A 72,089-nucleotide genomic window follows, 5' to 3' on the forward strand; every position below is an offset into this window, starting at 1 on the left:
CAACACTTAGTGATAGTCATAGGATACTAAATAAGCAATCAGATCATTGCATTGCATTGGCATCCTTCAGTCTCAAAAGACTATGGTATCATGCTCTGGAAAGAGGTCCTAAAACAGCATCTGGTGTGGCTAAAAAGGCCAATTCGAGAGTGGCAATCCCTTCCACACTGAGGGCAGATACATTCTGTCCCCTGCCCAGCCCCCAGATTTCGCTGGTTCCGGCACTGCCTATTTGCCTCAGCCTGCCGAACAAGTATCTCTTTGAATTGGAGAAGGCCATGCTGCGTCTTTAGCCTCCAAGCTGAACGATCAGAAGTCAAGGTTTCCCAGCTGTTAATGTCCATTCCCAAGGCCTTTAAATCCCTCTTGCAGATATCCTTATATCACAGCTTTGGTCTCCCTCTGGAGCCCTTTCCCTGCACTAATTTTCCATACAGGAGATCTTTCAGAATCCAACCATCAGCCATTCTCACGACATGCCCAAGCCAGCATAGATGTCGCTGTTTCAACAGTGTATACATGCTAGAAATTCCAGCATGTTCCAAGACTGCACTATTTGGAACTTTGTCATTCCAGGTGATGCCAAGAATATGTTGGAGACAGCACATATGGAAGATGTTCAACTTTCTCTCCTGCCATGTGTAAAGGGTCCAAGACTCACCGCAGTATCTGAGCACTGCAGTGGTCTTGGAGCCCAAAGAACTGTCCCTGCCAGTGCATAAAGGAAATAATAGGAAAATAAAGGAAAGCTGAAGTAAAATTATAAGCAGAGTTGCGGTCACATACAGAATAGAATTCTTTATTGGCCATGTGTGATTGGACACACAAGGAATTTGTCTTTGGTCGAAGACTCCAATTAGTCCAGAATGCAGCCGCGCGAGCGATTGTGGGTGCACCAAGGTACACCCACGTTACACCTATCCTCCGCGAGCTGCACTGGCTACCTATTAGTCTCTGAATCCGCTTCAAGGTACTGGTTGCTACCTATAAAGCCCTACATGGCATCAGACCTGGGTACCTGAGAGACCGCCTCCTGCCGATTACCTCTCTCAGACCAATTAGATCGCACAGGTTGGGTCTCCTCTGGATTCCATCTGCCAGCCAATGTCGGCTGGCGACTCCCCGGGGGAGAGCCTTCTCTGTTGCAGCTCTGGCCCTCTGGAACGAGCTCCCTGTTGAGATCCGGATCCTTAATACCCTCCCGGCCTTCCGCAAAGCCACCAAGTCCTGGCTGTTCCAGCAGGCTGGGGGGAGCTGAGAAGCATCTACCTCCATAGAAATTGTGAATGTTGGTTTTGTTTTTAATATGTTGTCTTTGTCTTGTTCCCCCCTTTCCCTTGTCTTTTGTGAGCCACCCGGAGTCCTCTGGGAGTGGGCGGCATACAAGACAAATAAATAAATAAATAAATAAATAAATAAATAATAAATAAATATGCTCTCAGTGTACATAAAAAATACATTCATCAAGAATCATAAGATACAACACTTAGTGATAGTCATAGGATACTAAATAAGCAATCGAATCATACTAGGAGACTAAATAAAACAATATAAATTGTAAAGATACAAGCAACATGGTTATAGTCATAAGTGAGAGGAGATAGGTAATAGGAAGGATGAGAAGAATAATAGTAATACAGTCTTAGTAAATAACTTGACAGTGTTATGGGAATTAGTTGTTTATTAGAGTGATGGCATTCAAGAAAAAACTGTCCTTGTGTCTAGTTGTTATGGTACGCAGTCCTCTATAATGTCGTTTTGAGGGTAAACATTGAAACAATTTATGTCCAGGATGTGAGGGGTCTATAGATATTTCCACAGCCCTGTTTTTGACTCATGCATATTTTTCACTTAATGACCACTTCACTTACATAAGGACCAAGTTGCTAATCCCACTTGCAGTTGCTAAACAAAGACAACCTGCACTTCATTCAAGGATATCTTTTATTTACAAGCATTTATTTTTGCCTGGCACTTCCTTGCCCCTGGCAAATTGATGGAAAGATGAGAGCTTAGCAAATGACTGCCTCTCATCCATTCATCTTATCTCTGTTTGGGTTTCTTGTAATTGCTTTTTGGCTATCATAAGTATGAGTGATAGTTTACACTTAACCTGTGAACTGAATAATGAAATATAAACATTTTATGCAATAAATGGATATTAAAATAGTTTATGGGAAGCCTGTGGCATAGACCAAGCCAGGGAGGAGCCACATATACATGCTATGAATCCATCTCGCTGCTGAATTGGGGTTCTCAATGGATGGGATAAAAAAGCACCCGACCTGGGTATTCATATTGCAGCACTGGTTAAAAGAGCCCAGCAGAGATTATACTATCTGAGACGTCTCAGGAAACAACTGTATGAAAAGCTGCTGGTGGCCTTCTACTGCTGCACCATAAAGAGTATTTTAAGTTACTGCACCTTTGAATGGTTTGCCAATTGCACAGGGGCAGATAGGACAGCATCCCAGAGGGTTAACTTCTGCCCAGAGGATCATTGGTTGCCCTCTCCCCTCTTTGGAAGAGCTTTATAGTTCCCACTGCCTTAAGAAAGTTCAAAACATCCATCTCATCCTAGGCACCCTTTTTTTGAACTATGACCATCTGGCAGATGGTACAGGATAATAAAAACAAGGACAAATAGGATGAAAAACACCTTCTATCCCAAGGCAGTAACTATATTGAATTGTACTGTATAGTGCAATATTGATGCAATATCAGGGGTTTTCAATTCAATTGCATAGAATGTGAAGGATGTGTGTTTTTACATGTATAATGTACACTGAATATGATATTTAATTTCGTTGTATGAGGTGCAATGACAATAAAGTAAACTAAACTAAATGTAAGACTGCTCAATAATATCTCATCCTTTTGTCTTTATTTGCATTCAGCAAAGATTCCAAGCTAGCAAGGGAATATAGTGCTAACCTGCAATTCATTAAAAAGGTCCTTGTGCATTTTACATATCAGCTACAAGGAGCAGGAAGTAATGTTGCTGAGGATGGCAGGGATGTGGTCAATGGGAGACCATTATTTTTTGAAATCCAGTGAATGATGGGAAAAAAGGGGAGGCTGGATTCCCATCTTAGTGAGATTTTACTTGGATGCTCCTGCTGTACCAAACCCAGAATAATTGTTGGCTGAATAAAATATCAGAACATTAGGGCACAAAATGAAACATGCTTCTCTTTACTTTTTCAGCAAGAGAAGGACATCGACCATCATGTTAAAGCCCTCAATAAACATAATGAAACTTTTGAACTAATCTATGTTTTACCGCCTGCTGCTTCATTCCTACCACAATGGGTCTTTCTAAGAATGCCTGATCTATGAGTTTTGAGAGATGGCATTTAATCACAAGACATGTTAACACAGACACTGCGAAGCTGTTCTGTAGTTATTTTAAATTGTACTACTTGAAAGCACTGCTCACACTATAAAGATGCTGAGAAATGAATCTGAATTGGGGCTGCCCTGAGTTATAGCAAGTATAGAACAAAGTGAATGACCTATCTATTAGGTTGCCAATTGACATGCACTTTTCATAAACTGAAAACTGTTTGGTTCTAGTAGGTCCCTGGTTTGGATCATCCAAATTGATCCAAATTGATCCAAGGGCCCTAAAGAAGGCACTAGGACATCTGACAAGGGTCGGATGGATATTCCTAGCCAGCTAGGTGAGTCAGGCCAACAATGACCAACAATAAGCTCATTGTGCCATGGTGGTCATGAATTCCTGAGCTGCCACTAACCCAAGAGATAGGGGGTTGAAATAATCCAGAAACAGCAACTTGGGTAGAACCCAACAATGAAAAATAGCTTTGGTCAATAATAAACCCATAGTTGGCTCATTTCTAGCAGACATGAATCTGTCATCTGCATGTCTGATTCGGTTCTGCAACCCAACAAGACAGACACAGACTTCAGAGGATAATCAGAACTGCAGAAAAAAACTATTACTGGAAACCTTCCTTCCCTTTAGGACCTGTACACTGTACAAGTCAAAAAGATGGCTGTGAAAATATTGAGATATTTAGCATCCTGGACATAAATTATTTCAACTCCTACCCTCAAAATGACGCTATAGAGCACTACACACCAAGACAACTAGACACAAGAACAGTTTTTTCCTGAATGCCATCACTCTGCTAAACAAATAATTCTCTCACCACTGTCAAACTATTCACTATGGTTGCATTACTATTACTCTTCTCATCGTTCCTATCACCCATCTCCTCCCACTTATGACTGCATGACTGTAACTTTGTTGCTTGTACCCTTACGATTTATATTGATATTAATTGTTTTCTGATTGCTTATTTGTACCCTATAACTATCATTAAGTGTTGCACCTTATGATTCTTGACGAATGTATCTTGTCTTTTTATGTAAACTGAGAGCATATGCACCAAAGACAAATTTCCTGTGTGTTCAACCACACTTGGCCAACAAAGTGCTCTGTTCTATTCTATTCTATTCTATTCTATTCTATTCTATTCTGTTCTGTTCTGTTCTATTCTATTCTATTCTATTCTATTCTATTCTATTCTATTCTATCTAGCAAAAGCACGACAACCACTCCGGCATGTGTTATTTTTCTATTTTTCTTATGTTTTTTTTAAAGTTTTGTTTTAATTGTGTTCGTAGATTGCCTTATTTTAGAATGGGTTTCTAATGTTTGTAAACTGCTTTGGGATTTTCTATAATGAGAAGTGGCAAATTAGAAAAAAATGCAATGCATATTAAAATATGATCTACTCCAAAACATAACTGAGATTAAAAAATGAACAAACATAAGGCAGCTACAGTGGAGTTAAGTCCAGAAGAATATTTAACATTAGTTAAAATATAATAGAGCGAGTCTGGTTAATAGTTAAGACAACAGGCTAGAAACAAGGAGACCCTGAGTTGTAGTTTCACCCTTAGGCACAAAGCTATCTGGATGATTCTGGACAAATCATAGGATTGGTCCATAGGAAGTAGGCAAACCACTTCTGGGGGAAAAAAAACTTTGGTAAGAAAACTACAGTTACTTGTCCAGGTAGTCATCAGGAGTCAACACTTGACTCAAAGAAGAGGGGAAGGAAGGAAAGAAAGATTGCTATATATCGTAGGAAAAAAGAAATCCCTTTCTTTCGTAACTATCTGCCTAACTACACCATACAAGGGAACCTAGAGCAGGAGTCAGAACAGATCTTTACTGACAGATGTTGGAAAAAATGGCTATTCAGTGGTTTCAAACTAGTGAAGGCTGCATAGGTTAAGGCCAACATTTTAACTTTTCCAGGATGGTATTTACTGTAATAGAGTCGTAAAATCAATTTAATTTGGACTACTATATAATAATTGCACTGCCTTATTCATTTCTGGGGATTCAGTGGCTCAGTGTCTAAGATGCTGTGCTTGTCGAACAGAAGGTCAGTTTAGCGGTTTGAATCCCTAGCGCCACGTAATGGAATGAGCTCCTGTTACTTTTCCCAGCTTCTGCCAACCTAGCAGTACGAAAGCACACAAAAAATGCAAGTAGAAAAATAGGAACTACTTTGGTGGGAAGGTAACAGCTTTCCATGTGCCTTAGGCATTTAGTCATGTTGGCCACCTGATCATGGAGATGTCTTTGGACAGTGCTGGCTCTTCAGCTTAGAAATGGAAATGAGCACCCCCCCTAGAGTTGGAAATGAGTAGCACATATGTACGAGGGGAACCTTTACCTTTTATTCATTCCTGGGAATATGCAAAATGTACAGAACTGGTAGTTCTTTCTAGAATGGGGTGTTGGAGAAATTGGTAAAACACAACAGGGGTAATTTAGATCTCTCATGAGAAACTGTAGGAAACAAACCCTGAAGAAGGTCATAAGAAACCATTTCTGTCCTGCCCTTTATTTGGCAAGTCTCTGTAAACAAAACTGCTTTAAAAAAAGAACTCTAAACCATGAGTCTTAATTTTAGAGTACGGTAGAGTTCTGTTCCATCTCGAAGTTTTATTTGTATAGTGCTCCGGTTTATTCAGTATGGCTCATTACAAATTCAGAAGGGGGATTTGGGATAGATTTATATCTACATCAACTCCCTGGGTATGAGTTATATGACAATAATGGAGAAGAATTAAACCTACAAACACTTGTTTGCATGTACAGAGTGTATACTCTGATCGCTTGTGAATGTGGTTTCCATGTTCTTATGAGGTATCAGTAGCTGAATACAAAACCTTTACCATATGGATTTCTAAAGATAATTTACTATATGGGTTTTAAAGATCATTGAATTTATCATTCTAAATGGTTTCTAAAGATCACTGTCAACATATTCATGAACCCCACCTCTTCCCTTCATTTTAGCACTTACATTCCAGTTCAAGAAATATCAGGCAGTTAAAGGTTAAATGTGGAACAAACGTTTTTCATCAACCATAACTTGACCTTTGATAATTAAATATGGGATAAAATGAAAGTCTACCAGTACTTGCCTTTTAGTTCAAGAAGTCTGCAATCTTAACTGGAAGTCTCTGGAATTGAATTTACAATTTGCTATATGGAAAAATATATATCACCAATTTGCTCTGGTTCTTCTTTGGTCTGACTTTAATATCTGGAACTGTGCTTCTCTGTGTGTGTGTGTGTGTTTTAAATATATTCATAAAGTTACCATGGAAAGCTACCATGCAAAGGTTTCAGAATGCAAACTCTTTCCGAATCAAGGTTTTGCAAACATTCCACCAACCCAACTCATTTTAAATAATTCTGCATTGGTAGTAAATAGCAAGGAAGATTACATCTTTCTTTACTCTAATTACAATGAGCTTTCAAAGTGTAGCAGAAATTATATTTGAATAAACAAATTCATTCATCAATATATTTAGTACCTTATGAATATATTATTGATAGAGGGTGTCTTATGTTTACATTACATATATAAGACAGAACAATCTCTCTGAACATTTTTAAAGTCTAATTACAAAAATGGAATCAAGAAAGAATAGAGGAAACAGTGTCAGATAGTGCTAGGCAGGAGGGGAAAAAAGAGAAATGAGAAGCTAAAATGATATTACAGTTTTGAAGAGTAAATATGCTAGAAAGAAAAGAGAGAGGAATAAGAAAGGCTAAACCACTAAAGGAAGGAAGGAAAGAAAGATGGAAGGAAAGAAAGAAAAAAGGAAGAAAAAAAAGAAAGAAGGAAAGGGAAAGGGAGAGAGGGAGGGAGGGAGGAAGGAACATAGGCTAGACAAAATGTAATAAGTAAACCAGGACTATCAATAGGATCCTATGGGTGGGATCAAAGATATCTCATCAAATTTTATCATCTTGTGATGATCAACAATAAAAAAAGAAATACTGGCAGGGGCACCAGAACCATCAGGCAGCATTGTGCCTGAAGAAATTACAAATTGATGGATTAAAGTTATGACTGGAAAGGTAGAATCTATCAATAATACAGTCACTCTCCAATCAATAAATCAATCAATTTATCTGCATGTAATGCTTGCTGCTTCACTGAACTCGAGCATAATGCTGAGGAAGGTGTTTCCTCTGACTTAGAGCGGTGAAGAAGCCTAAAGGCTTTGCTGAATCAAGACATATTTGGGAAGAATTAAGATACCTGGCAATAGTAGTTGTGACTGCAAGCCAGTTAGGGATGTCATTGTATAGCCATAATTCATCTTCCTGTTTACTTAGAGATGCGCCCGATGACTCCTTTGTGCAAATACTCTCATTTATCTTCCTTCCTTGGACATATGCAGTAATGAAGCGAGTTCACTGCTCCAGGTTGCCAAATCAACCCTTTTGACTGGCTCATAAAGACTTGGCAATTCTGTCCATCTTTTATTAAGATTTAGATAAGCTGCAGTCTCTTCATTAGTGCTGCAGACGACCAGCTCATTGTGGGCCTCCCTGGACCTCTTCAAGCTGAACAACCTTCATCTGCCAACATCCTGTTCTTTTTTTTTCTCCCAAACTCTGTCTGGCAAAGAGATGACTGGTACTGAAATGGAGAAATGCTGAAGCACACCTTTTGTCTTACTCAGATAGAAATTGTAGTAACAACATGGAAAGGAAATAATCAGACCCTGCATTGGCAAAGATTTCACATCTCACTGATTGTGTGTCTTTCATAACTGTACATTGTAGGAATGTAAGGTAGTGTTGTAGTTTCCATTTGGAACAGAGGAGATCTCAAACACCGGTGCAAATTATACACAAAGGAAAAGCATTAGGACAGGGGTCACCAACCATTCGGATCACAGGGACCACTACATTCATAATTTAAAATCCTGTGGACCACTAATATGAATTAGTGATGAGATGCGGTCCTTTAGGCACTTAGCTTGGCTGCCTGTTAGTGGAGAGAAGCACCCGAGGTCAACCCTAGGTTTGCTGTCCATTGCAGCTAGGCCAAATACGGCCAAGAATCAATGTTTGTTTTGTAGCCAGCCTGGACGCTAGATTGGTCCCCTGCAAACTCTGTCTTACGAGGAAGTTTTGCGCCCCATTCATTGAAGCGCCTGGACTCCCAGGGAGGGAGGGAAGGGCTGGAGGTACTAAACAGGCAAGCAAGCCAAGTGCCTGAAGGCCCCCATCTCATCAGCAAATGGGAGTGATTGCTTTGATGGACCGTATCCAGCCCAGGGGCCCTAAGTTTGAGGATCCCTGATTTAGTGCAATATAAAAAATGCAAAGATTTTTCTGCGGACCACCAAAATTTTCTCACAGACTACCAGTGGTCCATGGACCACCAGTTGGTGACCGCTGCCTTAGAATGTAGATTTCCCCCCCCCCAGATGTTAAAAATACTGGTTGTCTTCTATTAAATCCTATATGACATATCTTGTATATTTGGGATATCATCTTTTGCCAGATGTATCTGTACCTGTATCAGGGACAAGGAACTGGAACAACACTGGGAGTTGATCATTCTTCATTCTCCTTTCTTATTCCTTCCCCTCTTTCCTTTTCTCCCCTTCCATGCTCTCTTCCCATCTTCCCTTCTTTTTCTTTGTCATTCCTCTTTCCCTTTCTCCTTTCCTGTCCCTTCTTGGATGCTTAAATGCAAAAGGGGAAACATTTCTCGATGCCTTCTTGCCTTGTGATCAAATGCTACTTTTGCTAGAAGTTTGGTTTTGCTAGGACTCTGCCAGTGAAAATGGAGCTCAAGAGGGGCACACACGGTTCTCTTGAGCACTGGCAAAGCACTGCAGGTTGGTTCCTTGCTATTTCTGGGGTAGCCCCGTGGGGCAGATCTAAGCACTCTGCAGGCCAGATTCAGCCCATGGGCCTTGAGTTTGATACCCCTGAGATAGATGGATCAATAAATGAAGAAATGATTTAAAAATGTTCACTTGTAAACATTGCTCTTGTTCTTTTAGCTTATATTCCGATTTTTAGCTTATTTCTTGGAATCAGGAATCTGAACATTTTTTTAAAAAAAAGACTGATGTTTTTGGCTTCAATTACTACCCAGGTAGGCCTTGTTGTTATACTAGGTTTAAGCAATTTTCAAGAGGAAAACTTTTATACAAGAAAATACTACAACTCTTCAGCCAAGAGGCTCATTTATTTACTAAGCTTAAATCTCTAAACTCATGCTGTGTTATGCTATCAATAAGACACTCGGGTGAATACTAGCAAGTCATGTGCAATAGCAGTAATAATAAAAATATATATATACCGAATGCAGCCTGAAGCAGGAAACAGTCAAGCACCTGGAGTTTACGATGCCTTAAAATATTTTAATATACTATTTTCAGTTTAAGTAACTGCAAGGAGCTGACTAATGCCTTATAACTAATATAGAGTAGTCTCTCATCTCTCTTCCAGAAGATAAAGTCAAGGCCACACACACCTCAGTACAGCTCAGAGCCTAGACTGAAAGCTTTACAAGAATCCTCCAATGAACCCTATCTGCAACTGTACATTTTCTTACATATTATAAGGCTACTTTTCTCGAGCAAGCAAAAAAAGCCTTATAATCAAAGATTTGGTTAGTGATTTCATTTTGAGATTAAAATAGCTTGAAGTCCTAAATTTTGCCTTTATCCATGACCCTTGAATTTTATTGCTTGAGGCAACATTGGGAAGAGGTCTGTGGGGATTAGAATATTTTGGGATGAATGAGGAAAGAATGCAGTGGTGGGATTCAAATTTTTTTACGACTGGTTCTGTGGGCGTGGCTTTGTGGGCATGGCAGGAGAAGGATACTTCAAAATCCACATTCCCTCCACACTCCTGGGGGAAGGTTACTGCAAAATCTCCATTCCCTCCCCACCCCATTAACCTGCTTTCCAGCTCCGTTCTCCTGTTCAGGGCAACAAAAGATCGGCTGGGAGGCAGTGGGGGTGGGGCCAGCCTATTTGCTGGTTCTCCGAACTACTCAAAATTTCTGCTACTGGTTCTCCAGAATCTGTCAGAACTGGCTGAATACCACCCCTGAGGGAGGATAGGATGCACTAAATGCTTGTTTGTATCAATAAATGGTGCAATGAAGATATACAACATAGTTCTCAACTTAGGACCATAATGGAGCCTGTCTATTATGATTGTAAGTCATGACAATCATAAAGAGGATCAACATATGAAAGACTCAATTTTATGACTTTTGTTCTGGTGGTCATTAAGTGAATTACCGTGGTTGCTAAGCAAATACCATAATCATAATCATTGTTTGCTAGGGAGCATTTTTTTTGCCAAAATCTGGAAATAAATGCCCTTTTCCCACAAAAACATCATAGATCTTAGGCCTCCTCCGAATTCCATCCACTGGCCAGTGTCGACTGGCGACTACCCGGAGGAGAGCCTTCTCTGTGGCTGCTCCGACCCTCTGGAACGAACTCCCCATGGAGATTCGAACCCTCACCACCCTCCAGGCCTTCCACAAAGCCCTTAAAACCTGGCTGTTCAGACAGGCCTGGGGCTAAAGAACTATTGCCCCCGTCTCAAATTGGTATGACTGTTGTGTATTTTAAATTATGTATTGTTTTTGTGTTGTTTTAATTTTCTGTTTGTATCCCCCTTCCCTGGTTGAGTTGTGAGCCGCCCTGAGTCCCCTTCAGGGGAAAAGGGCGACATATAAATAAAATCAACATTCAACATTCAACATAGATTGAAGTTATGTGATTGTGGGATGCTACAAATGGCTATAAATGCAGGCCACTTAGCAAGAGTCCAAAATGCAGTCATGTAACCAGGGTGTAAGTACCTTTTTTGGAGAGAAGTGTCTATCATAACTTGCTGAATGACTGGTTTTAAGTCAAGGAAGCAGCAAACAAATTATCCTGCTATTAGATAACTCCCACTATATCTTCAGAAGTGTATTGGAAGTACAAGATCTGCCATTCATTTTCAAAGGGGAATCACTGAGGATACCTGCTACTTATACTAAAGATCAAAGCTCAGGAAGGGGTCATGACTCTAGCAACCTTATCCAGATATTCTTTTACTACATCTACCATTGCTTTATCAAGATCCACCAACAAGTCATGCAAATGGGAATAATTGGATGTTTGCCCAAGTTTAGTTCACCCTTAGATCCTTTTAATATCATGCATGTTCCATACTATCAATGATCTAGACTAGACTAGACTGAAATATTCTTTATTGGTCAAGTGTGATTGGGTACACAAGGAATTTGTCTCCAGTATATAAGATCTCAGTGTACATACAAGCAACAAAGTGATAGTTGTAAGATACCAATAGGAGTAGGTAATAGGAATAGATGAGAAGGAATAGATGAGAAGGATAATCGTAATGTGGTCCTACTACATGGTTAGATATCCTTAGGCATAAGGCAGTGCTGTGGAATTATGTGTTTAGCAAAGTGATAGCATGGGGGGGGGGGAAACTGTATTTGTGTCTAATTCTTTGGTGTGCAACCCCCTATAGAGACATCCTGAGTGGAGAAATGAAACAGTTTATGTCCAGGATGTGAGGGGTCAGAAGATATTTTCTCAACCCTCTTTCTGGCTCATGCAGTATACAGGTCCTAAATAGGAGGGATACGGGGGACCCCCTGCAGGGTAAGGCTGAGGATTATGTCCAGTTCTTAGCGGACAAAGTTGCTCGGTTTCGGTCGGACTTGGACTCCACCTTTGCAGATCCAGCCGAGACACAGGGGGATAACTTGGCAGACCATCTCTGGGTTGAGTTTCAGGATGTTGCCTCTGGGGATGTGGACAAGGCCATACGAGCTGTGAGTGCCTCCACCTGTATTCTGGACCCGTGTCCCTCCTGGCTGGTTGCCAACAGCAGTGAGGTGACACGAGGCTGGATCCAGGCGGTCGTTACCGCCTCCCTTCGGGAGGGGCACTTCCCCGCCGCACTTAAAGCGGCGGTGGTGAGACCCCTCCTGAAGAAACCATCCTTGGATCCAGCCGTTTTCAACAATTACCGTCCAGTCTCCAACCTCCCCTTTGTTGGGAAGGTTGTTGAGAAGGTGGTGGCCTTCCAGCTCCAACGGTCCTTGGAGGAAGCTAGTTACCTTGACCCCTTCCAGTCTGGCTTCAGACCTGGTTACAGCACAGAAACCACTTTGGTCGCATTGACCGATGATCTCTGGAGAGCCAGGGATGGAGGCTATGCGTCCATCCTGGTTCTCCTCGACCTCTCTGCAGCTTTCGATACCATCAACCATGGTATCCTTCTGCGACGACTGCGGGAGGTGGGGGTGGGAGGCACTGTTTTGCAGTGGTTCTCCTCCTACCTCTCGGACAGGTCGCAGTCGGTGTTGGTAGGGGGGCAGAGATTGTCCCTGAGGCCCCTAACATATGGGGTGCCGCAGGGTTCGGTCTTATCCCCCCTACTATTTAACATCTACATGAAACCGCTGGGCGAGATCATTCGGAGGCACGGGATAAAATACCACCAATACGCGGACGACACTCAGTTGTATCTGTCCGCCCCGTGCCAACTCAATGAAGCGGTGGACGTGATGAGCCGGGGTCTTGAGGCCGTTAAGAACTGGATGAGAGCTAACAAACTGGTACTCAACCCGGACAAGACCGAGTGGCTGTTGTGTTTCCCTCCCAATAATTTGGCCAGTGTTCCATCGCTCAGGCTGGGGGGTCAAATTTTACACCCCTCAGATAGGGTTCGCAACTTGGGAGTCCTCCTGGACCCACAGCTGACTCTTGACCATCATTTGTCGGCTGTGACCAGGGGGGCGTTTGCCCAGGTTCGCCTGGTGCGCCAGTTGCGACCCTACCTGAACCGGGAGGCCCTCACAACAGTCACTCGAGCCCTTGTGATCTCTAGGCTGGAATACTGCAATGTGCTCTACATGGGGCTGCCCTTGAAGAGCATCCGGCGACTTCAGCTAGTCCAGAATGCGGCCGCGCGAGTGATTGTGGGTGCACCGCGGTTCGCCCACATAACACCTATCCTCCGCGAGCTGCGCTGGCTACCTGTTGATCTCCGGGTGCGCTTCAAGGTGCTACTTACCATCCATAAATCTCTCCATGGTAGTGGATCTGAGTACTTGAGAGACCGCCTCCTGCCGATTACCTCCCTTCGACCGATTAGATCGCACAGATTAGGCCTCCTCCGAGTTCCATCCGCCAGCCAGTGCCGACTGGCGACTACGCGGAGGAGAGCCTTCTCAGTAGCAGCTCCGACCCTTTGGAACGATCTCCCCGTGGAGATTCGCACCCTCACCACCGTCCAGACCTTCCGCACGGCCCTTAAGAACTGGCTATCCCGTCAGGCCTGGGGATAAGATTCTAATCCGCCCCACCCGAATGCTGAATGAAAGTTGTGTTTTATTGTTTTATTTTTATTTACGCACTGTCTTATGTTTTATCTTGCACCCCCCTTCCCATGAACTGTAAGCCGCCCTGAGTCCCCTCAGGGAAAAGGGCGGCCTATAAATAACAAATAAATTCTAAATTCTAAATTCTCAATGGAAGGCAGGTTGGTTGCAATTGTTTGATGTCTCTCTCTCTCCCCCACCCCCCAGTCCTAACTATTCATTGAAGTCTGTGCCTGTACTGTTTAGTTTCAGCACCAAACCAGACAAGGTATAGAATAATTTGGAATGAGTTACCACAGGCAGCAGCATGGGCATCCTTTTTACTCTGATATAGCTACCAAACTCCTAGTGCAAACTCCTACTGTAAGAATGCCAGTTTCATTGTAGAAGGAAACAAGCAATTCATGTTTTTGATTTGTTGATGTGACCTGTTCTTAAAATTCTGCAAGCACTCAGCCAAAATAAGGATATCATTTAACGTGGGAGCCAGACAGGTAACAAGCTCTCGGTAGACCATGAATTTAACTAATTATCTTTTAAAGCCATTCAAATTTACGTCAGTTATCACATCTTGCAATAACAGAATTCCATTGTTTAATTTTGTGCAGTGTGAAGAAGCAGTGCTTTTCTTCCCTGGTTCTAAATCGTCTTCCAATCAGTTTCATTTAATGATTCCTGGTGTTTGGGGAAAAGGAGAAAAAAACTCTCTGTATTGACTTTCCAAATGTCATACATGATTTATATACTTTTTTCCCCATTATTTATGCATTAAATATACCGTCCATTCAACTTCATCATGACTCTGAACAATTTAAAATGATCTAATATCAACCAATAATAATAATAGTAATAAAATCTAGCCATAAAACAAATCAGACTCTGACCCAGCAGTCAACTCACAATTTACTATAAAGACTGGAAAAAAGGCAGGTTCTGAGATTCCAATTAAATAAAGTCAGACTGGGGACCATATCAGAGACAGCCTACGTTTTGCATTTTATCAGATAACATAGTTTAATCAATAGCATATGGAATTTTTCTGCTTCTTCACACTTTCTACCTTAATCATAACCATAATAATCATATGGCACAGATATTGTATGGCACAGATAGCCAATTGTTTAGACTGGACTTGGCATTTTTAGCGACTTACTAACTGATAACGTGGCATTGCCCAGGTATTTATTTATGGGGGGGGGATGTCCGGACCAAACGTAATTTCTAATGTTCAATTTTGCCCTGTACCAGAGGGAACCCCCTTGTGGAGTACTGTGAAGTCATCACCATGGCAACTCCACAGCGCAGTACAGTAGAAGTTATTATAATATTATATTATTGCTCTCATTATTAATATACCTCTCCTCTTCCTATGACTTTAAGTGATTTACATTTTCAAACATGGTTTACCAGTTTTGCCTAAGAGCATTTATTACATGAATACTATAATATGAGTATTACAATAATATTACAGAGACCGGTGTGGTGGCTTAGAGGTGGGGCACTTACCTCACAACCAGGAGGCTGTGACTTAGGTAGTGGCAGATAATTCTCTCTCTCGGCACAATGAGCAATTGTCTGCTGCAAACTCCACATAGGCCTCAGGAAGGGCATCTGGTCAGTAAACGCTCAAGCTCCATTCACTTTCCCCAATTAAATCCCCAAGATTCTTAAACAAAAAAAAAAAAACAAGATTAAAAGAATATTACAGTGTTGGCAGAAGTGGGGAGACAGGCATGGTAGATACTGCAGTGTCCCTACAGTTTGTAATTCAACCCATTGAATTTTATTCATGTTAATATAAGAACACTGCAGTAGCCTAACCTTGGGCAGTGGCCACAAGTCCTTTCATTCAGCACCGCTGTAATTTCAAATACTTTTTGAAGGAATAGTAGTAACTCAAGGACTACCTACATAATTAACCAGTATACTAATTGGCATCAAAGAACAGGCTCTTTTACCTCGTAACTACTCAAGAGCCTTTGATAAAGAATTTTATAAAAGACTTTTTGAAAATTCATGTATATAACATTGACAACGCTATCTCATTTTATAAGTCAAATGCTCTCAAAAACTAAAAAAAGACGGTGAGGCAAGATTTATATTTGCAAAATTAATACCATTTTCTCTTATTCTTCAAAGAGCTTTACCATTTTTTCTTTTGCATAGGCTTGGGCAATAAAGCATCTTACATGGAACTTAATGTATGGTCTTGATTTTTTGCACTTGACACTTTAAGGATGATGTTCCTGTATAGTCTCCATGATGTTACAATTTTTTTTTCTTGTTAAATTAGATTTGCTTTAGTTGTCTATGGAATTCTCAGTCATTCAGGTCATAGTTGTCCCAAAGATGCTTTTTTCAAGAGGCAACTGGACTTCCTTGTTTTTTCTTTGAAGATGTTTTGCTTCTCATCCAAGAAGCTTCTTCAGCTCTGACTGAATGGTAGAGGAATGGAAGGATTTATACTCCTTGCAGACAGCTGGTCATTTGCATTCTTTTAGAGAATCATTGAACTGTGCGCAAGGAGTATAAATCCTTCCATTCCACCACCATCCAATCAGAGCTGAAGAAGCTTCTTGAATGAGAAGCGAAACGTCTTCAAAGAAAAACCAGAAAGTCCAGTTGCCTCTTAAAAAAGGACCTTTGGGACATTTGCTTTAGTTGTTTTGATTCTCACCCAAGGAATTCCAGCATTAAATGAGCATGGAAAAGTTCAGTGATCATATAAATTGCACCCAAAAATACCCCATGAAAAAGGAAAGGATGCTTTCCTTCTTATCCAAGGAGGGAGAAGATTTTAAGCAGTGAGGGTAGCATAAATACTAACTTCAAGAGGAAGAAGGAAACTAAGATTTTGGATGGGTACTACAATCTCTAGTTGTGCTCCCCTCTTGCCTCTGATTTATGCTGTTTTGAAGAGAGTCCTCAGCCTTTCTCTGTGGTTTTAAATGAAAGTAAATCACTTTTCTCCTGGAAGGGAGTGCATTGTTATTGACGGATGTAGGAACACAGTAGGGTGCTCTGTCAAAAAGCAATAGTTCTGTCTGTGTGGGAACATGAAAAAGAGGTAGGTAATAAGTTAAATTAATTTCTGCAAAATGAGCTGGTGACAGGATTTCCATAACTCATTATAAGTTGATTCTACACCTGCTGCTTTAACCCATGTAGCCAGTTCCTCAGCTGCTGAGCTGAAAATGGGGATTGTCTGGCAACAGAATGGCTGTTTCTATATCCAAAGCAGGATAACCAAATGCTGGTTTTTTTAAAAAAGGGAGGGGAAATAGCCAACAAGAACTTTGCAGAGCGCTACAATTTCTCATGGTAGGAATGCGAGGCTGCTGTCCCACTTTCCAGCAGTAAAAGGTGTTGTGGCCTGCCAGGAGCCAGCAGAGCTGGCAGCAGATTCGGACAGGGAGGAGGTTGGGGAGGAACATGGGCCAGTCCTGGAGTTTGAGGAAGGCTCTGATGACGGCTCTGTGTCAGAGGCAGAGAAGGGGCCAGAGCCGTATGCCACTTATCAGCTGCCTTCAGAGTCAGACATCAGTGAGGCAGACGAATAGCTGGAGCCTGTTCCCAGTGTGCGCGTGCACAGAGTTGCCAGATGAAAGGAACAGCTAACGAACAGGAGTCAACTTGGGAGTAAGGCCACAGATGGATGATAAATGGCCCCTCCCAGAGGAAATAAAAGAGGAGCAAAAGAGGAGTGGGGTTTGCAGGAGACAATTAGTTCACTTAATTGGCTAGTGACTCTCTGAGACTCCTTGCCAAGTTTTGCAGATATCGGCCTGTCAACTCTCCAAGCCAGATAAGGCCTGTGACTGTAAATCCTCTCTTGAAAGACATTGCTGGATGTGAATGAGCAGAATTCACAGTAAATTAATAAAAGGGTTTTTTGTCAGGACAAGGAGTCTGCTTCATGCTCTTGGGAAGCCTAGGTGAGAATATCTTCTTAAAAGAGACACTGCCAGTGAATGTGGGATCTCTCCAGGTTCTCGAGGTTTCCAAACCTCCATACAAATCTTTTGCTATATTATTGGTAGAAAACAACAGAACTGCCAGTCATTTTATCTGGGTATCCCTCTCCCTTTCCCTCTCCTTCCTTTTCCTTTCTTTTGGTGTTTTTTGTTTGTGTGTTTACTTAATTAATAAAAATACAGGTGCAAAAAAACCCCTCTTTGTTTTTATTTAATACACCAAAACAGAGCAAAACAAACAGAATCAAGTTGAGTTGAGCTAAATTGAGCCAAAGGAAGCTGAACCCCACCTTACCAAGAAAACAATGTTCCCACTCACAATTGTGGCATCCCTGAGCCATCACACTACTCATAAACTATAGGCAGGCAGGATCCATCAAAGGGTCAAAACAAGAGGGATGGGGCCAGAGGCAGTAGATCAGGGCAGTGGCATGGATAATACCAATAAATCAGTAAATAAAATGGTCCCAAATTCTTGAGGCTTTGGCAATTCCTCTTCCATGAGATAACATGGCATTCCTACCTGAAATCCTGTCCTGAATACTGAATTTTTATAAGAGATTTGGATATCTTTTGAGATTTCAGCCATTCTTAAATGATTGTATTTCATGTCTTATGGGAGTATGCATAAGGTATTGTGTTCCTCTGAATCAGTGTTGAATTCTGACAAGTGCTTGGACAAGTCCCTGTTACATTTTTAGAAGTGGTTTGCCATTGTCTACTTTTTCTTATGGCTGAGAGTGACTGGCTCAAGGTCACTCAGCTGGCTTTGTAACAAAGTCAAGACTAGAACTTATGGCCTCACAATTTCTTGGTTGGTGCCTTAACCAACAAAACATATAGACATACACATCTTAAAGAGTACTGCCTTGCTGACTTACTTTCTCTTAAGAAGAGATTGGAGAACCATTTGCCTGAAATGGTTTAGGGTTTCTTGCCTAAGCAGGGGGTTGGACTAGAAGACCTCTAAGGTCCCTTTCAACTCTTATTCTATTCTATTCTATTCTATTCTATTCTATTCTATTCTATTCTACTTCTGTTGTTGATCATGTACATTGTCAGGCTTGGAAGCATCAGGATATAGGGACTCAACCATGCCACATATTCAAACATAGTTATTATGGGAAGCTAGGAGAGGGGATGGTATGGAGCTTGGGAGATGTGTAGCCAAAATAACATTCCTTCTCAGAAAGTCAAGGTTGCCACATCCCTGCACCTGGATGGATGTGGATGGGAGGAATATTCGTTCATGGCAATGAGTGATTGGACCATGTGATGGACTTGTGGGTATTGGGGCAGGGTCTTGAACTTTCATCTTTGTGGGGAAAGCCTGGAAGCTTTCAGATTTGGGGTTTCCCAAATGTCCCAACATGGCTCTTCTAATACATAGGTCTTTTGAGGAATCTCTTGCCCCGAATTCTTATTTTATTGAGGATGCTATTTGGAACTCTGAAACACATCGTGCATGAGCACTAAATGACTGCAGGGTACTTCACTTTCACAGTTTACAATGAGAATCAGTATAGTGTCTTACACATTTATCATCACCATCATCATTATCTGATTACATTTTCTACATCATAAGGGCTGCAGTAGCAATGTTTCCGTGCCCTAAACCCTAGTCCCATGATGAACTCTTCTAATACTCTAGTCCACAACTCTTAAAGTTGCCAAGATTTCTATACCGTGTACGGGCTCTGGGAAGTCGGGGGGGGGAGGGAGGTGGGGTGTTAGGGGGGAGGGGAGGGACAGACATATAGCCGAGGTGGCGCAGTGGTTAAATGCAGCACTGCAGGCTACTTCAGCTGACTGCAATTCTGCAGTTCGGCTGTTCAAATCTCACCGGCTCAGGGTTGACTCAGCCTTCCATCCTTCCGAGGTGGGTAAAATGAGGACCCGGATTGTTGTTGGGGGCAATATGCTGACTCTGTAAACTGCTTAGAGAGGGCTGAAAGCCCTATGAAGCGGTATATAAGTCTAACTGCTATCTAACTGCTATACTATGTGTTAGATTTCAACATAATGCGATTTCACATGTATACTGTTTCTCTTTAATTAATAGGACAAGCTGAATACATTGACATATAGTAGAAATACACCAAGGGGAGGAGGAGTGGGATAGAAGAAAGAGGGGTAGAGAGGGCAGGAGAGAGGATGGGAGGGAGGGTGAGAAGGAAGGGAGGGAGTGGACTGGGAGAGAGGAGTGGTAGAGGGGGAGGGGAAGTAGGGTAGAGGGGAATGATGGAGGGAAGATAGTAAGTTGGAGGGGGCGGAAGAAAGAGGTGTGTGGAGAGTGGAAGAGGTATATTGGGTTTCTATTTGAGTTTGAGTTTGAGTTTTATTTTATTTATATTTCTGGGGGTATTGTTGACAAGAGGAATTGCTGTGATTATTGTTTAATGTTGTATGGCCCCGGTTATGCACAGTATATATGTGACTGTATGAAAATGAAAAATGGAAAATAAAAACATTTTAACCGAAAAAAAAAGTTGCCAAGGTTTGATACTCCTGTTCTAGACCAACTTGAGATATACTGCTTCAAAAAAACATGTGATAAAACAGATGAGCTGTGGTGGTGCAGTGGTTAGAACGCAGTAGCAGGGAGGTAACTCTGCCCACTGCCAGGAGTTCAATCTGGACCAGCTAAAGGTTGACTCAACTTTCCATCCTTCCGAGGTCAGTAAAATGAGGGTCCAGATTGTTGGTGGCAATATACTGACTCTGAAAACACAGTACAGACAGTACTGTGAAGCATCATGGATGGTATATAAGTCTAACTGCTGTTTTTATTGTTATTGGCAGGAAGTATTTGCTTGAGTGTATGCATGTTTTAAGTGTATCTTGTACCAACTCACAGATTAAGAAACTGCAAGGTTGAATGGTCCCCTTGCCACTGCACAATCAAGGAAGTAGAGATTGTTTTTCCTTTTCAGCTTCTCGGGAGACAACGGTAACCTTGTTGTGGAGATGAACAGTTAACTAGGGAAAGTTGACATTTCCAGTTGTAGCTGCTTTCTGAAGATTTATTTTTATTTATTATTAATTATTTATTTAGTCAAGGATGTATTAGATAACATATTTAACATGATTTGAATACATGAAATGGATACAAATAATTTAATTTTTAAACTTCATTTATTTTGTCAAGCATGTATATTATGAATACAACAAATGGATACGAATAAGTGGGGACAGTAGGACAGGGACAATAGGCACGTTAGTGTGCTTATGAACACACCCTTACAGACTTCTTAGGAATGAGGTGAGGTTGACAGTAGACAGTCTAAGATTAAAGTTTTGGGGATTGGGGGAAAAAACCACAGAGTTGGGTAGAGCATTCCAGGCATTGACCATTCTGTTGATGAAGTTGTATTTTCTGCAATCGAGTTTGGAGCGGTTAACGTTAAGTTTGTATCTATTGTGAGCTCGTGTATTGTTGTGGTTGAAGCTGAAGTAGTCATTTACAGATAGGACATTGTAACAGATAATTTTGTGTACTATGCTCAAGTCAGACCGAAGGCAGCACAGTTGTCTAAGCCCAAAATTTCAAACCTGGTGGTATAAGGTATTCTGTTGCAAGCAGAGGACATATTTTTGAACTCTCTCACTTGTATTAATGTCTGATATGCTGTGCGGGTTCCAGATTTGTAAGCTATATTTGAGAATAGGTCTAGTAAAGGAAACATTAGGACAGGGATGTTAGGCACATTGGTGCATGCCCCTTACTTGACTAAGTAATTGAATCTTGACTAAGATTGATTAGTCCAGATTCAATTAGTCAAAGTTCGTTAGTCAGGATTCCCCTTCTAAATGGGAACTTAAGTTAGAAACAAAAGTGTCCTCTAGGAACAGGGCTGTTCCCAGTGCCTGTCCTCCTTCTGAATTAAATATGAAATATTGTCAGTGAATGCACAGGAATGTAACAAAAGGGTTTTCTGCAGATTTTGTTTTGCTGTTTCCATTGGAGACAAAAGAGAAGAGAGAAGTGATGGTGGTATTCTACGTCTCATCTTGAGAGGGAGAAAATGAGATCTGCTTTATCAAAAGCTTGAAGAAAATATAATTAAAGCAAACTCTGGAGGGCAGACTGACAAGGCATGATAGAGAGAAAAGGAGAGTTCTGCAAGAAACATCAAGCAGTTGCTTTAGAAAAATGGCAAATAAGGATTACTGCGAGAAAATGAAGAGGGCAATTCTATCGTGGTGTGGGTGAGTGGGCCAGAAAGGATATTAATTCGTGCTTAGGTGAGCTTTGCCTCTGGCAGGTGGCACCCTGCTGAATCAGCTTGGTAAGGCTCATGAACCTGTCAAATGAGCAGTGTTCAAATAAGATAAAGGATAAAAGTTGGCCACTCCAGGATAAAAAAAAAGAAATATTACATGCACATGTATTTTCTCTCAAAAAATGTCTAGAAGTGAGTTTGCAATGCATTGATGAAATAACTAGAGCTATGAGTTATTGGGAGAGTCAGATAAGAAAAAGGAAGGGAGAATATATGGGTCCCCAGTTGCTGCTGGACTACAAAACCATATCAGCAGAGACTCTTGGCATCTACATTCAGATGCATCTAAAGCACCATGGAGATATAAATATAAATAGTGTGATGCAATGGTTAGAATGCAGTATTGCAGACTAACTCTGCCCACAGCCAGGAGTTCGATCCTGACTAGATCAAGGTTGACTCAACCTTCCATTCTTCTGAGGTTGATAAGTATATTATTGCTATTTTATTCTTAGAATTATTCATTTTTGTACTTTTTATCTATCTGATCTATCTCTGTAGCCTGAGATATGTTTTAAACTCTTCTTTTCCACCTGGAAATGTTGTTCAGTTTGCTTGGCCATTTTGAAGAGCTAACTTGCTTTGAGGCAAAGAGATGCAGCTTTTAACAATGGAAACTCTTGGGCATCCTTCTTCATGACATAGAAGGAAGACCAAGGGATAAGTCAATGGCAGAATGCAGCATGTTTCTTGCCTTCTCAATTCTATCCTCACTAAAGCAAAGAAACAATTTTGAAGAGCTAAACTGTTTGATAAATATTGAATTTCCTAAATCCTGAAAAAATTGGAAGACTTGAAGGGGCCCAGGAAAGTAGTAATTTTTGCTTTCCTCTGGATATTTAGACTGATGAGTATGCCTCTTCTCTTCTTCTCCATTCTGTGATCAATGAACATCTGAAAAAAGCTGAACTACTTGAGCATCAAAATCCTGCAGGAGTCTAAAAGAAACATAAACAGACAGAAAACCAATGCAAATCCACCAAACATGACCAGAAAGCAAATACAACATAACATCCATAATAGAAGAGGAACCTTTGATTCCTTCTTTTAAAGAATGTCATCTACAAAATTTTTGGAGAGAGGCTTGATGGTGCTAAGAAGGCAATGGAGTAGCAACTTCCCTGCTGAGCCCTTTATGATATAGAATAGAATAGAATGGAATGGAATGACAGAGTTGGAAGGGACCTTGGAGGTCTTCTAATCCAACCCCCTGCCTAGGCAGGAAACCCTACACCACTTCAGACAAATGGTTATCCAACATCTACTTAAAAACTTCCAGTGTTGGAGCATTCACAACTTCTGGAGGCAAGTTGTTCCACTGATTCCACTAATTCCAACAATTCCACTAATTGTTCTGTCAGGAAATTTCTCCTCAGTTCTAAGTTGCTTCTCTCCTTGACGAGTTTCCATCCATTGCTTCTTGTTCAACCCTCAGATGCATTTATTTAATTTGTCTTACTTGTTTTTACAAATGGCCTACCCACACATCTTAATTTTTATCTTATTTATTTAATGAACACATTCTCTGCAAGATTCTTGGAAGCAGTCTTTCTTAATTCCTGTCACCTTCGCAAGAACAACCTCTTCCCAGAGATCAGCCTTGCCTTAAAATTACTAAGATTCAGGAAAGCATATAAAACCTGGTTATTTCAGCAAACCTTTGAAGAACAGAGCAATTAAGAGAGATTCCTTCACCATGTGATACCAATTAGATTAATATTTATGAATCCTCAGCATAGAAATATTTTGCTATTAATTTGTTCATGTTAATGTTTTTATTTGGGTTATATTTGGGAGGTTGTTTTAATCATGATTAAGCATGGTACAATGATAAACTGTTCCAGTGATTGGAATGGATCTATTTAATCTAAATAAATAAAAATTATTTCAATAGTTTGATGCTGTTGCCAACAAACAAATATTGTGTGATAGCTATAGCTAACCTTTCCTGTTCCTGGCTTGATTTGGAAAATAGCTCAGTCAGCCAAACTAAAATTTTCAGATTTGGGGCAGATTTGCCCCAAATCTGAAAATTTTAGTTTGTCTTCAATTCAGTTTGAATCCTGCTATGACCTTCATTTCATTACTATGGAGGACGTTCAATCTCTCTCCCGCTCTCAGATTAATCAACGAATCCCACCAGTTTCCCTGCTCTTCTCTGCCAGTGTTACCATGTTGAAAAATGCCAGCTGGGCTGGAAGAAGGGATCAGGTGAGAACCTAGCTTGGAGTCATTTTTTCAGTCACAAGTGGCACAGTGGTTTGCTGATTGCATGTGCACGTTCTGTTCATGTATGTGCCTGACTCGCACTGCATGTGTGTGCACAATCCACCGCTCCTGTGACAACCAGCTGATTGTCAGGGCTCATGCAGGCTCCATACCCTATGCATATGTGCACAATTTGCCTTTTGCCATGAAAACAGGTACAGAGCATGGGGGTGGAGCGGACCAAAAGAGCCACTGTACCAGTTCACTCTCAGCTGCTCCAGGCCACTACCAGTTCAGCCAAACTGGTAATCCACCCTGAAGTGGCATAAGCTTGACCTCCCCCAAGATCCAAGAAGCCTTATCTAGTTTTATCTAGGCAAGAAATCTGGTGAGATTCTTGTAACATTGGTGGTAAACAATAAAGTTGTTGACTGGGTGCTTGCACCTGACACCCACCTAATGTGATAAATTCTGATACTGGACATTCAAGGGAATACTAGTGACAGAATGTGGGTATGTCCCCTTCCTTCTGTTCCTCACTATAAGCACTTAAGAACCAGCTACAGTGCTTATGCTGAACTCATGGTGTCCTTGACTGGACCTATTTCTTTCTTTCTTTCTTTCTCTACTGCAATTATAGACAGATGCAAACATTTTGAAAAATCAGAAGATGGGTAGATATTTTCTCCCTTCTTTTACTTTTCTTCTTATATTGTTGCCGAGCTAATAAGCTCGACGTCTACTTCCATAATCTTTTTTTGGCTATTAAGCCTCCTATCAACTTTCACTCAAATCCTCTCTGGGATCAGTGTTCTTCATTATTACAGTATTTTATCTCTCCTGCTTAGCTCAGCCTCCCTATCTCCTGTGCACAAGGAAATCAAGGACTGTGCCACATGGAGCAGTACAGATCTCTTTGTCTCTCAAACCACCTGACCAATAAACATTCATATCTCTGCTCTAGAGAAGCCAGGGACCAGAATTACTTACTGTGATGCATTCTGCTCTAATGTTTTCTTCCCAGTGGTTTTAACAAACCTTATGTTACCAAAATTCTTCCTTTGTTAAAAGGGAAAAAACATCATTTCCAAAAATATTCACTAGGGTATTCATTAAAGCAGTTATCTTTTCCCCATGGTAATGGGTTTCCTTTGGTGATCCAGTTAGTTCATTTTATTTTTACAGCATGACCCTAATGTGTCACTCTAACATAATGCAGAAAATTGAAACCTTCATAAAAAAAACCAGCCCACATTGTTGTAGTTATGATTCCCTCTGAGATGCCCTAAATACTGAGATCTAGAACTTTGAAACTTCTGAACCTTTCATACAAAGTAAAATAAATACTTCCAGGAGCTTTCACAAGAAGAAAATAAGTAATGAAAGAATAAAGAAACATTGAACTTCACTTTGCCTGTTAATCGCTCAATTCATAGATTTTGGTATTATTATATTTTAATTTAAGAGTTTTCATTTGAATCATTTTTTCATTTGTTGCATTATAAACATCGGCCTCCAATTTCAGTCTGTCTAAGAAATAAGACCAGCCCAATGCAATTCAGCTGCGTGACCCGTCAAAAGCGCGGACGGCAAAAGCGTGATCGACAAAATTGCGCCTTTGACGTCATCACAGCGCGACGAAAAAGATCGAAAAATTCAAATAAAAATTAATAAAAATTAAATTAAAGGAAGCCGATTCACATAAAGGTAAGGGTTAGGTTTAGGGTTAGGGTTAGGGTTAGGTTAAGGGTTAGGGTTAGCTTTAGAGCGTTAGCGTTAGGGTTAGGTTAAGGGTTAGCGTTAGGTTTTTCGTTACTTTAACGGTTAGGTTTAGGGTTAGGTTTAGGGTTAGGTTAAGAGTTAGGTTTAGGGTTAGGTTTAGGGTTAGGTTTGGGGGGCTTAGGGTAAGGTTTTCGCTTTATTTTTACATTTTTCGAACTTTTTCGTCGCGCTGTGATGATGTCACAGCGCGCTTTTGTCGAGCGCGATTTTGTCCTACGCGCTTTTGTGGTGGAACCATTCAGCTGCTTGCCAGAGCTACTCAAACATCAACCAACAGATGGCCGTGCCCTAAAAAAAGGAAGACCCACGCTGAGTTTTCTTTTGGGATTCTGCAACAAGACTTCTGCAACTAGTTCATGAGGATATTTAATGAGCGACATTCTTTTCTGCAATTATAGATGCCCAAGGATTGGTCAAGACAGGAGAAAATGGTGATGTGTGAGGTGATGTTATTATGGACATGCCACGACCTGCATACTTTTGTAAGCCACTGAGATGAGGCTACTTGATGGGCATTTGCATAGTGACATCATCGTAATCATAGTGCCACTGCAATTTGCTCTGGAAGTTGTTGTCTGCAAAATCTTAATGAAATCCAGACTAATGGTATGGACAGTTATCCGTATTTATAGTGTCAAGAATCATCCTAGCTGAGAATGAAAAAAAATGAAAGCATGTGAAAAGTAAGCTCAGTGGTAATGGTTCTCAGGCCAAAATAGTCAGCTACACCGCACAAATGCTAAGTTGCAAAGCCACTGAGCATCATGTAAAGCAGGGGTGTCAAACTGGTGGCTTGTGGGCTGGATGTGTCACACGCATGTCCAGCTCAGCACCGTGAAGGGGAAAATAATGTCATGATACATGATGGCAATGTGACACAGTGAGTTTGACACCCATAATGTAAAGAATATGATTCATAGGAAGGGTAAGAAGAAAAAGCAATAGTGTTGAGCCACCATGGACACGATGGAAATTTACCTCAGAAGTAGGCCATCGACTATTGTGTTTGGCTTCATTCTTGTTGAAATAAAGGTTCTTATCTAGCCAAAGTGGGTTGCCATATGTCAGGTTCTTCTTAGCTTAGGCACCTACTTTTATCCAGTAGACCGAGGATGCAAATTCTCAGTTCTCTGATTTATTGCCAGGTTTTAAGTAGAGGAGTCCGACAGCTACAGCCCTCAATAATATAGTTGGATCATTACTTTATGGAGGAAAGCAAACCCCGTTAGAGATCCCAGCAACAGCAATAATGATGTGGTAGTAATGATGCAATCAACATTAGCAGTAATTTTGCCATGTTAAAATTTATGGGGATAAGCAAAGAAATAAGCAAAGCAAAGCAAGAGAGCTATGCATAGCCCAACCTATAGAAATTAAGGCTTCCCTATATTGGAGCTAAAAAATTGGAAGAATTAAATCTTTCTATATCCCATTGCAAAGGGACATGGTTGCTCAGTGGCTAGGACACTGAGCTTGTTGAATAGAAAGGTCAGCACTTACAAACACTAGCACTGCGTAATGGAGTGAGCTCCCATTAGTCCCAGCTTCTGCCAACCTGGCAGTTCGAAAGCATGTAAAAATGCAAGTAGAAAAATAGGGACCACTTTGGTGGGAAGGAAACAGCATTCTGTGCGCCTTCGGCATTTAGTCATGCCAGCCACATGACCCCAGAGGTGTCTTCGGAGAGCTGGGTCTTCGGCTTTGAAACAGAGATGAGCACCGCCTCCTAGAGTCGGGAATGACTAGCATATATGTGTGAGGGGAACCTTTCCCTTTATATCCTGTTGCTGCCATCACACAGCCAAGAAATAACACTTCTACTCTACTGTACAATTTAGCTTTTATTGTGGATTGTTAGAATTGTAAAGTTTTATTAATTAATATTAATCTAAACTAGAGGATGGTACATAATTTATCTCCACAAATCAATGAAAATGTGCACCCACTGTTATCCAATGCATTGTAAGATGCTTCTCGAATAATTGATGCTTGTTGAAATTCTGAGTGTTCCCTTGGCCCTGAGCTGGTTTCCCATTTCTGATGTTATCAGGGAAGACATGAAGAGCAATATGCAGTATAAAGTCTGTTGGTACAAGATGCGAGGAACATAGAATAATAGGGTTGGTAGTCAAATGTTTAAAGTTTGCAAGATGCACTTATCTCACCTGTGCATGTGCGTCTATGTGCATAAGAATATTATGAAGTTTCCTGAATCCACAGAAACATCCCACTTAAGTTACCTAAAGGGAATCAGATTTATTTCAAAGCAAACCTGGCATGTGAAAAATTTACCTCAGAGAGGATGTGGTTTCACTTTAGCAACTGTGCGATTTTGTAATTTTCATTCCTTTCCAATTTTCATTCCATTCCATAATCGTGAGGGAAGGGGTTGGGGGGGGAAATCAGAAAACAAGAAATGATACATCTACCCAGCCCACCCGAGTGGGAAGGCAATGCATCTTTTTTGGTAGGTCCTAGAAGAAAAGCCTTCTCTATATTGGCTTCCTCTCAGTGGAACACCATTGCCCTGGAAATAAGGTTGTTCCCCTCCTTGCTACATTTCCATAAGACTTTGTTTTGTCAGCAGGTCTGGGGCCCCAAAGTGATTCAGAGCTGATCTAGCGGCTTATATGATTCTGTTGGTCGCTGTTGCTGTGGGGAGGAGTTCTGGAGTTTTTATATTGTTTATTTTTAATGTTGCATGCTGCATAGTCACCATGTGTGTTGGGTGGCCAAATACCGTATTTTTCGGACTATAAGATGCACCAGAGTATAAGACGCACCATGATTTTGAAGAGGTAAATTAAAAAAAAAGTTTTTGCACTCTGCAGGCTTCCCAAACCCTTTGTTTGCCTCATTTTTTGCAAAAAAGGGAGGGGCATGCAGAACTTTGGGAGGCTTGTAGAGTGCTCCTGGGGGCTTGGCGGGCAAAAACACCCTGTCTTTTTTGCTCCTTTTTCCCTTCCCCAGTCCCCAGGATCACTTTGCAAGCCTCCCAAATCCTTGCAAGTCCATTTTTGCAAAGGGGGTGGGGTTTTGGTAAGCCAAAAATGCTGTATTCAGTGTATAAGACGCACCCAGGTTTTAAACCTCTTTTTTTGCGGGGAAAAAGGTGTGTCTTATACTCTGAAAAATATGGTAAATCTATTAAATAAATAAATAAATAAATAAATAAATAAATAAATAAATAAATAAATAAATAGGTGTTCACCTTTTAAGGAGTATTCATTCATTCATTCACACACACACAAACACACACACACCACAAACACACACACTAATATTTTATTTGGTGGGTTTCAAAGGGACCTGAAAAACATCCTTACAAAGAATGACTGGTAAGGTAACAATATCAATAGCACTTAGACATATACCCCTTCATAGTGGTTTACAGCATTCTCTAAGTGGTTTACAGAGTCAGCTTATTACTCCCATCAAACTCAGTCCTCATTTTACTGTCCTCAGAAGGATGGAAGACTGAGTCAACCTTGAGCTGGTCAGGATCAAACTCCTGGCAGTGAGCAGAGTCAGCTTGCTATACTGCATTCTAACCACTGCACCAACACCACAGCTCTTAGGATGTTTTCCTGAGAGATTAATCTTTTCAGGAAATTTAGAAGCGAGACAATCCTTCATTAATCATTAGAGCTAGGAGTAGGATTTCTAACTGCATTGTGATAAATTTGATTTATGTTACCGGTACTTTTATTTATTTTTTGCTTATATTTGTTTTCATACCATCGCTTGTTCTTATATATTAAACACTGGAATTTTTAATAAAATGATGTGTTCCTTCCATGTTCTGAGTCATCCCTGACACCTTGCTAACATATTCTGTTTCTTGTTCACTACTTTTTGTCTTTAAGTCTAAGCAATTGTTTAAGTAAGATAGCTGTGTAAATCTCTTAAATAAATAAATATTTGTGTAACTTAAAATAGCTCCTGGAAAAAAATTATTTGTGTCAGCCACAAAAGCTCACCTATGACAGGGGAACAATGAGAATTAAAGCAACATATGGGTGCATCATCATATATCCTATCCTATCCTATCCTTAACAGATTAACAGAGTTGGAAGGGACCTTGTAGGTCATCTAGTCCAACCCACCACCCAAGCAGGAGACCCTACATCATTTCTGACAAATGGGAGTCCAATCTCTTCTTGAAAGTTTCAAGTGATGAAGTCCCCACAACTTCCGAAGGCAAGCTGTTCCATTGGTTGATTGTTCTCACTGTCAGAGGATTTCTCCTTATTTTCAGGTTAAATTGTTCTATGTTCAGTTTCCATCCATTATTCCTTGTCTGGCCTTTAGGTGCTTTAGAAAATAGCTTGACCCCTTCCTCTCTGTGGCAGCCCCTCAAATATTGGAACACTGTTATCATGTCTCCCCTTGTCCTTCTCTTCACTAGACTAACCATGTCCAGTTCTTGTAACTGTTCTAGTCTCCAGTCCCCTAATCATCCTGGTTGCTCTTCTCTGCACTCTTTCTAGAATCTCAACTTCTTTTTTACAATGCGGTGATCAAAACTGGATGCAGTACTCTACGTGTGGTCTTACTAAGACTTTATAGAGTAGTTTTAGAACCTCACTTGATCTTGATTATATCCTTCTGTCAATGCAACTTAGGATTGCAGTCGCTTTTTTGGCCATTGCTGCACACTGCTGGCTCATATTTAGCTGGTTGTCCAGTAAGACTCCACAATCTCTCTCTATTAAGCCTGGTTTCACACAGTCTATATGTGTAATTGTGGTTTTTCTTGCCTAAGTGTAGGACTTTACTTTTCTCTATATTGAATTTCATTTTGTTAGATAGATAGATATCATATCATATCATCATATCATATGTTACATCACATCATATATATTATATCACATATTATCATATATCATATCATATATCACATCATATATCATATCATATATCCACATCCACATCCATTTCCAAGGAAATGTAACTTCCAGTTCCTTACAGCAGTACTTCCCAAACCTGGGTAAAAATGTTTTGTTCTTTGAGTAGTGACACATAAACCCATTACCCAATCACAACAGAGAAGTTTAAATAAGGGTTTTCTGAAGTCTAAAAAGGACTTTCTGATAAACAGGTTTGGTAATGAAGAAAAAAAATTGGGAAGCACTGCCTTACGTATTCATCTTTCATGTAACTTAATTGAGCAAACAGATGTAGAGTATCAAAAATAATAGCCTTGGAAACTAATGCCTTGCAGGAAAAAAAGGAGCATGGTTTCCTGTAAAATATATGTCATGCATTAGATATGTGCAAAGTGCAACTTTGCAAAGAATGTTGGAATGCTCAATTTTTCTTTATGAATGCACAATCTGACCATTCTAGATAGCCTAGTATGTTTCTAGAGGTTAATCTTTTTAACCAGAAGTGGTTCACTATGGTTTGGACTGGTGTTCCAGATAAAAAAAGTTTTGCGATTGGATCATTTCTGGAACATTATAACCTTCCTGGGTGAAATGATTGATTTCCAGAAAATAGCTGGATAACAGCAGCTGAACTGACATCGTATGTAGGAGGAATTAAGTATTTCTTTCCATTTCATTCAGATGGATGGCAGATAATATGCTTTCAAAATGTATTTTAGAGAAGGGAATTTAGGTGAATTTCTACTGCCTCTCATATTTCAATTAAACCCCAAAGGATAACTTCAAGGGGAATCATCTCTTCCTGGGTTGTCCAAGTTTGGGAATTGGAGATAGCATGAAGGACTTCTGAGCCATGATGCAGTGAGATAATGGATGAATGGATGGATGATGATAGATTAGACAAACAGATTAAACAGATTAGATAGATAGACTAGACAGATTAGATAGATGATAGCTAGAGAGATGATAGCTAGAGATAGCGAGATAGCTAGCTAGATAGCTAGTTATATGATAGATAGATAGATAGATAGATAGATAGATAGATAGATAGATAGATAGATAGCAGCAGCAGTTAGACTTATATACCGCTTCATAGGGCTTTCAGTCCTCTCTAAGCGGTTTACAGAGTCGGCATATCGCCCCCACAGTCTGGGTCCTCATTTTACCCACCTCAGAAGGATGGAAGGCTGAGTCAACCCTGAGCCGGTGAGATTTGAACCGCCGAGCTGCAGAACTAGCAGTCAGCTGAAGTGGCTGCAGTACTGAACCCTAACCACTGCGCCACCTCTAGATAGATAGATAGATAGATAGATAGATAGATAGATAGATAGATAGATAGATAGATAGATAGGTGATAGGTGATAGGTGATAGGTGATAGGTGATAGGTGATAGGTGATAGGTGATAGGTGATAGGTGTTACTGTAGGTGGATGGATAGAAAGTAAAGAAAATAATTATCTAAATAACACATTCTGTTAACTCTAGCAATAAAGCCAGCTGTAAAAGACTGTTAAGAGAAGAAAAAAAACCAAACAAAATTTTCAAGCATCCTGAGAATAAGGCAGAATCCGACACTCTTGCCAGGCGAGAAAACTTCTGAGAAATTGCAAAGCAGATTTCAGCACAGTGTTAATGGTAACTAGTGAATGTGCCACTGTGTCTCTAAATGATTTCCTCCCTTGCACAAATAATGCCAATAAGCTGTTGTGAATACTTTAGTATTCAGAGAGACAAGTCCATTAAATAACATGATTATAAGAAGGTTCATTTTCCATCTGTGAGATGAAGGAATGCAAACTGCCAGAAAGTGAACTCTAATTTCCAGTGTAATATTATCATTAAATTACTGTAAAATTAAAACGGGGCTCCCTTAGGAACAGAAAGCGATTACATGTCAGAATGAAGAAGCTGTGTTGAATAAAAGACCATATCTGTTTTGCTACTACTAACACATTGTTAAAGGAAAACGCTGCTCCATAATTCACCCTTTTTGTAAGACAAAAATTCGTCTCACTGATATTTCTACACAATTTTGTAAAAAAAGTAGGTGTCCTTGACGAAAGGGGACATCATCTACTTATTTTGGCAGGATGTAATTAAGAGGAAAAAAACAGATGCAGTGGCTCAGTGGCTAAGACGCTGAGATTGTCGATCAGAAAGTTCGGCAGTTCAGTGGTTCGAATCCCTAGTGCCGCGTTGCTTGTCCCAGCTTCTGCCAACCTAGCCATTTGAAAGCATGTAAAAATGCAAGTAGAAAAATAGGAATCACATTTGGTGGGAAGGTAACAGCGTTCTGTGTGCTTTCAGTGTTTAGTCATGCTGGCCACATGACCACCGAGACGTCTTTGGACAGTGCTGGCTCTTTGGCTTTGAAACGGAGATGAGCACTGCCCTCTAGAGTCAGGAATGACTAGCACATATGTGCGAGGGGAACCTTTATCGTTACCTTTAACTAAGGAAAGAATGAATGAAAATCTTAAAGAAACTTGGTCAAGAGAATGTAGTATAGGCTACAGAATTACACAATAAGTCAATTTTAATGCTGTGATTTGCATGGTGGAGGCAGCATGTTTTATCTTGAGATTTCGCTAAATAGAACTTCTTTCAGGTGCAGCCAGATCTTCTCAATCAACAGCTTGATTGTTATACCGCATCGGTTGTCGCGCGGGTTAACAAGGGCCGCGGCGGATGTTGGGGTCCCTGGACATCTGTCAACAAGTGGGCTACAAGTGGACCAGCCAACAAAACGACAAAAATATAGTGCAGATGAAAACCGTGCCATAATGGCCTGTTACTACAACTCAGAGCCAGAAAAAAGAGGTTATTTAAAGCGACTGTATGAATTATGGAAACAACAATATCCAGATTCAAATGTTAGTGAACAACGACTAGCAGATCAAAGGCGATATATTATACGGAATAAAGTGTTTAGTGAAGTTGAACTTGAGGAAATTCAGGCAAATTGCAAAACCAAAAAAACAATATCACAAGCGGAAATAACTGATATTCAAGACACAACTAAAGACATTATAGTAGAACTCCCAGAAGAAGCTATCGGGGAGCAAATAATACCACCACCACTAGAACCAGTTATCACTGAACCAACTGATGAACTAACTCAAAAACAAAAAGAATTGAAGGATAAGATCATGGAGCATTTTCTGCTTAATGAGGAAAGGCAACGTTTACCATCACTAAAAACTGTGCCCAAGAAAATTTTAGCCCCTATCATGAAAATGGTTAATGCAGTGTTTTCAACAATTGAATTGGGATCCATCTTGGAAACGAATCATCCAATATAAACAAAATCAGCAATTTCGATCAGACCAATGGCATTTTTATCAAAGTCTTAATGTGAATGGTGACACCAAAAGTGAAAAACCAGAAAAGCAGGCCACAGTTGAATTCTGGAAAGAATTGTGGGAAAATGCAAAGGACTACAATAATGAAGCAAAGTGGATACATGACTTTGAGAAAAGCATTAGCAACAAATAAATGCAAGTATTAGAAATAACAACTGAGATGGTCGAAAATCGAGTAAAAAAGGTAAAGAATTGGACATCACCTGGAAAGGACCAATTACATGGTTTCTGGCTCAAATATCTGACCAGTTTACATGCAATATTGGCCAGGCAACTGAATGAAATTTTACAAAAGGGCCAAATTGATGAATGGTTGACAACTGGAAAAACATACTTGATTCAGAAAGATGCAACTAAAGGAACAACACCTGAAACTACAGACCAATAACATGCTTGCCAACAACCTTCAAATTACTCACAGGCATTATTGCAGATAACATAATGGATTATTTGGAAACAAACAACATCTTGCCAGTAGAGCAAAAAGGCAACAAAAGAAGGAGCAGGGGCACAAAAGATCAGCTCCTAATTGATAAAATGATATTAGAAAATTGTAAGAACAGAAAAACGAACTTGAATATGGTCTGGATTGATTACAAAAAGGCATTTGACTCACTGCCACATAGTTGGATCATAAAATGCTTAGAAACAACTGGCATTAGCAAAAATATTACATCCTTTACTGAAAAGGCGATGAAACAATGGAGAACTGAGTTGGCAGTAGGGAATGAGATCTACGGAATGGTTAATATCAAGCGAGGAATTTTCCAGGGTGATTCACTTTCACCTCTTCTCTTCATCATCTCAATGATCCCACTATCAGTAATCTTAAAAAAAATGAAATTAGGCTACCAAACAGCCAAAGAAGCTGAAAAAATTTCGCATTTACTATATATGGATGATTTGAAACTCTATGGAAAGTCAGAAATAGAAATCCAATCATTGACAAACACAGTCCGAGTATTCAGCACTGATATTTCAATGCAGTTTGGCATGGAAAAATGCGCCACTGTATCCATAAAAAGAGGCAAAATCACTGCATGTGAGGGAATTGAAATGCCCAATGGCCAACTAATTAAATACAATGAAAATGAAGCCTACAAATACTTAGGCATTCTGCAGTTGGATAATATCAAGCATGGAGAAGTAAAAACTATTGTCAGGCGAGAGTACACCAACAGAGTTAGGAAAATTTTGAAATCTAAATTGAATGGTGGAAATACAATCAAGGCCATAAATACCTGGGCAATACCAGTTATAAGATACACAGCTGGTATAGTTAACTGGACACAAGCTGATTTGGACATTTTGGACCGAAAAACCAGGAAACTAATGCCAATGCACTACAATTTACATCCACGTGGTGATACTGATAGACTGTACCTGCCCCGAAAATCAGGTGGCAGAGGATTATTACAAGTGAAGCAAACAGTTGAAGAAGAAAAACATGCACTGGCTGATTATTTAAAAGAAAGTCAAGAACATCTATTAATCGAAGTAAAGAACAAAAATCTACTGAAGGCCCAACAGACGAAACAAGAATACAGAAAAGATGTGATAAAATCAAGAATGGAGAGTTGGCAGAACAAAGCACTGCATGGCCAATTTCTGGAAAAAATAAAAGATAAAGTGGACAGTGAACAAACTTGGTTATGGTTAAAAACAGGCACATTAAAGAAAGAAACAGAGTCACTAATCCTGGCTGCGCAAGAACAAGCTATCCGCACAAATGCCATTAAGGCCAAAATCAAAAAATCCTCTGATGATGCCAAATGCAGACTTTGCAAAGAAGCTGATGAAACTGTTGATCACATACTCAGCTGCTGTAAAAAAATCGCGCAGACTGATTATAAATTGCGGCACAATTCAGTAGCACAAATGATTCATTGGAATTTATGCAAAAATTATAATATTAAAACAGCAACAAACTGGTGGGAACATCAGCCTGAAAAAGTCACCGAAAATCAGATGGTCAAGATCTTGTGGGATTTTTGCATACGAACAAACAAAATACTGGCGCATAATACACCAGACATCACACTGGTTGAGAAAAACAAGGTCACAATCATAGACATTGCAATGCCAGGTGATAGCAGAGTCGCTGAGAAGGAACATGAAAAAATCGCAAAATACCAGGACTTAAAAATCGAAATTCAACGACTATGGCACAAACCAGCAATGGTAATTCCAGTGGTAATTGGCACACTGGGTGCTATTCCAAAAGCACTGGAATTACATTTAAAACAGTTAAAAATTGACAAAATCACCATCAGTCAAATGCAAAAAGCCGCACTGCTTGGATCTGCACGCATATTAAGAAAATACGTTACGACGTCCTAGGCCCCTGGGTGGGGCCCGACTAGTAACCAATGCCAAATCTGGCGAAACAACTGGCCGCTGTGGTACAATTGTATAACAACAACAACAACAACAACAATAGCAGCAACAAGAACAACAACAAACTGAAATTTTTAATAGTGGGATTTAAAAAATAATGTTAATAATTTTATGGCTTGTTTTTTATTGTATCTACCCAGTGTCATATTTTGTTAGATGGGCAACAACATAAATATAATAAAATAAATAAATTCAGAGATCTGGTGAAAGTTACTGCCTTTTCACTCTGAGCCAAGTATATATGGTAAAAGAGAAAATCAGAAAACAAGGTCTCAATTAAGGAGCAAATTGTGACTTCACTTCATTTTGGATGTGATCTGACCTACTATTGGTATGATTCCAAATACTACAGCAGGGTGATATTGCCTCCAGTTGTGGCAAAGTTCTCTTCTTGGGCGGGGGGTGGGGGCTACTCATCTTTGATTTGGAGTTGTAGGGCTTATGTGATTTGTAGGAAATATAAGTAGAGTAAGAAAGAGAAGTGATAGAGAAGAAGAAGAATTATTTGAATAAAAAGTAGATGTGTTGACATGCTATTCAGTTGCATTTTTTCTACACATAAAGCATCAGTACAGTGAATTCTAATTTATTAGGAAGTCATACCAATTTTATTGTTCTTTTTCAACTTCAGTTCATTGCAGAGGATTGTCTGATCATAAAGAGCTTTGGCTGGATTGAATGGATTGCCTCACAATTGATCTGACAATATAACAGGTTGATGATTTTAATTGGATCTCAGGATGTATGTCCACCTTTTATTTTTTTTCAAAAACAAAGAAAGAAAAAGAAAGTGTCAGACCTGCAAGCCAACTTTTCTTTTTGGATTGCAGACCTGCCACACTTTCTACTGTGGGGAAATGGGAGGGGGAATTATATGGAGTTGGGTGATATGTAGCCATAATAACATTCTTCTTAGAAAGTCAAGGTTGTTTTTGTCTCTGCACCTGCCCGGATGTGGAGAGAAGGAATCTGTCTTTGTGGTAGTGAAAGATTGGTGCATGTGATGAACTTGTGGGTGTTGGAGCAGGATCTTGAACTTTCAACTGGGTGGGAAAACCTGGAAGCTTTCAGGTTTGGGTTTTCCCAGATGTGCCAATGTGACATCTCTAATAATATGGAACTTTGAGGGAACAAGCCTTGGAGTTTTATTTTGTTGGGGGTGTTTTTTGGAACCCTGACAGAAAGGAAGGAAGGAAGGACAGAAAGAAAGAAAGAAAGAAAGAAAGAAAGGAAGAAAGAAAGAAAGAAAGGAGGAAGGAAGCTGAGACACCAATTCTTTACAGCATCAGCCTACCTATCATGGGATCAGTTCTATAACATCATATTATTATCTCTTCCTTTGTTCTCTTTTTTTCTTCCCTCCCAAGCTCCTCCTTTATCATCTTTCTTAATTCATCAGATGATGACTATGTTGCTACTGTGATAATTAAGGCTGATAATGTTTTCTTTATACTACTGAAAATAAAAAAATAGAACTACTAATCATAAGCAATTAAGATTTCACAATTCTGAAGCATCTTCACTTTAGGTGGTTTATATACCAAATCATAATTTGTGGCTTTAGAGAACGTTTTACCTATATATTCTATTCATGACATTCTCTGTGACTGTCAACTCATAACCAGTGAGAAACAAGAGAGAAAGAGTTTTGATCCTTTTAAACTTTGATGTTGGAAAAGACTTCTGAGAATACAATGGACAATCAAGAAAACAAGCAAATTGTCAAAAGAAACAAATGGATAATTGAACAAATCAATCCAGGGTTCTCTTATTTGAGACACAAATGACCAGGTTCAAGTTATTCTTATTACTCTGGACACTTTATTGGAGGATCTAAACAACTAATCTAGAGACAGATTGTCATGGAGAAAATCTATGTGGTCACTAATTGTTGACAAAAACTTGATAGCACTCAAGTTATAGAGCACTCAATAAACTATAAAAGCTTACTGTCTACTCTGAATGTTGGCAGCTATAGAACTGAAGAGGCTTTTTGGATGAGAAGTGATACTTCTTCAAAGAAAAACCAAGTCCAGCTGTCTTTTGATAAAGCACCTTTGGGACAACTATGACTTGCATGACTGAGAATCCCCATAGACGTTGGCCACTATATACGCTATTTTTAAGTTTTTAATCTTGAAACAGGAAATTCCTAGCATTTCCCCCCAAAGTTATGAAATTATAGCTTTGATGGAAGTTATCTTTTTTCAATTCAAGTTCTGTTGATGTAGCAAGAAGCCATTTGACTTGTTTCTGAGAGATCGAACAGAGAGCTGTAGACAGATGCAAAAGCTGCAGGCATTTAAGAAATTGCTCTTCTAAATGGTCCCTCTGCATTCAATTTTAGTAATGAATTTCATCCCGAATCCATAGGCTTTTTATTGACTCTGTTGATTTGAAAATGGGAGTCAAGTGAACAATTACAATTTGTGGGCCAGCTGTGACCATTCTAGTTAAGACCAAGCTATAGCTATGAATGCCTTGATTGCATCACAACCAGACTACTGCCATGCATTTTGTGTGGGGATCCCTTTTAACTACATCTGGAATCGTTAACTCCAGAGGTGGGTTTCACATAATTTTACTACTAGTTCACTGCGCACAGAAACTGTGAGTGCATGCGCGCACTTACTTGCTTTGTGAGCGTGCATGCCTTCAGCTCATGGACTTCGTTCATGCGCGTGGCTTGCACACATGCTTAGAAAACATGGCTAAATAGGATGGCGTAGAGCTGGGGTCCACCCATAGGTTGCCACTACCGGTTCTCCCAAATTGGTCTGAACCGGCCGAATACCACTACTGTTCAACTCCATTTATGATACAAATTCATCCGTCTTGTAATATGTACACCGACATCTTCTTTATTACATCATTATGTTGCACTGATTGTGGGCTAACCTTACAGATGATGCCCAATATTACCACTAGAATCATATGTATATTTGGGAGATATTTGTGCCTTTTGGGTGACTGTTGTATATAGTCAGGGTTAATTTAAGATGTTGATACTTCCCCATAATGATATATTTCAGATATATACTGTATGTTTTATATAATATACATTTTAGATATCGAGTTCCATGATGCCATTTCACCCAATAGACTACAAAACTCCCTCTGACATCTGGGATAGGTTTGTTCATGATCCTGCCTATGTAAGAAGTTATTAGGACATATGTCTTTTGAAAATCCCTGGTCTTAGACACATTTGTTGATGAACTCAAATATAAAAGTTTGCTTGCCTCAAAACAAATTTCTCCTTATGAGCTAATAGCTACATGAGCCTCAGGTAATTGTGATATAGGTTCAATAGATACATTTCTGTTCTGACCCCCCTCATCCCACACCAACACACACTCTGAGCCAGAGATAAGTTATGGCATTTAATTAACAGACAGGCAGGTCCTTGGCAACAAACCGGCACAGACAAGCTTGGGCAGCAATAAACACAGATAAGGCTTGGCAGCAATCCAGCCTGCCAAGCTCATAGTAATGTCCTCCGCCATTCAATCCTGCGTTGACTTCTGCAAAGAGGGGCGTGTGCACAAGGAGTCTTTTATAGTCAGGAGAGGAGCCTAATGACCACCAGCTGAGTGCAATTACCTCCTGTAACTGCGCAACTGTTCCTGATGCCTAGTAGCTCTTCGATGGCATGCATCCAGGAACAACTCACTGCTGGACTCAGGCTCACTCTCCCTTGTCTCCTTCCCACTGATCCAAGGCTCAGGTGCCTCCTGGTGGACAACCAGCCTCTCTGTGCCCTGCTCGGAGTCGGAACCCTGTCCAGGGTCCTCCACATCCTCCGACTCATCGGGCCCCTCACTGTCGGAGTCTGGTGGCAGCTCCAACGGCTCCTGCTGGACTACAACACATTTCTATTGTCTTGCTTCATCTTTGAGTTAGGTGTCTTGGCTGAGCTTGATGCCAACCATCTTTCTGGCTACCTTGATTTCTCTTCTTACGTAGTTGTATCATTTATTTGTTTTGGCTCCTATTTAGATCACAAATTGCATTTCCAGGATATATCTGTTTTCTCATTCTTTGGGGCTGCTGAAATTGAAAGGATCTATAAAATATTTTGCTCTCTATTGTTTTGGAGACTGGCAACCCTTAACCCTAAGAGTTAAGGTCCATGACCTCCTGATCATTGCCTAGTTTCTTGTTGCGTTATAGGCTAATATTGTGAGCCTCTCCAGTCTTGTACTACAATGCATCATTCCTTCCATTTGCCTTTCATACTCTGCTTAGGTTATAATGAGGCAATGCTTCTAGTTCTATATATATATTGTTATCATATACGTCAGTCTACCTTTTATCCAACAAAAGAAAATTGTCTTGTTTCATGCTATTTTTTGACAATCATTTTACTAACTGCACTTTACCTATACTGTAATATGTTTTTTCTTCTTTTTGCAATGGTCTAATGGCTGCTTTTTTGCAATTACTTATAAAGGGTGTTTTTTAAGAAAATAATGTCACAAATTGTGAGCAATTGTAATATCTGTGGACACTTAAATAGACCTAACCCCCCAATTTATTTAAGATATAATAATAACATTGTTTTTTATTCATATTCAGAAATTTTGGTTCTTTCTTTGTATAATCCAACATAAAGTATTACATCTCTTCTTGGCATCTGTTGTATTACATTCAAACCATCATATTTTAATCTTATGTTCTAATACTTTTATTTGATATGAATTTAGCAGTTTTTTTTAAAAAGAACAATCCTATATATTCCCGTCATTATTGGCTATGTAGTCTCCTATGGAGTTGAAATAAATGTTTGACCTAGTTCTTTTTCTTTAAAATAATATATCAAATTTCTGGTGACTATTTTTTATTTCTTTGTTTTATAAAGGAATTCAGGTCAAATCAAATCCTGTTATTTCAATCATTATGACTAGATCATAATCTGATCTATGGAGATGGAATTAAATTTCCAAAAATAGGAAAATGAGCTATCTCCCACTGCCTGGATTTCTATTATAATGGGATTCTGATCTGTGATTTAAATTTGCCCAAATGTTTTTCTTTGTATTCTATTTAATGGTGATTTAGAAGTTAGAATATAATCCAGCCTACGATGGTATTGATGCCTCCTGAAAAATATGTAAAACTCCATTCTAAAGGATTAAGTGTCCCCTATGTTTTTCGTAGAACATAATCCTTTAAAAGGTTTAACATTTGGTTATATTTTACATTCTACTTTTTCCTCTATCTCTTTTAAGTTTTTACCTCTTGCATTAATATTTAAATCTTCCCCATTATTAGATTCAAATAATTAATTCCCCTCTACTCTACATGCCTCAGTATTTTTGCAAGAACTATAGTTGCTGTTGGTTAGTTGATGCAAATGAGTGGAACATAAATAAATATATCTTGAACATATAAAAATCTATTCTTATATTTTGGGGCCTTTTTTCATCTAAAACCACTATTTGCTCTAATGAGAACCGACATTCCCTTTGATTTATTTAACCCTGAAGTAAAACATTGTTTGACATAAGTTTGCCCAAACTGTTATATTTTGATTTTCATACCATTCCTTTTAAGTCCTAAGCTTCTTGAATCAGAGGTATTAGAGTGAATAAATAGTTTATAATCTTTTAACTCCTGGATATTTAAATATACTCTTTTAAGTATGGCTGCCATAAAAATAGACTGAAATAGAAAACAAGAGGGGAAAACATAAGAGTCTTCAGGTACTTTCCTTTTCTTTCTAAAGATAACATTTATTCCATTAAGAAATGTTAATAATGTGAAGAATGTTTTCAATCCAATTCTGAAAAGATAATTCAGAGAATCACAGAGCTGTGGGGAACAGACTCCAAGGTCAACCAGCCCTCTATTCATGTTTGCTAAAGCATTGCAGATGCATGGCTGTCCAGCCTGTGTTTGAAAATCTCCAGCGAAAGGGAACATTTGGCATTCTGACAAGTCCACCATCAATGGGCATCTGAAGTTTATATCTAGATTTATCTGGAGTGTATTTACCATTTGAAAGATGCAATCAAAAGTCAAAGAAGAAAGAAACAGCCCAAACCACAGTTCTGGCAACCAACAGCCAGATAAGCAGGAAATAGTACCAGACAATTGGTCAGGGAGGACACAATATCCTGATCAAGAAACCCTAAGGAAAGAAGTACACCCAACCAAGATTTGCCAGGCAAGCTATAAATAAGCAGCTAGCAAGCTCCATGTTCCCAGACATTGCTGATGTTATCCAGCCAAGTAAGGAAACGTCTGCAGAAAAATAATCAATCTCAGAGAAGACCAAGAATACAACAAGGAACAGGCCACATCATGGAGCAGCCTGACCCAAAGACTAACAGCTCAGTAATTTCTGCTATAAAGAGAATCTTCAGAGGACAGCTAGACCTAGGAAAAGACAGAGCTCTTGCATGGCTTTGACATAGAATCTGAAGTGCTATGTAATCTTTGTTTTTTTTAAAACAAAAATAATTGACTTAATTACATAACTCTTCCCACCAAGTAATTCTCTCTACTTCCCTTATCATTATCCCAACATTATCCCAGTTCCTTTACATTTTCTCATTTTATGAGACCTCATGCAGTGAAGGAACTACTATATACTCCTAACCCATAAACTGAAGCTCCTTTATACATTACTTGCTACACTAAATTACACGCTAAGCCCTAAAGCCATAAAAAGTGCTTTGAAAAAGGTAGCCCAATGCCTTCTTTAAGTTGAATTGCTTTTTAATTAGGATAAGCATAAAATTGCAAGTGTGGGGTTTTTTTTTGGAGACTGAAAGCAAACACATGTTTTAGAGTTTAATTTTCCACATAATTGAAATGCAGAATATTTTAAATAGTCTGAGTTTCAGTTAAAAAGTTGGAGTCGGGGTAGGGATTAGTATAGTGAGTAGGGTAAATCTGGTGTATGATACTCCCTCTATTTCTTCATGGTCTGTGCTGGTCCACCTCCTAATCTTTTCAACAGCTGTGTTTCCTTCTCTACTTATCTTAGCTGCCACCATTCATTTTCAAGTATGGCATGTCAAATACACCTGTTCCTGATCTTCCAGAGTACTGGACATTGGTTTAAGTCTTCCACATTTATTAGTAATATCCTATTCTGTCTTCTTCATTCGCTTGAAATAAGTTATTAATGAGGAAATCTAGGAATTTACAGAATAACAGAGTTGGAAGGAACCTTAGAGATCTTCTGGTCCAACTTCCTGTTCAAGTAAAAGACCCTATACCATCACAGACAAATGGCTATCCAGTATCTTCTTAAAAACCTCCAGTGATGAAGCATCCAGAACTTCTGAAGGCAAGTTGTTCCACTGATTAATTGTTCTCTTTTTTTTTTTTTTAAATTAAATGTTTTATTCATTTTCATTTTCAATTTTTTGTACATTCACTTATATACTGGATATTTGCAATAATAATAATATAATCGTAAGAAAAAAGACAAAAAAAAAAACCCCAACCTACACACAACTCATAAACCCAACCTATCACTTTCACACACCCCTTCTTCTCCCCCTCCAACTTTCCTTTCTCCCTCCAACGATCACCCCTCCTACTTCCCTTCCCCCTCCTATCTTCCTTTCTCGCCTTCCTCACCCTCCTTCCCCTCTCATCCTCCTTACATTCCCCTCTTCCTCCCTCCTTACTTCTCCCTCTTCTTTCCCCCTACTTCTCACTATGGTGCATTTCTCTATTCCTTACACCAAAAAGAAAAAAAAGAAAAAAAAAAGGAAAGAAAAAAGCAATAAGGAAAAAAAAAGAGAAAAATAAAAAGAAAAGATAAGGAACAACAGTATACAAGTGTATTCTTCTTGTTCTATATATTGAAGCTATATCTCCACCCACCCACCCACCCCCAATGAACCCCCCTCCCTAACCCCCTCCGACTTCCCAGGTCACACACCCGGCACAGTTCAATACCCTTCACCTTCAAAATATCTTATTAACAATAATAATGAAAATAAAATAAAAAGAACACTCCGAAAAAGAAAACAAAAACAAAAAAGTAAATAAAAAAAAATTGAAAACTCTTTTGCATTATGCTCAGCCTCCCATCATTCTTAAAATTTAAACAGTGTGAATCATTCCATTTATATTTTGTCCTCGTCCCTTACTTCTTTGATATTTACCCCCATCTTCCTGTAGAATCTCCAGATAGCCTTTCTTAACCTTATATTCAAATATTAGTTTATACAAAAATCAATTTATCTTCATAGTTTCGCTACTCATCTTCCTATCCTTCGTTTCACGTCTCCATTCCTCCCAAGCCCAAGTTGCATAAGATTAGGATCTCGCTCTTCACTTTAAAATCCTGAGCTTTTTATATTATACTTCAAACATGTAAATTCGTAAAATATATGCCCCAAATTCATACCAGTTCGTTCAATCCCAAGATCCCTTCATCAATATCCCGCTCCACCTTCCTTTCTGCCCCACACTCCATTCATCCCAAACCGCAATTCAAATAAATCTTAGTCCCCGCTTTCCTCACAGAAAACATTTCATGCACAGTTTGTATTGAAATTCAAATAAGTCTTGTAAAAGTCCCGTATCAGTACACAGCTTTACCATTTCATACCAAACAGAAATCCTAAAGTTTTAATCAGTCCAAAAGCTTAGAAAGTATTTCAAAGACGTCGCTGGGTCTATATTCTTTACTCTTCTGTCCTTCCGGAAAGAAAAGGCAACCCTCTGCCTTATAACCACGTGTCCCGCTGCTTTGAAGATATAACTGAATCCTCAGTTTCCGCTCTTCTGCCTCTCCAGTAGGGGGAGAACAACTCCCTCCTTCTTGTAGCCAAGTGACTTGCTGCTTGTCTTTCCTTCACCTTTTCCTTCCGCGTTTCCGAGTAAGTCAAGAAGCCCCGCCTTCAGAGTTTTATAATAAAAGTCCCGAGCTTCCGAAACAGAATTAATACGGAATCTTTGATTTTCAAATGTAACTGTGATTCCAACTGGAGCTTCCCATTTATACTTTATTTGACGATTTCTAAGTTCTTGGGTTAAAAAAGTATAACTTCTCCTTGCTTGCAGCATCTGAAGCGGGATATCTTTAAAGACGAACAAATCGTGGCCATCGATTCGAAGCCTGCTATTATAAAGCTTTTGTGAGATCACATTTCTGGATTCTCTTGTGAAAAAATATATAATTATGTCTCTTGGAAGCTGTCGTTGCTCTGCTACATGTGAATTTTGGCGATAGATTTTTCGAATATTCCAATCAAAATTAAGTCCTGGGCCTCCCACCACTTGGCTGAAAGCTTCTACAAAAGTCTGTTTCAAATTTTCTCCTTTCTTTTCAGGCAGCCCTCTGACTCTTATTGCAAACGCCTTTGTATTATAATTTATCATTGTAAGTTGTGTTTGATTATTAATAATCTCTTGTTGTAAAGCTTGAATATTAGAAGTCAAATTAAAATTGGCCCTCTCCAAAGTTTCCAATTTCGTCTCCATTTCTTCAACATAATCTGTTAAAGTAGACGTGACTTCAAACGTATTCGCATTTATCTGGGCAATTTTGGTATGTATTTTATCGCATAAATCCAACACAAATTCTTGAATTTCTTTTCTAAAGTCATTAATTATTTGAAAGAGAAGCTCCTGTGTCAAGAAATCTCCAGTAGATGGCGTAGGAGACAAAGGCAGCGATTTGGTAGCAAGTTCTTTAAGCACGAGGGGGGAGGATTTTTTTGCCTGTTTAGACCTGGGAGACATTATAGATAAAATCTGAGAATAGACAGATAAACAGTGTCTTCAGCTAGCCAGTTTTCAATAAATTATTTGTAGATTTTGCTCATTAATGAGTAGCGGTCTCCGGGGAAATAAAGCCAGTTAATTACGTCATCAATCACCAACACAGTAAAAACGCCATTTTGTATCCCAATTGCGCAGAGAAGTTCAAAGGAAAAACAAGGCTGGTGTTTAGATAGTTAAAAAAAAACAACACATCACGGAAGTGCGACCCGCTCGTATTATCTTAAAAACAATTTATCATTGTCCTGAGTGCGGGAGTCGGCTGTCTAGGGCTGCAAAAAGGCAGCTGCAAAGAACTGGTTGGAGATAAGAGCTCAGTTACGCTGGATCCATTTCTCTGTTCGCAGCCCCCCCAAAAAAAGAAGAGGGCTGTGAACTACGAATAAATCCTAACACCTGAGCTTCTGCCTGTCCCTTTCTGCCAGAAAGGGATGATATCTATTGATCTTAATTAGATATACAGACCAGAACTTTAAGAGGGGCTCCGTTGAGCTCCTCGGCGACAGGCTCCTCCCACAGGAAGCCACTGATTAATTGTTCTCATTGTCAGTAAATTGCTCCTTAGTTCTAGGTGGATCTCTCCTTGATGAGTTTCATTTGTTACTTCTTGTCCTGCCCTCATGTGATTTGGAGAATAGGTTGCCCCCTCTTCTTTCTGACAGCCCTTAGATTTTGGAATACTGCTATCATGTCCACACTTAGCCAACCAGTCCATCTCTTCACTAGACTAAATATACCCAGTTCCCGCTATTTTCTGGATTTGCAGAATTTGCCTCCCAAATGATACCAGGATTATTTCATTCTCCAATCCCTTTGGATTCATGCCACTCTGAAAGATGTTCAGATTATTTTGGGAAGCCTTTATACATATCTGCAACTAGGCTAGTTGGATAATAGTAGCATGCCAACCACAATCTTGCTGATATCTGTTTTTTGTCTTATTTAACCCAGATTCTTCTGCTTGCTAGTATCATTTTTAGGACAGGAAAAGCAAAGTTTAGCAAGTAAGAACAGAACTTATCTTAGTGTCTCCTTCAAAAATTTAAAGTCAAGATATTGATATTCTGTCAGGTATACTGAGGATTTAATAGCTGCCAGTTGATGTAAGGTTGTAAGCTGCAATCTGATGCAATAAGGATGATTCAGCAATATAAACATATCCTCTTTAAGATTCTGATGGGGTCCATACAACTCATTTACTCCTTTAAGATGTATCTACTTAAGAGAGGCCATGAGAGGCCATGTATTTCTCTCCTAGTGTATCTCTCTCGTCGTGTTTCTCACTTCTCTCGTGTCCATAGCTGAGTGGTAAGGAATTTATCTCCATGTGTATGTTTGTATATATTTGTATATAAACCACTATTAATTGTATAAAGGCTTTGTGTGTTGTGTGCTGTGTTTTGCTCCTGGGGTTTATCTCATAATAATAGTCATGCTGCCAAAACTCTGACATATTCCATGTAGTTTATTCACTGAAAGAACACCAGATGAAAATTTAGTTCAGTTTAGTTTCAAGAAAAATACCCAATCAGCAGTGCTTTTATGGTATTGATGATTTGCCACCTAATAAAAAGTGAATCAATTTGGTTTCCAGATTCAAAAGTTACAGCAGCTTATCTAAGAAATAAAAGTGGATTAGATAAATGCTTTGCTGATTGTCCCACTATTGTCTGTTGAAAGAACCTTTTAAGATACAATTAGAATAAATAATTAAAGTTACAAAAATAAGAAAGAATGATGTCTGATCCCCTCTAAAAACAAAACAATTGTCTGGCCCTGGAAATGTAGGCAAAGTAATTTTACATTGGCTTGATTAATTTAACTTGCTCTGCCATTATATATTTTAATTATTCTTACAATAACTTCAATAAGGTAAAATAAAATAAAAACAATTCTCTTATGTTTTCTATTTAAAGTAAAGTCATCTAAATCTTGATTCTAATCATTCTAAATGAAAGGTTCTATTTTGGGATTTCTGGTTTTATTATGGAACTCTTAAGTTTGATTCTTAAGGTGGGGTGTGAATAGGGAGAAGGCAGAACCTGCATTTTCTGCTTCATTAATTTGGATTTCTGAACAGGAATGTATCCTTTTAACATAATAACATAGCTAAATGTCTATGGAGATTCTCAGTTATCCAGAACATAATTGTCCCAAAGGTGCTTTTTCAAGAGACAACTGGAATTTCTTTGTTTTTCCTTGAAGATATTTCATTTCTCATCCAAGAAGTTTCTTCAGTTCTTGGATGAATAGGCTAAAGAAGCTTCTTGGATGAGAAGCTAAATGTTTTCAAGGAAACTCGAACTCCAATTGCTTCTTGAAAAAGCACTTGTGGGGCAACCATGAGCTGGATAATTGAGAATCTCCATAGATATAATAACAACACTTCCTCCATTGCCATTTCTTGTTCATTTTGTACAAATTGTATGTCTTGCTTCTGACAGTTCTGGTTGCTCACTTACACCATTAGTAAAAAGCTTTTCCATTTTTTACTCTCCCTCTTGTTGGTCTTCCATCAGCTACATACAAAATCTTCATGCAGAAGGAAAATTTGTTTGGGAGTCTCCCTTAAAGAAAAGGAGCTTCTATAAGCATCTCCTGGACTAATCATGGTTTGTTTTTAATTGAATCCAGCAATATATGTAAACTCTGAATATATTTGACCACAATATAGATTTCTAGAATTAAATAATTAAGCCATTAATTATTTGTAAAAACAAATTTATTAGATTTTTAGTTCATGAAAGCATATACATAACACTTTTGCTTTGATTTTTTTTTTTAAAAAAACTCTATAGTCAGTTTTATTGTATTCTTAGATTATCGATTTCACATGAATCGAGCCGAGGTGGCGCAGTGGTTAAATGCAGCACTGCAGGGTACTTCAGCTGACTGCAGTTCTGCAGTTCAGCTGTTCAAATCTCACCGGCTCAGGGTTGACTCAGCCTTCCATCCTTCCGAGGTGGGTAAAATGAAGACCCGGATTGTTGTTGGGGGCAATATGCTGACTCTGTAAACTGCTTAGAGAGGGCTGAAAGCCCCCACGAGTTGTAAGCCGCCCTGAGTCCCCTCAGGGAAAAGGGCGGCCTATAAATGCCAAATAAAACTCTAAACTCTAAAACCCTATGAAGTGGTATATAAGTCTAACTGCTATTGCTATTGCTGTTGCTATGAATGACATGGACTGGCTTCTAATGGTAAGGAAACTGCTTGTCTATGTAATCTAACTTAGCAGGATGAAAAAAAGGATGTTACTTAGCAGTAGGTCAAGACCTATTCATTCTCACTCTCCAGTGCAGCACAGAAAATATTGGATTTCAGTTACAGGACAGCTGATTCCAATTAGATGTTATAAGAACTTTTTGAATAATAGGAGCAACTTGATAGTAAAACCAGTCAAGCAGAAGGAAGACAGACTCTCTGGGGTATTTTAATTTGACTTTCTGCACTGATCATGGAGTGAGATCATTATGATTCTGTAAGAAAGACCTAACTACCCAAGTCAGTTGTTGCAAAATTCTTTCATTCTCTTTCACAAGAGAATTTTTTTTGTTTTAGAACTGTTTTATTGATTCAATGCTCTCAGCTTTGATTATTGAAATATCAATAATTTGAGAAAAAGTGAAATTTTGAAAGACCTCACTTATTTTCTAAACTGCTGGAAATTCAGGAGAGATAATCATTTGCACCAAATGATTGATTGACTTCACAATGACGTAAACATTAAGAAAATGACATGTTTGGTAAAAGTCTGTTGGCTCAAAATCCCCTTTGATGTAGTAGCAAGAGTTTCAGTACCATAGGCAATTCTTTTTATCCAAGTAATTAGCATCTATAGTTAGTATGCAAGAGAGGGCCACTTAAAAATAGCCTTGTTTCCAAAGTCTTTGTCAGTGTAATTATGAACTGGGATAACCATAACAACAAGTCAGTCAATGGGAACTGTTTGGTGACTGAAAGCCATGCCAGACAGCTCAGAGTCTAGGCATGGCTTAGGTTCGTGTGTGTGTGTGTGTGTGTGTGTGTGTGTGTGTGTGTGTGTAAAGTATTTTGCCAAAGCATCTGGAATGCCTAAATATGAGAGGGAGCATACTGCTTCCCTTTTGCCTTTCAGCCCCACTCCAGGAGCCTTCCATTACCCTGACTCAGGGAGGAGAGCTTGTGGCTTAGAGGTTAATTATATATATTTGGGTATACCAGGGGTGGTGACACAATACATACCTATTTCCCTGGCCTAGCTGATAAAGGAAGAGAGCCTGTGGCTTAGTGGCTAATATAACTGCCTGATATGTAATACAGCCCAGGTTCGATTCCCAGTAAGGGTATGGCTAGCTCATGAGAGCTAAATAGCTTGAAATAGATCTATACTAGTCTCCCTTTATTTATTTATCAGCACAAATGCAACACAAATGTAACAAAGGCAACAGTAAAAATAATGGCTTTCTGTCGTGATGGACTCTTGTGACGAGCCAATAGACAGATAATGGAAGCAGTTAGCTTCCTCCCATAATTGGAGCATACCAGGGGTTGTGACACTATATGTGTGTGTGTGTGTGTGTGTGTGTGTGTATGTATGTATGTATGTATATATATATATATATATATATATATATATATATATATATATATATATATATATATATATATATACACACACATAAATGCATGCATGTATATGTACTGTATATGTATATATGTATATGTATATGCATATGCATATGCATATGCATATGCATATGCATATGTACGTACGTACGTACGTACGTACATACATACATACATACATACATACATACATACATACATACATACATACATATATATATATATATATATATATATATATTATATATATATTCTTTTATACATGAATCCTGCTGAATTCTTTACTTGTGTGCTGGTTGGGTTGCTGTAAACTCTTAACAGTCTCTTTATCAGAGGCAAGAAAACATTTTCTCTCTAAAGCTGAGGAATGCTGCCTTTGCTATTGATCCCACTAAAGAGTAGTCTGAATGGTATTCTGCAAGAATCCTCTTGCAGAATACCATTGTAACCTGCTTTAGAAATTGAGATGCTGCTGAAAAACAAGGAGAGCTAATTCTGGTTATGGATATGTTGATATAATATAGGCTACCACTAGATTGGAAAGTTTGTAGCTCACATTGTTAAAGGATCTCCTTTCTTAGCAGTTTCTCAAATATAAGTCATGTTAAACAATAATGTGGTTTATAAATCTGGGTACAGAATGTTATGTTAATACAAGAATTGTGTTTTATTGCCTGCATTTGATTCACTGTATGAACATAATGTTGTTCCCACTGTTGCTTCTATGGGAAATCTGGGGATTTCACACTGAAAACATGAGTGATAAATTATTCACTTCTAGGAAAAGGGAGATTAAAAGCAGTTCTCCAGGGTTTCTTAGTCCAGCTGCACTGTGCAGGAATAAATGCTAATGCACAGGTTTAATTTCTTCATGCTACCAACTCAATTATGCCAAAGGAAATAGAAAGAAAATAATAAGACTTCTTATGCTGCACAGTTGCTAAAATAGCTCCTACCAATGTATACAATTGAAATAGTTATATATTCCCCTTTCATTGACTATTCTTTTGTGGTTTCCCCAGGGGTGACTTTTAAGTGCCAAACCCACATGTATAGCAACAGCAACAGGAGCAAGACCTACAACAAAATAGCAGAGTTGCTATGCAACTATTTGTTGATAAGATAAAGGTTCCCCTTGCACATACGTGCTAGTCGTTCTCAACTCTAGGGGGTGCTGTTCATCTCCATTTCAAAGCCAAAGAGCCAGTGCTGTCCGAAGACATCGCCATGGTCATGTGGCCAGCATGACTAAATGCCAAAGGTGCAAGGAACACTGTTAACTTCCTGTTCTACAATACAATTATGTATTGTTTTGTGTTTGTCAAATTTTTTGTATCCCCCCTTCCCTTGTTTTGAGCTGTGAGCCGCCCTGAGTCCCCCTCGGCGGAAAAGGGCGGCATACAAATGAAATAAACAGTTAACAGTTAAACAGTTCTGACCCCCCATCCAGCCTGTGAGTAATGCAGACACAGGCTTGACTATTTGCCACTCTTTAATCACAGGAATTACAACTCCAATTTTCAATTTCAATTTTAATGGATTTGTATGCCGCCCAATCCCGGATGACTCCGGGCGGCTTACATAAAAACAATTTAAAAAAAGAAAATATTAAAAGATTTAAAATATGAGACAGAACGAATTAAAAAAGGACACAACATGCACTTGATCTTAGTGGGGCTGAAGGTCAGTCAAGATCAGCAGCCCCAGGCCTGCTGGAACAGCCAGATCTTAACAGACTTTCAGAAGCCCAAGAAAGTGGGGAGGGTCCAGATTTCAGGGGGTAGATCGTTCCAGAGGGCCGGGGCAGCTACAGAGAAGGCTCTCCCCCGAGGAGCCGCCAGACGACATTGTGCAGTCGATGGCACCCGGAGAAGGCCCACCCTGTGCGATCTTATTGGGCGCTGGGAGGTATGTTGCAGGAGGCGGTCACGGAGATATCCATTGGCTGAAAGCCCAAACAACACCCTTATACAAGAAGGGTTTGCAGCAACCCAAACCAAACAGAACGGAAATACAAAACAGACCAGACAAGAGTTCCTCAAGACTGTTATGAATGGTTGTGTCCTGCAAAAAGACCCCTCCCAATTTCTCACTTATATACTCTCTTGGGAGGGGCCAAGCCACAACCACCTGGGCTTTATTATCTCTTATGAGTCTGCCTCCTGAGCTGCTGCTTCCATTTCTCCACCCTCCTTTGCCTGGCATCAGGAACAAACTGCCTTTGATCTTCCCCACTGCTCCATGCCTCAGGCACTTCCTGGTGGTCAACCAGCCTCTCTGGTGCTTGCTCTGAGTATGAACCCTGCCCAAGATCCTCCACATCTTCCATAGCAGACTCATAGGGTTCCTCGCTATCCGAGTCCATCAGCAGCTCAAATGGATCCTGATGGGCCACAACACCTTCCCACCAAAGGTGGTCCCTATTTTTCTACTTGCATTTTTACACGCTTTCAAACTGCTAGGTTGGCAGAAGCTGGGACAAGTAAAGGGAGTCCACTCTGTCACATGGTGCTGGAGATTCAAACCACTGAATTGCCGATCTTTATGATCGACAAGTTCAGTGTCTTAACCACTGAACCATCACATCCTATTTGTTGATAGTAATAAACAAACTCACAATAAATTTTAAAAACAATCGCTTTGGCTTTCACAAAAAATTATCTAATCTGAAAGTGCACGAACTGCAGTATAGGAATTGCATACATTCTCTTGTCTATGAAAAGAATAATCTGTAGTTTGTAGATAGTCTTGTCCACTTGTCCCATGGGACACATGATCAGATTGATATTAGGAAGAAAAAAACATGAGTTTACGGAGCTCGTAATGGAAGGCAACCAAGCATTCTGGTGACCACCAGTCAGCTGATTAAATGATCTGCATGGATTAAGTCCATGTAATGGTGAAGAAAGCATATTTTCCCCTCTTATTCCCAGTGATCATGTTCAACATTGTTTGAAAAAGATACACAAGGGAGAAGAGGCGTGAAGAAATGCCCATATACACAAATGGTTCAACACAAAAATGCAGCTGTGAAGCCAACAATTACAGTGATTCTTGGATATAAAAATATTTTCCAATCAAATCCATACCTCAGCAGGCAGGCAGAATCTTACCAAGAAGACAGCAATGTCACCAACTATTTCTGATCATTTCATTTCTTTTGTCTTTGCAGTGATTCCTTCTGCAGCCACTAATAAAAGCGGAAGGTTTTAAAGCACTGTCCAAGGTACTGAATCAAATAAGTTTACTATACTTTACAATGACAGTTAGTATTACCTTTTAAGGCCATCTAATAACCGTAAGCTTCTGTTCTCCTGCATATCAACACCGGAAATGGTATAATAAAAATGGTTGATTTAAAAATGGCACCACTTCTATTATTTTGGTTGATCACACAGTCATCAGTATCCTTTTATCAAGTCCTTCCCAAGGACAAACATATTTGTAGTTCTCTAGTTACCCATAGAGGTTAGAATTGATGGTTCTCATGCAGACTTGCTTACAGACTTAATCCTTAATGGCCATCCTTAATGGCTTAGCACCAAGAAAGGGGAGATTTGGGTTTCTCATGCATCAATTTTGCTGATTTTGACTTGTTCCAAATAGTTTCTGAATGAGTTCCACAGAATTTCCTACATAAAAAAGTTCCTTCACTCATAATGATGAAACAGTGACTAATGTACATTTTTTAACATTAAAAAATATATTCCAGATAAATAACCAAAAAAATTCCTTCTATGCTGTTTTCAAACGAATGCCCCTGAGCACAGGATTAAGAGGAGCAGAGAAAACAATTTGTACCTATGAATAGATTTGACTTCTTGCATGCCTCTCCAAGACCTAAGCAATGGTGCTTGTACTGTAAAATAAGTGCTCCTATTTTTTGTTGTTAAAATGTAGACTTGTGCATATAATGAACAAACATTATACAATCTCAATTCTACCTATATTTGGTAAATCTTCATATTCTAGAAGATGAAGAAGAATGGGAACTTGGCTTCAGGAAAGCACAAAATAAAAAAAGTGGACAAGCTTGTATTCATGGGTGGATGCTCCTTCAGTTGAGTAGTCTTCATTTTGATTTTTTTGATGTTCACCCACCTTGTGTTCAAAACAATACAGGCACATCGAAGCTTTAATTAGTTCATCATACAGATTCTATAGTGCTTCTCTCTCATTTCATGTAAACACATGGTGCTTTTTATCAATACATGAATATGATAACACTAGCAGTGCATCCAAAGCCATTCATTTACAGGGAATGTGAGAAAGAAATATAAAAAAAATTCAGTCAAATTCCTGCTTAAGATTTGGGAAGGCAATGTAATGTATAAACCAAAGGGCTGCATGCCTGGTGAACTGATGTCATTTTGAATACTGATTGCCTATCTTGGAGATTTATAATCCCTATAATGGTGCCAGCATAGTTAGTCCTTGCATCCTTAACTGGAACACATTCTTCAGAATGAAATAATCAGTTTTCCCTTCTTTATTAATAATTAATAAATAAAACAATATATTCTGTTAAGTAAAACACTCATTTGCTTCATCTCTTTAAAAGGCAATTTTGAAAATTGCTCTTGAGGCAAGCATGCCTGATTATTGCTAAGGCAAAATAGAAATGTGAATGAGCATTTGGGTCAAGAATACTTATGTAGTTGCATTATAATGTCAGCTGACCCACATCTAGTTTTTAATCCCTTTCATTCGGTTTTTAACCATTCCACTTTGGGGTGGACAACATATAATGTGCAGATAAATATTTTCACTGTTTTTAAAAGGGAAAGTAAGGTAAAAGTAAAGGTTCTCCTTGCATATATGTGTTAGTTATTCCTGACTCTAGGGGGGCGGTGCTGATCTCCGTTTCAAAGCCGAAGAGCCAGTGCTGTCCGAAGACATCTCTGGGGTCATGTGGCCAGCATGACTAAATGCTGAAGGCACACAAAATGCTGTTACCTTCCCACCAAAGGTGGTTTCTATTTTTTCTACTTGCATTTTTACGTGCTTTCGAACTGCTAGGTTGGCAGAAGCTGGGACAAGTAACGGGAGCTCACTCCATTACACGCCACTAGGGATTTGAACCACTGAACTGCTGACCTTTCTGGTCAACAAGCTGCATCCCTAAAAGGAATCTAAAAGGAAATTATTTGAATTTGGGTGATGATGGCAATGACAGTTGTTCTATGGAAGGGTACTGGAACAAAGTCATATGAGTCATTGCCCCAGCATTTCATAGGCAGGAAATGCACTCCCAACTAGATCACTAGAAGCCAGTAGGGAGTAGTAGTTAAGGCACCAGGCTAGAAACTAGGTGACTGTGAGTTCTAATCCTGTTTTAGTCATGAAAGCCATATAAGTGGGAAAGTATCTCTCTCTCAGCTCAATTTACCCCACAGTATAGTTGTGTGGAAAATAGGAGGAGGGAGGAGATTTAGGTATGTTTTTGACTACTTATAAAGAAAAAAAGGTGGGATAAAAATTGATTAATCATATAGGGTGGATTGCTTCTACCGGGAAAATATTGTTTACAATATATTTTAAATTTTGATGATAATGATGATTTATTTGAAATATTTATAGATTACCCTGCTAGATATATGGATTCTAGATGGCATGTAACAGTTTAGAATAATAAAAGAACAGAATAATAAAGTATTAATTATAATAATGATACCAATAAGAGAAGGTAGTAGAAAGATGAGGAGGATAATGGTAGTAACAACCATACTACATGGGTAAAATATACTTAAACACAAAACACTGCTATCGAAATTAGGTGTTCAGCAGATGGATGAAATAAAGGGTGAAATTCACATTATATATATAATTAGATTTTTACAACCCCTGGTAAGCCCCAATTATGGGAGGAAGCTAACTGCTCAAATCCCAGTAAGGGTGTGGCTAGCTGATGAGAGCTAAATAGCTTGAATAGATCTATACTAGTCTCCCTTTATTTATTTATCAGCACAAATAAACACCCACACACACACCACACACACACACACACACACACACACACATATATCTATATATATATATATATATATATATATATATATATATATATATATGTATGTAATTAAAATAATCAGTTTGTGACAAAGAATAAATATGTTGAGAACTTAGTTGCACAACTGATATACACATTAAAAAGTTAACTTGGTGGAATTGTCAGAATCCAATATTCTCCCTTTCTAATTTGTGACCGTCCCCATGTGAAAATGACGGCTTTAGTTTTCCAGACTATTAATTGTACTGTAGGACATAAGTATTAAATTCAGCTTCTTTTTGGGATGAAGATGAGCATGCATATGCACCATCATAGACACAACTAGAGAAAAATTATTTAGATGTAATTATTTTCATTTAAATGTATTTAATCATTTAAAGATTATTTAGATTTGAAATTCCTGGCAAGTACTTTGCTCTAATTTCAACCAGAATTTAGCTGTGTTCCTAGCATTAAAATCAGCCAGTTGTATTTGGGCATTATTGGGAAAGAGACAGCAGCCTGGGATAGTGGTTAGGAGTTGGATCATAGGCAGGGAATTTCATGTTCCAATCCTCCTGTAGGCACACGTGCCAGATGGGTGATGTTTGGCTAGTCACTGCATCACTGTTCAAATCGGTTCCACCACAAAACCACGGACGACAAAATCGCGGTCGACGAAAGCGCGTATGTGACGTCATCACAGTGCAACGAAAAAGATCAAAAAATGTAAAAAATAAAGCGAAAACGTTACCCTACCCCCCCAAACCTAACCCTAAACCTAACCCTAAACCTAACGCTAACCCTTAACCTAACGCTAAACGTAACGCTAACGCTCTAACTCTAACCCTAACCCTTAACCTAACCCTAACCCTAACCCTAAACCTAACCCTTACCTTTATGTGAATCGGCTTGGTTTTAATTTAATTTTTATTTCAATTTTTCGATCTTTTTCGTCGCACTGTGATGACGTCACATACGCGCTTTCCTCGACCGCGCTTTGTGGAACGCGGTTTTGACGGGTCACGTTCAAATCAGCATCAGGCTTAAAAATACCACTTATAATGCCTTGGTAAGGCCACACTTGGAATACTGCATCCAGTTTTTGTCGCCACGATGTAAAAAAATGTGGAGACTCTAGAAAGAGTGCAGAGAAGAGCAACAAAGATGATTAGGGGAGTGGAGGCTAAAACATGTGAAGGATGGTTGCAGGAACTTGGTATGTCTTGTTTAATGAAAAGAAGGACTAGGGAAGACATGATAGCAGTGTTCCAATATCTGAGGGGTTGCCATGAAGAAGAGGGAGTCAAACTATTCTCCAAAGCACCTGAAGGCAGAACAAGAAGCAATGGGTGGAAACTAATTAAGAAGAGAAGCAACTTAGAACTGAGGAGAAATTTCCTGACAGAACAATTAATCAGTGGAATGGCTTGCCTCCAGAAGTTGTGAATGTGAATTTTGTATCACCTTTTTTGAAAATCATCTTCTTTTTCCTTCCTCTAAAACAGACAAATTGACATTTTCAATCAGCCTCTCCAAACCTGGGACAAGATTATAGGAATTATAATCCCACAAACTGTAAATTTGGGAAGCTGCCTTGGAATATTTAGCCAAAAAGAAACAGAGATAAATCTAATTTGAGTTGATATTGGTGTAATCAGCTTCAGTTATCATTCCATTCTGCTAATGACCTATGTCAGCATTCCAAGTAATGCACCCATAGAACTCTGAGGCAGGCATATTCCTCAAAAACAAAACAAAAAATCCCAACCCCAATTTATTGGATACATCATATTAGCACAACTGGTGAAAACCGACTCTGAAAGTTCCCATGGTTTTCACCTAATTAAAAAAATGAACGTTTCCCCTTCCCCTCAAGTCATCAATCACATTGCCCAATAGAGGTGCTGGCCAGTTGTTTAGTAACTCCATTCCTCCTCTCCCCAGCACCTGTTGGAATGTCCTTGGTTCCCACAGGAAATTTTTTGTTTTGACTATATACTCCAGCTATCTTGTCTCCCCCTGTCCCATTTTCTGCCTTGTGGCAACCCTGAAGCCTTAAAGATGACCTCACCCAGGTTTGCTTCAGGGTTGACAGCCTATTTTGAACAAAGTCTTCAGTCTCTACAATACATGCCATGTATGTGTAATTTATACAGAAAATGTATATGCCACCCACTCTCTTAATGCATATTATTCTGCAGTAAGTAGCAATTTGAACACAAATTTCTCTAATACAATCATGTTTCTATGCAATTACCCTTAATACTTCTTTTACAAATATACGTATGTGCCAATAGTGGTTTGCATTAAAATGTATCTTTCATCTTACTTAGAAACTTAATCTCCAGTGTTTGGTTTTCCTGCTTTCAAATCTTTTACATTGCAAAATTCTCTGTTCGTAGACAATGGGCAAAGAAGGCATGGTGGAATATGAAATTAATGGATTGTTCTTTGTCTCTCCATCTAGAAGGATACCAAGCAATATTAACTTCTTAAAGGTCAAGTGTTTATAATTTCTCAACACCTACACACAACAATACTAAAAATCTTCTAATGAAGACCCCGACATTGAACCCTTTAATAATTGTTCACATTTGAGACTCTTGGGATACATATATTTGCCTGAAACACTTTAACAATAACTGATTATGCAACTGATTATTTAACAATATTAAAACAAAAAAAAATACAGAGTTTTGGGGGATGACTACTAGCCAAGTATTTGGGAGATTAGGAATGTGGGTTTTGAATCTGAGATGCTTAGATTCGTGGCACGACAAAACCGTGCTTGACCTAAAGCGCGCCCGATTAAACCGCGTCGCTGACATCATCAACAGGGCGACAACAGCCAGCGCGGAGAAAGAAGGGCACTTTAAATAGCACTTTGAAAGCAAGTCGATTCAAGGTTAAAGTAAGGGTTAGGTTAGGGTTAGGTTTAGGGTTAGGTTTAGGGTTAGGTTTAGGGTTAGGTTAAGGGTTAGGTTAGGGTTAGGTTTAGGATTAGGTTTAGGGGGGTTAGGTTTAGGTTTAGGGGTTAATTTTAGGTTTAGCGTTTACAGCGTGCTTTTTTCTCCACGCTGTTGTCGCGCTGTGATGACGTCAGCTACGTGGTTTCGTCGAGCGCCCTTTAGTCGAACGTGGTTTTGTGGTGGAACTGCTTAGATTATGTGGTGTCAGAGTAATTCTATATACAAAGTGAGGAAAATAACTAAAGAGTGCAACTAAGCAATGTTGAAAACCTGAAATCAGATTGGAGAATTCCTTGGAGAGAACATTCCTCCAATATTAAATCAATGTTAAGATTCAGTAAGCCATGGGTCAAGAAAATTGCTTCTAATCTGGGTTTATGTAAATCAGCTGCAATTGTTCTTGCTACAGAAACCCTACTTGCTTCTTCAAGATACAGCAACAATGCAATTTACCCCTTGAGGCAGTTTATACGATGCTGATATCCTTTTCTTCCACAGAAGCCTTTTCTCCCTCTATGAAATGCTGCAGTCCACTAAACCGCGGTCCACTAAAGCGCGCCCGATTAAAGCGCGTACCTGACGTCATCAGCAGCATGACGAAAAAAATTAAAAAGAAATTAAAATAAAATTAAAATAAAATTAAAGCAAGCCGATTCACATAAAGGTAAGGGTTAGGTTTAGGGTTAGGGTTAGGTTAAGGGTTAGGTTAAGGGTTAGCGTTAGGTTTAGCGTTAGGTTAAGGGTTAGGTTTAGGGTTAGGTTGGGGGGTTAGGGTAAGGTTTTCGCTTTAATTTTAATTATTACCGCTCACAGCGCGATATTTTCGTCACGCTGTGATGACGTCACGTACACGCTTTCGTCGAGCACACTTAGGTCTACCGCGGTTTTGTGGTGGAACCGTAGGAAACCACTAGAGAAATGTGAAGCAAGCTATTAATTTGGTTTAATGCTTCAGAAAGCAGCACTGAAGAAAAACAGAACTTCATGCCCTACAAGTCAATGTTGGCTTCTGGCAACTGCCTGGACAAGTCCCTGCAATTTTCTTGGCAAGTTCTCAGAAGTGGTTTGCCATTGTCTTCTTCCTAGGGCTAAGAGAGACTAAGTGGCCCAAGGTCACCCAGTTGTCTTTGTGGTCTAGACAGGCATAGAATTCACAAGCTTGGTTACTTAGCCACTACCCTGGCTCTTTAGCCACTCCAGCAAACTGGTTGTCTCTACAGCTTTGCATAATCCTAATGGTATTTAATCTATACACGTCCACGAATCACAGTGACTTGTATGAGACATGGGCTGCAAACCCTTCTCTTTCTCTAACTCCTTGTTGCCCTTTATCTCAGGGAACTACCACAAAGATGAGGGAGTCAAGCTATTCTCCAAAGCAGCTGAGGGCAGGACAAGAAGCAGTAGTAGAAACTAATCAAGGAGAGAAGCAACCTAGAACTAAGGAGAACTTTCTGTCAGGGTTCCAAGAAACAACCACAATGAAAGAAAACTCTGAGGTCTGACACTTTCTTGACAGTTAAACAATTAATCAGTGGAACAACTTGCCTCCAGAAGTTGTAAATGATCCAACACTGGAATTTTTAAAGAAGATGTTGGATAACCATTTGTCTGAAGTGGTGTAGGGTTTCCTGCTTAAGCAGGGGGTTGACTAGAAGACCTCCAAGGCCCCTTCCAACTCTGTTATTCTATTCTATTCTATTCTATTCTACTCTACTCTACTCTACTCTACTCTACTCTACTACTCTACTCTCTCTCTATTTTATGGTCTGTCTCCCCATATTCAGGAGAAATATCTGAGAATTTGAAATTAAGATTATTTTACTCGGATACTTGATTAGGCTAAACTGGAATCAGTTTGAATTTCTTCATCATTCTGATTTTCTTGTACAGAATGCAGTTTTACAGTATTGTCTGGGAATGTGCTGCTACTTCTGAGTCTAAATATAAAAAATGTATAAAATCCTTAACATAGCTGAGGGCAAGAACTCAAGAAAAATAAGATTTATGTAGAAATGTGAGGTTATCTTGAAGACGCCAGATCAATTTTTTTGCAGTCTTAACATTTATATCATTGTTGGCATTATTGCAAAGAACAGCTTAAAGGAATATGTATTTACTGGAGGGGAGAACCCTCCTCTGGTACTGCCAATCTTATATTAGAGGAAATTTCTAGAGGAAAATCAGCCTACAGATGGGCATTGTCAAAGGACAAAGTATCTTCAAAGAATGTTATTTACTTTCCAGGTAAATAACAGTTTGAAATCATTCAAAATTGACATGTTTTTAAAAGAAAGGATTTCAGAACCACCAGACTTCTGATGCTTGAAGGATGTCAAACATAAAGGTAGGCCTAATTTTGTGTCATGAAAAGCAGAATTGTTTTATTTGCCAGATTTTATTATAGATTTAGTGTGAAGGAGGCCAATACTGAGAAGAAGAACTAAACTGTATTGAGTTCCTACTTTAGAAGAAAGAGACACCAAACAATGGAAAAGCAAATATTTGCATAGATGTTGAAGGTTACAAGGTGTGAAGTCATAAGGATCTGATTTATTGGTCAATTTGGGAAAGCTAAATAAGTTCTTGTCATCATACCTGGAGTGACTTGTACGGTAAAGGTAAAGGTTCCTGCGCACACATGTGCTAGTCATTCCTGACTCTAGGGGGCGGTGCTCAACTCCATTTCAAAGCCAAAAAGCCAGTGCTGTCTGAAGACATCTCTGTGGTCATGTGGCCAGCATGACTAAATACCAAAGGTGCATGGAACTCTGTTACCTTCCCACCAAAGGTGGTTCCTATTTTTCTACTTGCATTTTTGCATGCTTTCGAATTGCTAGGTTGGCAGAAGCTGGGACAAGTAACGGGAGCTCAATCCGTTATGTGGCGCTAGGGATTCGAACTGGCAAACTACCGACCTTTCTGATCGACAAGCTTAGTGTCTTAGCTCCTGAGCCACTGCATCCCTGTTACTTGTATTGTTAGGCAATACTTCAGATGGGTAGCAGAGCTGAACAAATGGATATTTAAACAAGATGGAATATAGAGGTCATCAGCTGATGGCAGGACAACCTTTTCTAGGTTGCAGTTCCTAAAGTTGGCAGGGCAGCCCTTGGGCTATACTTTAAAGTGGTGAGGAGGCTTCAGTTCTTTGGTTTAGATGGGATGGTGGTGAGGAGGGTTTATGCGTGACAGGGCAGGTCAATTTGAGTCTGATGGGACTATAGAAAGAGATGAAGTCAGACACTGAGGAAAAAGATGCAGTCTCCATTTTGATTAATATCTTTATTTCATCCACCACAATTTATATCACTGTGCAACTGACACACGAATCAGGGTGACTAACAATCAATAAAATACTACTCATTAAGACAATTAAAAACAAATTTCATTTACCAAGTAAAAACTAAAAAAAGTGTAAAATTACCATTTCCAGCAGGATCACACAATATCCAGGGTCAGGAGAAGAACAAAAAGACCCAGGTCTTCAGCACTTTGCAAAGAGCTGGGAAGGTTGGAACCTCCAAATTTTGGGAGTGTAATGTTTCATAGGGTGAGCCACAACAAAGAAGACAAACTTCCTGATTTCTGTTGCATGTCACTATTAAATAGAAAATTGCCCTTCCTTCCTTCCTTCCTTCCTTCCTTCCTTCCTTCCTTCCTTCCTTCCTTCCTTCCTTCCTTCCTTCCTTCCTCCCTCCCTTCCTTCTCAATGAAGCCAACACCATCTTCTTCAGTCTCTAATCTCACCCTATCCCAGCCCTTGCAAGATGAACTAGTTATTTACAGCCTTCTGCAGAGGTGGGCTCCACATATAATTTAACAACCAGTTTGCCAAGTGCAGAACCAAAATTGTGAGGGTGTGCAGCTTGTGCATGGCTTGAAACACACGACAATTTTCTGTGTGTGGCTTTTTCAATGAAAATTGTTCTGCGCATACGCAGAACCTAAAATAAAGATGGTGCCACCATAGGGGAACCGATTTGGGGGCGTGGCAGGCCTGGATTGCTGCTGTTCCAGCGACCCAGGCTGCCAAACCACTACCAATTCAGCCAAACCTGTCCAAACTGGTAAGAACCCATCACTGATATAGAACCGGAGAGCACTGGGGTGGGTGGCCAGGCCTAGCCAGTGGTTGGAACTACCAGTTTGCCCAAACCAGTCCAAACTGGCAGCAACCCCCCACCCCCTCTGGCCTTCTGGAAGCCCCTCTGGTCTTCTGGAAGGCCAAAAGTGCTGGATCTCAGTGGAATTACAAAAATGAAATTGAAAACAGGTTCTGACAGAACAAGAGCTGCTATAGAAAGGGCCACATACACAAAGGGACTAGTACTTCTATTTAATGTGGTGGAGCAGGCAGGGAAAAACAGTGCCAGAAATAGATGATAACTAACACTTTGAAATGAACCTGGGATTCCACTGGGAGTCACAGTAGAGATGTTACATGGTTGAATCAAGATGCATCCATAACTACCTGTGCCACCTCATTCTGAACCAGCTGCAACTTCCAAACAGTCTTCAAGGCAGTTACTTACAATGATCTTAATGAACTATGGTACTTTAAGGAAGAGTTCTTAAGGTCTCAAATGCCATGAAGAATTGTGAAATGCTATTAGTATCAAGCTCTATTTCTTAAATCATGATTGATTGATTGCATTTACACCATGGCTGTTCTTGAGAGCTCAAGTTGTGTGTACACAAGAGGCTTCCTTCACTTTCATCTACCATAAGATTTGAGATAGATTGAGATAGATTGATTAGTAGAACAATTGGTCCCCAAAAACACCCACCAAGCTCCAGAATGGAAGAATGCGACGTTCCCTCTGATAATTCAACCATAACATTAAATCTGAATCCATGTCAATTTATTATCTCTTAATCAATCTATCTCTCAGCTATTGAGAAGATAAATCAGGAGATGGAAAACTATCTACATGACCCGAGCTCTTGGGAAGAAGGTATATGTTGTATAAATCACTGAATAAGTACAGAACTAAATATGTGTGAAGGTTTCATACGTACCTACTTTAATCTCTTTTCCTTTGTCACGGACAAAACATACATTGGCCAATTAGCCATCTGATTGGAGACAAAGTGATATCTCCTGTTTAGATAATTAGATAACAGGAGGAACGGAAAAAGAAAGGAGGAAGGAATGAACGAAGGAAGGAAGAAAGAAAGGAAAGAAAGAAAGAGAAAGAAAGAGAAGGAAGAAGAAAGGAGAAAGAAAGGGAAAAAAGAAAAAGAAAGAAAAGAAAGAAAGAAGAAAAAAGAAAGAAAAGAAAGAAAGAAAGAAGAGGAAAGTATCATAGAAAATATTTTTTCCTTCTATTACTTCTTCCACATTTTTGCAGCAAATGAATCCCTTTACCAAATGATTCTGCTTTCTGGAGCAGTTGCATTTTACTACCCTTAGCTCAACCCAGAACACAAAACATTCCAAGGTCTCTACTCTCTGTCTCTCCCTCCCTCTCTCTCCCTCCTCTCTCATATATACATACCACAAAATCCTGGAATTGAAAACTGGTCACTTGTTTACTTGTAAGGAAGGTGAAAGGAACTCAGATTCAAAAGGATCAAAAAACCTAAGCAGACCCGTTTTCCCTTTGACGTCTATGTTAATAGAAGAAAAGGAAAGAATAAAAGGGGGTGGGAGAGGCAGAGGAGAAAAGGCTGATAACAGATCTATCATATTTCAGCATGCCAAACCAAAGCACTCTGAAGAAATCAAACTACAGTAAAACTGGAATCTTCTCCAGAAGATATTGGCAGAAACATGATTGAATACATCAGCTCATGTTTTGCAAGACTGGAGAGCAAGACGGATGCTGAAGTGCTCAGACTTTTATGTCTGGAAACCCAAACTCACAACTTCCTCTTTGCTGATTTTCATTGGTCTGAAGCACTGGCCTGATATGTGGTTGTTGAAAATAAAGCTACAATCAAAACACTGGAACTGCCTTTGTCGCAAAGGTCAACTGGACTCTCTTCTCGACTTCCTGTTTAAGCATTTCTTGAAACCCTTCTCATTTTATGCTTTTAAATGTTTTATGATCTACAGTCCTAATGGATTTTTATGGCTTGCTGCTGCTTTAAAATTGATCTATTTTTAGTGATGCAATTTTAATATTGAGCTTTTTTTTTTTTTTTGAAAAAAATATGTTGTTAGAGCTGGAAAAGTATGGCTTGACCTTTTTGCTAATGATGATGATAATAATTTGCTTGGTGGCTTTACCAAAATGTTGATCCATCTTCATCTGCATTTCTAATAGCTTGGCTTATTGACTGAGCTATGCAGACCCATGTGATTTCATTTAATGATCTCATAACATAATGCACCACAGGGGAAGTGGTGATGGAATGCATTGATGTCATTTTATGAAAGGTAGCTTAAATCAGTGGTTGTCACCGTTTATGTCCTACCAATCTTCTATCAAAGCATCGGATGTCCCCAAGACTGAAACAAAAATCCCCCTTTTTCCGTGAAGGACATATCAAAATTTCCAGACATTCTACTCTTACATTTATCACTTACAGTAAGTTTTAAAGACATCAACATTTATAATAATAGTTTGGTAATATAATGTTAAATGCCTTACTGGAAGCTTTCAAAAACAAACTGGACAACCATTTGTCTAAAGTGGTATAGGGGCTCCTGTTTGAAGCAGGAGGTTGGACTATAGGACCTCCAAGGTGCCTTCCAACTCTATTGTTCTATGCTCTATGTATAAGCAAGGGATCTGGGGCTGAAATAGTGTTTGTTATGGTGAGAACACTCTTCCCCTAAACCCTAATTTTGGCTTTCTTTTCTATAAACACTAATGAACACTGATTACTCAGATATAGATTAAGAATGACAGACTTGGAGGTCTTCTAGTCCAACCTTCTGCTCAAGCAAGATACCCTATCCCATTCCAGACAAATGGCTGCCCAATCTCTTCTCAAAGACCTGCAGTATTCGAGTACCCACAGATTCTGAAGACAAGCCTGTTTAATTGTTCTCAACTGTCAGAAAATTCCTCCTTATTTTTAGGTTGTTTCTTTCCTTGATTAGTTTCCACCTGTTACTGCTTGTCTTGCTCTCAGATGTTGTTCTGTTTCTGAGTTTTATCATGGGGTGGGGGAGAGTTGAGTCTCACCTAAATTACGTCTACTGTATATACCAACTGTAGTACTGATATCACTAGGGGAGAATTGCTAGAGAACTTCATTTGCTTCCCCTTTCTGCTATACTGTCTGAAGAGTTCTCCATGGTCATGTGGTCGGCATGACTAAATGGTGAAAGCGCTCGGAACACTGTTACCTTCCCACCAAAGGTGGTTCCTATTTTTATACTTGCATTTTTACATGCTTTCAAACTGCTAGGTTGGCAGAAGCTGGGACAAGTAACGGAAACTCACTCCATTACAGGGCACTAGAGATTCGAATGGCCAAACTGCCAACCCTTCTGATCAACAAGGTCAGCGTCTTAGCCACTGAGCCACCACGTCCTTTACCTACCTACCTACCTACCTACCTACCTACCTACCCACTCATTCCTTCCTTCCTTCCTTCTTTCCCCTTCCTTTTCCTTCCTTCCTTCCACTTCTTCCTTCCTTCCTTTGGTTTTTCATTGCTCCAATGCTAAATATGTGTTTGGATCCAAAGTGTGGAGTCAGAATCTGCTGACTATCAATTGCAGACCTCTTGTGTATACCTCATCTCCTCTCTTCGTAGGAGATTTTGATGTACAACATGAGATATTTAACAACCCTTTCTGGTTACATCTGTACAGTGTACAAACTGTATGTGTTTCGAATGAAGGTAGAAAAAGCTTTGTCACTTCCAAGGAGTTCAGCATTCCAAAAAGACAATTTGTACAATGGCTGGCAATTGTTTTGCAAGGGCTATCCTTTCTTATTTCTACTCTCCTTCACCAAGAATGGCTCCTTCTTACACAATGGGATAACTCACCATAGCCAACTCACCATGGCCAGCTTGCCACAGGACAATTTAACAATTCAATTTAATTATTTAAAATAATTAAAATATTATTTTGATTTTTGTCATTCACATGGAATTTTGTCCTTTGGAATAGTTTCTTTAATGATTCTATTCCACTGTTTCTTTGATATTAGTGTAACTCTAGTCCTGTGGTGAGTTGTCCTGAGACGAGTAGGCCATGGTGAGTTGGCTGCAATGTATGGGCAATGGCAAGTTGGCCATGCCGAGTTGTCCTAGAACCCCTTCTTACTTCCTGAAGAAGTGGGGAGATTGGTTAAAAAAAACCTTAAAAGAAAACTGGCCAGGTGCCAGTCAAGTTTGTACCCTAGTCTGCAGGATAACAATTCTGACTTCATTGCAGCATTCTCTCTCCTTCTAAGTGACAGGGGAAGTGCTCATAACAAATGAATTCACATTATGTGAATTTTAATAATTGCTGTAGTAGCACATGCACAACCAGTCATGTTCTACAAACTATGAGAACAATGTTTGAGAAAGCTGAGTTGTTGTCTCCCCTTATTTACTTATTTAAAATATTAATAGGCTTCCCATAAAGTCCACCCAATGTAGCAAGCATCAAGAATAAGCAACCATGAACACATTATTAAAATAACATAAGATGTTATTAAAATGCTAAAATTGAAGCAATATTTCAAACACAATAAAACATAATTCAAACACTATATAAAACCATTAAAACAGCAGAATGACTGTGAAATGTAAAGAATTACAATGCAGGTACACTCCTTAAAAAAATAAAGCCTTGAGATTTCTTTATGTTTTCCTATGCAAAATATTAACTGAATCTGCTTTAATTTTTCTGATCAAACAAGGTAAAAGGTCCCACAACTGGCTACAAACATGATAACCATCATCTATAAACTTGGAGATTAGATAGTTTTATGGAAGTGGATGGATTGATGATGGTTAGCCATCTGATTCAGTGGTGGGTTTCACATTTTGTTACCACCACCACTTCTGTATATCTGCTCGGCCTTCCGTTCATGTGCTTTGCTTGTGTGTGTGCCTTGTGTGCATGTGCCTGACCTCAAAAATGTGCCTAAATAGGATGGCATAGAGCCATAAATAGGATGGCACAGAACCATGATTTCCGTTACTGGTTCAGGCAAACCAGTCCAAACCAGCTGAATACCACCTCTGATCTGATTGCTATGGTACTGTCAGGGCTGCCTCTGATCAATTCTTAGGAAAGAAAACTCTTGACTTCGTGGACTAAGGAAAAAGGTACTTTTATAAAGAAGAACTGAATGCAGCAAAAGTCAGACAAAGTCTGAAGCAAATGTGCACAAAAAGGACACATTAGAAGTCATCCCCAAGCCCAGCCACTCCCAGTAGTCAAACACACAGAGTCCAATCAATGTCTCGAAAGATGTTTCGGGACTGTCTCCAGCTCAGGTGTGCCACCTTTGTTCATGCCATTCCCAGGACAGTTGGCCTTGAAGCTGTGAAACAACCCAAGTGGGCCTCTGTCTTTCATGAGTCCGATACTTCCCATCAGTTTCCAGTGTTTCTACTCTCACGCTACCAGCATGCTTCCTCTCCAAATGCCCATTGCACCCTCCCTCCCCACATTCCATGGCAGCTGGCAGCATCCTTGAAGGAAAGAGGTGATGGCCAGGCTGACAAGCACTCACATCATGCTCTGAAGGTTGTCTGAAATACTTTGTTGGCTGTTGTTGGGAAGATAATGACACACCTATACCTACCTACACTTCAATATAATCTTAAAGTTTCATTTGACTTGAACTAAAGTACAGGTATCTTCATGGATATTTCATGAAGTTTGATTGGCAACTATGCAGAAGTGGTTTATCATTGTCTTCTTCCAGAATATTTGTGGATTTTTCTAATCTAATTTTACAATCTTAGAATTCCCTGCTAGTTTACCATCTAGTTCCTAAAGCAAGAAAATTTTGGGTAGGTATTGCTATCTGCTAAATCAGACATATTCTACTAATTCAGACCAGTGGTGGGTTCCTACTGGTTGAGACCAGTTCAGCCCGAACAAGTAGTGGTTTAGCGGCCTGGGTTACTGGAATCGACAGTGACCCAGGCCTGCCACACCCCCAAACCGATTCTCCAGGTGACATCTATGGTGCCACCATCTTGTTTTGCTTCTGCACATGCATGAGAACAAACTTTATTATATTGAACTTGCATGTGAACTTGCATTCACCCCTGAATGAACAGGCAGTCGTGCCTGCCGGAACGCACCCGTGATTTAGACATGTAGTGGGTATAGAGATGGCTTTGAAAGAGAGAGAGAAGATCCATTAGCAAGGCAATAATCAAACAAACATGGCTTAGGCCAAATGAAGATAGTGGTTTATGAAAACACTGCCCTCTAATCAGGGGTGGGTTCCTGCCAGTTCTAGCCTCTTCTATAGAAGAGGTTCCACAAATCTACAGTGCCATTTAGAACCGGTTCCAGCTCCCTCCCCCCGCCCGTCTGCACATCATCAAGATGAGAGCAAGAGGAGGAATTCTGGGAGTTGAAGTCCACAAGTCTTAAAGCTGTCAAGTTTGAACACCCCTGGGTTTTTTTCTAAAGGCTTAGTAGTGCAAGGTTCTTGTAACTTGACAGCTTTAAGACTTGCGTGCTTCAAATGCCAGAGTTTCTGAGCCAACATTTTGGTTGCTAAGCAACAGCGTTGATAAGTGAGTTCCACCACATTTTACAAGTTGGCCACGCCCCCACCCAATCACATGGCTGCCAAACCACTCCCACTCAATCAATGGCTGGCATGCCACTCCCACAAAGCAGGCCACACCTACAGAAGAGGTTTTAAAAAGATTCGAAACCCACCACTGCCTCTAAGGCACAGGAAGATAAAAAAAGAGGAAGGGAAGCATGCTCAAATTGCAAAATTCTGTTTATTATTATCTGCTTATGAAATTTACATGGCTACTCATCTCACAAATGTGTGTCTAGGACAGTGGTGTACAATAAAACCAACAATTAAAAAAATCTTTAAAACAGTTGGACATAAATATAAATGAGATCATGAAGAATGCACCTGAACAATACATTCTTCCTAACTATGCCTGAAATTCCAGGATATCACTTAATTATCCAATTTTTAAAAATAACTTGAGAATCTGTAAAAAAAAACCTTTAAACTTTCTTTAAAATAGAAAATTTGAGATTTTAGGCAAGCAGGACACAGACTTGAACAAATATTTTACACAGCCATGAAGCAATAAATTAAATAAGCTGAGTGACAATAATTTTCAATCTTTTCTTAACATGATTGTGTTGAATGAATCAATATGCTATGTGATATTTCATAGCAATCTGGCATTCAAAACCATGATAGAGAACTGAAAACCTGAATCCCTGTAAGGGGATTTGCCTGACCTTTTCTGGGCCTGACTTTGAACCTATGTAAAGAGGGATTTGATTAATGCTTGAACTGAAAAGCTCCCAGAATATCTACATGAAGCTGGGAAACTCAATAAGATATCCCAAAGAAATCAATGTCAAACCACTTCAGTTCCCCCTTAAGTTCATGGAGGAGTACATGCTGTCACAAGGGCCCATCCTTAATTAGGGGACTGGAGGCTAAAACATATGAAAACAGTTACAGGGAGTGAGCATGCTTAGTCTAGTGAAGAGAAGGACGAGGGGAGACATGATAGCAGTCTTCCAATATTTGAGGGGCTGCCAAAAAGAGGAAGGATTCAAGCTATTTTCCAAGGCATCCAAAGGCCAGACAAGGAATAATGGATGGAAACTGATCAAGGAGAGATTCAGCCTAGAAATAAGGAGGAATTTTCTGACAGTGAGAACAATCAACCAATGGAACAGTTTGCCTTTGGAAATTGTGGGGGCTTCATCACTTGAGACTTTTAAGAAGAGACTGGACTGCCATCTGTCAAAATGGTGTAGGATCTCCTGCTTGGGTGTGGGGTTGGTCTAGATGACCTAAAATAGTTGGAGCAGCCATGACTCCAAAACATGGCTATTCTACTGCTTGGTGGGATATCAAGAGCCATGGTGATGCAGTGGTTAAGAGTGCAGTACTGCAGGCCACTTCTGCTGACTGCAATTTGGCAGTTCAAATCTCACCAGGCTCAAGGTCGACTCAGCCTTCCATCTTTCTGAGGTGGGTAAAATGAGGACCCAGAT

The sequence above is a fragment of the Thamnophis elegans genome, chromosome 1 (genome assembly GCF_009769535.1).
Source record: "Thamnophis elegans isolate rThaEle1 chromosome 1, rThaEle1.pri, whole genome shotgun sequence".
Classification (NCBI taxonomy): Eukaryota; Metazoa; Chordata; class Lepidosauria; order Squamata; family Colubridae; genus Thamnophis; species Thamnophis elegans.